Source organism: Hibiscus syriacus, unplaced genomic scaffold (assembly GCF_006381635.1).
Source record: "Hibiscus syriacus cultivar Baekdansim isolate YM2019G1 unplaced genomic scaffold, ASM638163v2 tig00002338_pilon, whole genome shotgun sequence".
Lineage (NCBI taxonomy): Eukaryota > Viridiplantae > Streptophyta > Magnoliopsida > Malvales > Malvaceae > Hibiscus > Hibiscus syriacus.
This window is the reverse complement of record NW_024061926.1, coordinates 1472001-1540558: the sequence shown is the minus strand read 5'-3', so window position 1 is coordinate 1540558 and position 68558 is coordinate 1472001. Positions and strand designations below refer to the sequence as shown.

The 68558-nt window shown below is 33.2% G+C and overlaps 2 protein-coding genes and 1 long non-coding RNA gene across 6 annotated transcripts in view; 1 reads left to right on the top strand and 2 right to left on the bottom strand.

Annotated features, from left to right (window-relative positions):
• The first annotated feature begins 33949 nt into the window (after positions 1-33949).
• Positions 33950-49025, top strand: LOC120145293 (regulator of nonsense transcripts 1 homolog). 2 transcript variants are annotated; one of them, XM_039159173.1, is made up of 29 exons: positions 33950-34595; positions 37589-37840; positions 37911-38081; positions 38189-38239; positions 38364-38456; positions 38584-38679; positions 38857-38907; positions 38980-39098; positions 39654-39762; positions 39853-39975; positions 40051-40122; positions 43153-43224; positions 43309-43375; positions 43582-43724; positions 43802-43873; positions 43967-44095; positions 44199-44354; positions 44528-44641; positions 44739-44837; positions 44933-45010; positions 45475-45609; positions 45741-45815; positions 45965-46082; positions 46730-47091; positions 47193-47249; positions 47339-47410; positions 47768-47899; positions 47981-48100; positions 48346-49025. In XM_039159173.1, the coding sequence occupies exons 1-29, from the start codon at positions 34092-34094 to the stop codon at positions 48478-48480; spliced, it is 3777 nt and encodes a 1258-aa protein (XP_039015104.1). In that variant the 5' UTR covers positions 33950-34091; the 3' UTR covers positions 48481-49025. The 2 variants fall into 2 exon arrangements, with proteins under 2 accessions (XP_039015104.1, XP_039015112.1); XM_039159181.1 differs by lacking the exon at positions 47193-47249.
• LOC120145309 lies at positions 35464-37232 on the bottom strand. The gene is made up of 3 exons (XR_005518118.1): positions 37140-37232; positions 36627-36628; positions 35464-35584 (listed from the first exon to the last, which is right to left on the bottom strand). It is a non-coding gene; the product is annotated as an uncharacterized LOC120145309 (long non-coding RNA).
• An 18830-nt stretch (positions 49026-67855) lies between the features above and the next one.
• LOC120145271 (protein NRT1/ PTR FAMILY 7.3-like) overlaps positions 67856-68558 on the bottom strand; it is a 3207-nt gene continuing 2504 nt past the window's right edge. For all 3 annotated transcript variants that reach the window (XM_039159153.1, XM_039159160.1, XM_039159166.1), the window contains exon 5: positions 67856-68558. This exon is cut by the window's right edge and continues 213 nt beyond it. In XM_039159153.1, the coding sequence (XP_039015084.1) occupies positions 67901-68558 (658 nt within the window). In that variant the 3' untranslated portion in view covers positions 67856-67900.

The window sequence follows — 68558 nt, the reverse complement described above, 5'->3', positions numbered from 1 at the left end:
TGGCTCCATTGAAGAAAGGAGGCTTGTTGATGGGCTGAGAGTCAAGAACGAAGTCAAAGTTTGAAGTGGAGGCCATTGATGACTTGAATATCAATATAACTCTTCCTGAATCGACTCAAGAGGTGGTTAAACCTATAAATGAGTGTAACTATGATACCAATTTTTGATTTAATCGATCGATGAATCGACCAAAAGGGGGTGAATTGGCAATAAAAATTTCGGCGGAAGCTTTTGCAGAAAATTAAAAATATTTGCACAGCGATTTAGAGTAGTTCGAATTTCTCAACTAAAGTCTATGTCCACTACCTTAGCTATCCACGCTAAGGATTTTCCACAAATTCACTAATTTGTCTTTATTTTGAAGATAAAGAGTAACCTTACAACTCCCTCAAAAATTATACCCCAAATTCTTGAGAGCACTCTCTCCCAAAGAAAAGAATACAAATTTCGCAAACTTACAGAAAAACCTCACAAGGCAAGATGTTTGCACAATTCTAGAACAAAGAAAGAACACTCAAGAATGAATACAATTGAGTACAAAGTGTTTTCTTGAAAGCAAAATGAATATTGAATGGAAAATAGGCTTGAAATGTTCAAACAATAAGTTTAAAGCTTTCTATTTGATTCTCTCTCAATTCTTATTTATTGTTATTGATCAATGGCTCCTGAGCTTGTTTAAATACACCTTCGATCACTTTTGAACATTGGGAATCATTGGTGAAGTCAATAGAGCCGTTATGGTGTGAATACCATTTAAAAAATCTGTTGGGATCGTAGGTGTATCGGTACACTGTCAGGATGTATCAATACACGCAGTATAAAATTTAAATATTTCGACCGTTGGTTGACCTGGTGTATCGGTACACTCAAGAGTGTATCGATACCCAAATTATATTCGACGTTTCTTGGAGCCATAAGTGTATCAGTACATCATCTGTGTATCGATACCCAAATTACATTCGATGTTGGGGGTGTATCGATACATCCAAGAGTGTATCGGTACCTCCCTTTGTAAAAATCATTTTTGGCCCAATTAAGGTTTGAAATACTTTGTAAAAATTGTTTCAAAAATATTTTAAGACTAAAACACAATTTTACACTCACAATTTTACACTTAAGTAAGGATTAAAATTGACATTTGAAAGCTTGGAGTAATATTTTTTATATTCGAATAATTTACTCGAATATTATTTTTTAAATCGAATATAAAATCTTAAAATTCATTTACACTTTATTTTTTATACCGAAACATCAAAATGTTTTCAACACTTTAAATTATAAATTATTGAGAATCTTAAATGTTGGTTTGATATTTCCTTTTTTTGCTGACTAATGTAGTTTCCCTTTTCCCTCTAAATATCTCGTCTCTGTATTTCCTATCCTTCTTCAACATTACTCCAAACAATATAGAACTTAAAATAAAGCAAAACAAGCACATAACGTACCTGAAAAACTATTTTGGATGAAAGTCAATCCCTAAGACTAATGTGGAAGTTCAGAAAGGCCAACTGTGTGGAATGTGCAACAACATTCTCAAGAAGTTTAAAAAGAGAACCAAGAAAATTTTAGTTTGATAAGTTTAGTAAGATTAAATTCAAGTAGATGTAAATCATAGGTTGCTATCAAAGAAGAAGGAAAAAGGGGTAGATCTAATAAACTCAAAGAGAAATGACATGGTTGCTTCTTGATCAAGGAAAAATATATTGAAATGTGGATAACAAAACATCTAATACATTGTGGAGATTTACACTCTATCCCGAAGCATATGTAAGAACTTGCAACCTCAAATTTGAATTAAAAAAGGGCAGGTTTTACCTTCAGATTCCATATATTCTATCGTAAAAGTTTAGAAAAAGAACTTATTTCTGTTAAGTAATTACATTGAAGCATATCAACTAAATTTCTGTGTTTATGCCTTATCAATAACTTATTATTCACAATCGCATAGACGGTTCAAGTTAGACCCAACTTCAATGTAAAATATTTTCAGTCCCGTAACTTCAACAGTTGATTACTTGGATTATTTGTGTAGAAAAGGAAAAAGAATCCGCATTTTAACTTCAACACTGAAACGTTCCAAACGCCTAAACAACATATGAAAAGTAACAAGCTCAGTTGAAAAAGCACGAAGTTGTGTACTTTGTAGACAGGAAAATAAACAAAGCAATGTAACATTATGAAGCAAAGTCAAAGAAAGTAAGAGTTTCATGAGGTTTTTGGATCCTCACGACGGAACTAGTACTTACAGTAAGCTCAAATCAAAAGCATGGAGATCGAATTCAGGAGAAGTTGAAACTAGACTACCAGGAAAAGAATCAAACGCATGGTAATAGAATCAAACGTGAAATAGGAGGTCGAAAAAAGCAATAAATAGGAATCAAACGCAGCATCGGTGTGCATTCAAGAGGTTTTCGTTAACAGAAACAAAAGTACAAAATATGGAAACAAAGTAACATTACTGGGAATATAAAAGAAAGGGAGTGGAGGAGAAATCTTACCAGGAAAACTTCTCAGCAAAGGAAACTGGACAGAAGCGAGGTCACGGGGAGAAGAAGATAAGAAAGGGTATTTTAGCCCAAACGCCCGGGAATAAATAAAAACCTATGTAATATGTGGAAATGACATTCCTAGTAAAAAAGTAAAAAAAATACTGTTGGCAATGAGATAATACCCTCAAGTGGGAATCTTTCTCATCCAAACGTGGGTATAACAATCTGGAAAAAAATTCCTACCAGTAAACAAGAATTCCATGATCCAAAAGCCCCCTTAAAGGCAAAACAACTAACATAATTTCTAACTTTCTTCGTAAAATTATTCCCAACATGCTATGAAATCTTTGACTGATGATTGTAAAATAGAGTTGTAGAGCTTGCATGTTGGTCGAAGACCCCTTGTAAAATGATAGGGACGACACGCTTTACTTATCCCAGTATTCTTCTTACGAGTGTGAGATTGAGTGAGTGAGACTAAGTAGAGACTTGCTTTTACAAACCAAGCCCTTTTTACCTACCCTAGTTTGGGCCTAAGGTAGCTACAACCAAAAGAATGACTTGAATATAACACCTTGAATTTCGATGTTCGGATTTGACCTATCGAATGGAGACGTTCTGCTATAAGGCAGTTAAAAATGGCTAAAAAATGGCGTGACTAGTTAACCAAGTGACCGATTAAAATCGATACCGGAAATGTTATATGATTTAACCATAAATATTATTTGAGTTGGTAATAAAAACGGTAATAACCGGTTATGTTATCTTCTTATGTAAAATGCGTGAAAAATATAGAAGATAACATAACCGGTTAATTACTGGAAACATTATCAAGCACAATAACATATTAGGTAACGCTTACATAACGTAATAGGTAGAGTCTTTTTAAAGCTGATAGGGCTTTGGAAATTCGACGATAACATAATTGGTTAATTAATGGAAACATTATGAAGCATAATAACATATTAGGTAGTGCTTAAATAACGTAATATGTAGCGCCATTTTAAGCTGATGGGGCTTTAGAAATCCGACGATAACAAAATATGTTAATTACTTAATTTGTTATTAGTATTATCAACATATTAGGTAACACCTAAAATGTTACCAAATTTTAAGTTGATAGAGCCTTAGAAATCCGATGATAACATAACCGGTTAATTACTGGAAACATTACGAAGCATAATAACATATTAGGTAGAGCTTATGTAACGTAATAGGTTGCGTATTATTAAAGCTGATGGGGCCTTAGAAATCCGATGATAACAAAATAGGTTAATTACTTAATTTGTTATCAGTATTATCAACATATTAGGTAACGCCTAAATGTTAACAAAATTTAAGCTGATGGAGCCTTAGGAATCCGACAATAACATAATCGGTTAATCACTTGATTTGTTATCAAGCTTTATCAACATGGTAATTATTTATATTATAATGATACCGATTGACTTGAACCATTTTCACTGGAAATTAATCTATTACTTTAAAGTAATAGGTTTAGAAATTATAAGTATGGATATATATATATATATATATATATATATATATATATATATAAGTGTTTGTGTGTGTGTCGATACATTTTACGTGCAGATTGTTTGAGCCTTTAAGTGGAATTAACCAAAGTTAAAGTTGATGGAGCCTTAGAACCGACGATAACATAACTGGTTAATTACTTGATTTGTTATAAAGTTTTATCAACATATTACCCTGTACATTGTTTACTTATATTTTCATGATACCGATTGACTTTAACCATTTTCATTGTCAATTAACCTATTACTTAAAAATAATAGGTTTCAGAATTATAAGTATGGAATATATATATATATATATATATATATCGATTCATTTTGTGTGTAGATTATTTGAGCCTTCATGTGGATTTAAAGTATCAAGACCGATATAACAAAGTATTGATACATATATAATATATATAAAATTTTACGATATTATCATTATACCAGTATAATTTTATCGTGTACCTTGTAAATTTGACTATTACTTATACAAAGCTCTTTAATATGGGTTATCAGAATGTTGGATTTATACATAAAGACATCTACAATTCACCAATGCACTTGAAAGATGTAAAGCAAAGGAAATCGTCAATAGGGTGTCAATGCACTAATTGCTTACTTTTAACCGATACTTGGAGTATTGATACTTGGACCTTTCCATATGTTCCCTTGTATCGTGTACTTGAACCTTGCCAAACATTCTGCAGAATAGAGTCTCCCACAAATTGTGGTCAGAATCAGTTTTGTAGTTGGGATTATCCATGTTAATCATGTTGACTGTATAGCCAATAAAACCCCCTTGCAGGGTCCAAATGGTAAGCTAAGAATTGGTAAGATAAGTTTCCTTTGAGGGTTTAGGGACTGAACCCCTCCCACGTAAGGAGTGCATGCTTGAACATTACATATAATAGTTGTATTCAGTTCTTGAAGAATTGTTCTTTATTGTATATAAGGATAGTTGTAATGACATCCGTTCACGTTTTGAAACCAATTAGTTAGATGCATGCAGTACCCTATATCCTCGAGGTAGAGGACAATAAATATGTCACTTAAAGATTTACCAAGAGTGGTAGCTTCTGCTCTACATGAAGATCGAACCTAGAATCAACATCGTCATTATCCATTATGCCTATAATGCTGAAGAGAACTTGTTGAATGAAGGGATTTGCACAGACCATAAGCTTTTTATGGGAAATAGTTAGGATTTCCAATAAAATGCTTGCAGTTGTGTGCAAATCCTATCATTCAGCAGGTTCTCTTCAGCAGTACAGGCATAATGGCAAAGTTGATTCTAGGTTCGATCTTCATGCAGAGCAGAAGCTACCGCTCTTGGTAAATCTTTAAGTGCCATATTTCTTTTACTCTACAGGTTTGGATATAGGGTACTGCATGCATTCCAGTAATTGGTTTCGAAACGTGAATGAATATCATTACAACTATCCTTATATACAATGAAGAACAACTCTTCAAGAAGTGAATACAACTATTATATGGAATGTTCAATCATGCACTCCTTACATGGGAGGGGTTCAGTCCCTAAACCTAACCCTCAAAGAAAGCTTGTCTTACCAATTCCTAGCTTACCATTTGGACCCTGTAAGGGGGTTTTATTGGCTATACAGTCAAAATTATTATCAGCTTCCTGTATCCGTTAGCATTCAGTCATACTGTAGAGATTTGAAATTTGTAATCAATTAAAAGTTCTTAAATACTTTAATCCAATTACCATTTCAAGAAAAATTACAGGAATACATTGATACTTACTGGAAGTACATATATCGACACAATGGTTGCTTTTTATTTTCTTCAATGTTGATACGCTGGGGCTCCATTTGAAGGTCATCATCTTCGCGAAAAAAGATTGAAATTTCAACCTATAATATGTTTATTTCAAGGTTATCATCTTCGCGAAGAAATGCTTATTTATTTCAAAAACACCAAACTCAAAAACCTAAGCCCTATTTTCGAATACTGTAATACTAAAAAAATTAGGGTTTTGACAACATACCTTTCGATTCGATTGCATCAACAAATATACAATTACACTTCCAAAAATGCGCTACCACTATTTACAACAACTAAATTCCCTCTAAAACTACGATCGTCTTCTACATATTTCTCTAGATTAGGGTTTAATTTGTAACCCGATATGTTTTTATATAGAATACTCTTACCAAAGTATCGATACTTTTGTGTACAATATTGATACTTTGGAGACGTTTCGTTTTTTCAAAACCGGTAGCTATTTACCGGTTACATTGTATATTAAAACTGGTTTTTTCAATTTTAACCTTTTATATTATCATGTATCGATACATGTATCATAGGTATCGATACTTTCTACGTGCATCTAGTTTTGGGAAGCATATTGGACAAAAAGTATCGATACGTATACCAAAAGTATTGATACTTTATATAAACGTATTTTACCATTAAACCAATATAATTTTACACCTTACATTGTATATTTACCTATTACTTTAAAGTAATAGGTTTCAAAATTTTAAGAATCGATACTTTTCATAAATGTATCAATACTTTATAGGCGCAATTATGGAAACCGGTTTTGTCAATTTTTTACCTGTTATGTTATTTTAAAATCGATACCATTACCCTTACAGAAGTATCGATAATTGAGCAAGTACGGTATCGATACATTCGAGACATTTTGTTTTTTCAAAACCGGTAGCTATTTACCATTTTTGTCATATTAAAACCAGTTTTTATCAATTTTTAACATGTTATATTGTCATGTATCGATACATGTGTCATAGGTATCGATACTTCCTACGTGCATATAGTTTGGGAAGAATACTGGACAAAAAGTATTGATACATATACCAAAAGTATCGATACTTTATATAAACGTATTTTACCATTAAACTGGTATATTTTTACAACTTACATTGTATATTTACCTATTACTTTAAAGTAATTGGTTTCGAAGTTTTAAGAATCGATACTTTTCATACGTGTATTGATATTTTATATGCGCATTTATGGAAACCGGTTTTGTCAATTTTTTACCTGTTAAGTTATTTATATTGAAACCGGGTTTGCCAATTTTTAACCTTTTATATTGTCATGTATCGATACATGTTTCTTAGGTGCAGATACTTTATAGTCACAATTATAGAAACCGGTTGTGTCCATTTTCAATATGTTATATTTAATCGATTGTTTAAAATTTTTATCGTTTTCTCAAATTTTAACCGGTTTAGAAATTCTAAGTATGGAAACTTTGTTGTTGAGATTATAAAAAACAATACTTTAATAATGTGTATCGATACATTTACATGCATATATAAAATACATTAATAACTAGTATTGATATTTCAACAATACTCAAATATAAAATCCTAACCAATCAACCAAAAATGCTTCGGAGATCAAATGTCGTTATATATTCGGAGCAATCAACCTAAACAAAACGTAAGGGAAATCTTGACCATCATAATTTTGAGTGACAAGCAGGAAGATTGGATTTGTGAAGAATGCCTTCCGGATAATATCCATTTCATTCAGCTCATGAAGATATGAGAACTGTAAACCGAAACTGTCTAAGAGAAACATAACTGATGTAGAAACAGCTGCATATTTAAAATCTCGAAGGCAATCCATTAGGTTCTATAGCATTTAAAGCATCAGAAGCATATCGGACTTATGATTTGGGTGCTACACGGGAAATACAACAAAATGTAACAAAAAATTCTCGAGAATTAAACGCTAGATCTTTTAATAATAATGTTAGATAATGGAAAATACACACGTAAATCATAAGTACTGATACTTGGAATTTCAAAACCTATTACTTTAAAATAATAGGTAAATTAACAATGTAAACGGATAAAAGTGCTCCGGTATAATAAAAATTGTTATAAATGACAAGTTGAGACGCTTGTCATGTACGCCTATTATCATTGCACCGGTAGAATTTTACCGTTTATGTTGTTAATTTAGCTAAGTATCGATACTTTATACATGTGTACCTTTCAATTATTTTTTATTATTATTACAACTTGTAGCCCTCAATTATCGAGATTTTTAGTTGCCCTTGTTGTATTTCCCGTATACCACCCAGATCATACGTCGAAAACGTTTCTGACGCTTTAACTGTTTGAGAACCAAATGCATCACCGTTGAGATTTTAAATCTACATTTGCTTCTACATCAGGTATGTTTTGCTCTGACGGTTTTGGTTTAAGGTTAACCTACCTCAATGAGTTGGGTGAAATGGATAATATCCGAAGGACATTCTTCACATATCAAATCTCCCAACTTGTTCCTCAAAATTATGAAGGTCGGGATTTACCTTGCGTTTCAAGTTGGGAAAAAACAATGGAAATTAGGAATAATCAAAGTTAACATGCAAATTATGTAAGTTAATAAGTATTGAAAAGGGTTTAGGGTTACCTTAAAAATGACATTTGATGTAATCCCTCCTGATGCATTGAGCAAGTTGTTGTTTGAAGGGAACAAATGCTCCATCTCATATTTATAGTGGAGCCGAAATTAAAATTAAAATTCAAACTCCAATTAAAATTGAAATGAACATGAAATGCAGTCTTAAATTGAACTTGAAAATTGCATAATTGATTACTATTGTTCAAGTAACATGCGTTATATACCATCAAGCCGGGAAATACAATATTGATTCAGTTCAAAGATGAGTTGTTGAGGTTGTCACATGGGAATAAAGCAGTAACATGCGTTATATACCACTTGGTATTTTTGCTTTTTCAACTTACAATTTTGCTTATAAATTTTTGTCACAACACAACAATAAAAATTAAATTAAGTTTTCTTTTATTCAGCTCACCTTATGCTTCTTCTTGGGTGCATGACATTCTGAATCCAAATCCGCATCTATTACACTCTCCGGTGTCCACGTAACATCCACATCCTTCCTCCTCACTTCATCTATCTTTTCTTCTTCATCTTTTTTCAATTAATCATATTTTCCTCTACATAACTCCTTATCTCTTTTATTTCACCCTTCATTTTCCCCTTCATTCAAAATTTTCTCAATCACTCCCATCACCCCCTTTAGTTCACCCCTCAATTCCACAACTTCCTTCACCACTCCATCAATTTTCCACCTATCACCATCTTAAGTTCACCCATCAATTCCACAACTTCTTTTACCACTCCATCTATTTTTCCACCCACTTCCCCCTTAAGCCTCTGAATTGCCTCTTCGACTCTTGATTGTCTTTGCAAATAATCATAAACGAATTTTTTTACCTCCGCCAATTCATATATCAAAATGTCAAATTTACTCTATTTTCCCTCACCGTCATCCCCCTACTACCATATCTTCTTCTTTCTCTTCTTCCTCCTCTGCCTCCTCTACCTCCTTGCCAATAACCTTCAAAATTAAATTACAATATTAATACATTGATTATCTTCTTAATATTATGTAATTACATTTATTACCCTTTCTTGCTTGGTCGATTTTTCCAACTTCAACTTCGCCATCACTCTAACTAATTTTTCATTCCCCCATGCACAGATGCGTGTCACTCTGGTTCTTTCGTATGTCGGAACACTATTACAGTCCGACCAAAAATCAAACAGTACAACCTATATTTTAGCATTTTAGGTTTTTTTATCTCCTCTCTCTTTCTTTCTTTTGGTTCCTCATTCCCGATAATAAAGGGATGAGCCTTTTCACTTCTGTAGCCTGAAGGGGGAACAAACTGACGGAGACAACGCTTTGACGACAACGGTCGTGACATATGCGAGAGAAAAGGGGTAGAAAAATTAACCCCAAGGCTCTGTTTTTCTTTTTTCTAGTGACCGGCATGAATCACGCTCTTGGTGACGGCAGCAAGCATGGGGAATCGACGAGAGGGCACATGCACAAGGTGATCTGAACCTTTGGATCGTAGATCTGATCCAACGGTTGATGTCAAGCGACAGCTGGAGAATATGATAAAACCCTAATCTACACAAATCTAAATTGTTGGATCTGAGAAATCCAATGATTGTCATTGTGGCGGCTACATCATTAGGGTTCAGAAACACTAGTTCCAAGCAAGTCTCCTCACGTGGGCTTCAATTGTGTTTCTTCAAATAGGTTACTTGTAATGGACTTGGTTGTACTATGGATTTGTATTGTGTTGGATTTGGACCTGAATATGCAACAAAATATTAGTGTTTATTATATATATAATGTTAAATATTTAAAATATTACCTAAACTAGAAATTGAGACTAACACATGCATTTAACATTTTAAAAAAAAATATTAATTATATTATAACTATAAACCTAATAATTTTATTTATCTTAATCTAATACGAAACAAAATAACAATAAAAATAAAATAAAGAACTTGAATTAATGTCGTAACACTTGAATCAATATTCGAACGAAAATAGATGTCTATAACTGTCTCTTTTTGCCCATTGAGTAACAAGAATTGGACAAAGACAAAAGGAAATGAGTTTTTGTTTGACCCTATTTTTCATGGGCAATGATTTTGTCTCATGTAAGATGAAAGAACAATATTTTTATCTCAAGAGAAGTGCAATTTGTATTGCAATGATATTTTAAAAGTTCATATTTCGAGATAAGTAATCTTAAGAGAGGAGAAATTTTTCATGAGAAAAAAATTTAAAATTCTTTTTTCAAAAGAAACAACTTTGACAGATAAACATTTGTTTTCCCTCTTTTTCGAAAGAAACAATGTTGAAAATTTTGTTTTAGGAAACAAGTCTTAATCGAGAAACAAATTAGTTTCAAGAGAAACGATCTCCAAGTTTGATTTTCAAGGGAAACGATTGCCTCTGGCAAGATGTAATTTGTTTTGGGAGAAACAATCTCAAGTGAGATAAAATTTTGTTTTGAAACACCATCTCAAGTGTGATAAATTTTTTTCTAGAGAAACTGCCTCAAGTGTGATAAAAAATTTTGTTTTGAAAGAAAATGTCTCAAGTGAGATGAAATTTGTTTCACGAGAAACAATCTCAAATGAGATAAATGATTGGCTTATTTGCTTGAGGATGACATTGTTCCTTCGTGTTGAGAACGTCTAGTCGTATTTGGGTTATTACATCTGAAGACAATGTTGTTCCATCTCGTTGAGGAAGTCTAATTGTGTTTGGATAATTTGCTTTCGAATATGATATTGCTCCTTCATGTTAAGAAGATTTTGTTGCTTCTGGGTGATCTGTTTGATGTCAGATTCGGTGATGACATTGATCATTCGTGTTGATGAGGTCTAATATGTTAATGACATTGTTCCTTCGTGTTGAGGACATATATCCGTTTTTGGATAATTTGCTTCTTCACCTGTGGAAACCAAATTTTAAAACAACGTTGCTCTTTCGCGTTGAGGAGATTTAGTTCTCTTTAGATGATTTGTTGTCGAAGATGACATCACTCCTTCATGTTGAGGAGATCTAGTTATCATCAGTATTTTCTTTCTTGAAAGATTTGTAAAAATAGGGTTCATGCTGAGAGGTATTACTTTAGCATTTTAGCTCCAAGTTTCTGGCTAGAGATAGTTTGGAAACACGTTAGAAAACTCTGCAAAACATCTTATTAATTGGATAATAGTTATCATTCATGTAAACAAAACATATGATTCCTTAATAGACCCAACCTCTTTATCCCTAATGAAGAAACCACACGTGTGAGGACACATCTTAATCTTGACTTGAATTTCCAATTTTGTTTATATTTATTGCTACAACATTTCTTTACTTGTACATATCACAACTCATACACAATACATTTGTTCATATTTATGTGCTTAATCGTTACTTGAAATACCTCCAATCCATGTGGAGACGATACTCACTCATCACTTTATTACTTGTTCGACATGTATACTTGCACAATTTGCTTATCAAATTATAGTACATCACAACACGCAACAGTAATCGGAAAGCTTCTCGGGTTAATTAATAAACTATGGAGTAGCATGTGTCATCCCACATTTGGGGGTCTCCTTGGTTAAGGAAATCTGATCTTTGCATTTTCCTTGGTTAATCCCAATCAACTTTGCAAAAATCTTGTCAACCATGCTAGCTTGGTTTTTCACGATGCGATCCACAATGGTCTTTTGCATTTGCTCCATTTTTGCTTCCCAGTCTATTTGCATTCTTTGGAAATTCTCTTGCAATTCTTTCTTTAACTGTTCAAAATTTTCTTCCATTCTTAGAATTATGTGAATAACGTTGCGTGATTAGGAACACTACCACGGAATCCTCCATGAATTAATTTCATGATTTCATGATTGGCGCATGTAAAAATGCTTAGATAAATGTGATGCTAATGTGAAATGCAAATATACAAATGCAAAACGTGTCGATTCCAAAAACGACCACCATTAGAAAAACCTTTGTCGAAACACAAGTTCTCCTTACACCAAATAATCAAATTTCACAAGTTTCTTTTTCTTCATATCCATAGCTAGGTTCCTCTAATGATCTGATATTACCCCCAATTGTTATTAGACTAATCAGGATCTTGAAGCAACTCTTTCATTTGATGATATTTGTTATCAACTACTATGATCGTTAAATCTTAAGACCTTTACTTTTATGATTTTTCCAAGAAGGAAGTGGCCTTCATGTCTTCGTGAGGAATCTTCCTTTTTGTCTCGAATAGTGTTTGACTCTTAGAAAGGCCACCTTTAAAGAAATCTTTGTACGACTTTGAATTTCTTCTTTTATTAGTCAACTTCTTTTATAAATCGTCAGAATTTAGATTTAACTACTTGGTTATGGAACCCTTGTATCAATATGAAAACGTTCCACTTTCGGTAACCACTTTTATGAATCAACATATTTATGTACTGATGATGTAGATGTCATAATGATGTAAGTGCGAGAAATAAAGAGAATTAAAACAGAAAATGGGTTAGTACCAATAAGATAATCGATAAAATTGTAAGAACTATTATTAACTAATAGAACCTCTCTTCACATGTTGACCACCCAAACATTGTTTAATAGGTCTTATCCATACATGATCTTTATCCTCATGTTTTTATTCGAAAAAGGTAAATCCTAACCATGTGCTTTTCTAGTTCACATGTTTTATTTGAAAAGTAAATTAATTTAAATAGAGAGCGAAGGTTAGTATAGTGTCTCCTTTATGTATACTTATTTGGGTACCTAATAACGGACAGAGTTTCGGCATGAATTTGATCATGTGGGTTACTATGGCTCATTATATAAGGTTTTGTTTCTAAGGAACAAGGTACTCAAAATGTTCTTGTCAGTGCCTCCTTAGGCTACCAGACCCGTAATCCTAACCCATTACAAGCTCAAACAGATCGGGTTCAATTCGAAAGGATACATTCCCCTATTCCCATGCGGAGAAACAATTTATCTCATATAGACATAGGGTATATAAACCTCAAAGGTTACTTGATAAAACCCATGTGAATAAACAATTTATCTCGCATAGGTTAACCTTTCACCTTAACTTAAAAAGGACAAAGCTCGGGAAAAGAACTCATGATATGCAAATACATGTGTTGTGTGAGGAGAAACTCACAAACCTTTGAAACCCAAAATAAAATAAATAAACTATTCAATTTTTAGATTTTTTCTCAAATCTGAAATCAATGAAATTAAATATCAGTACAACTATTTATAAGAATAAGTGATGCAATAACAATATGAAACTTGAGATAAAGTCAAAAGGATCATAAATTAAATATAATTTGAATTTATAATTCTCAAATATAAAGACAATGTATAATCGCTTATGTCTTGACTCTCAAATATCCCAGTGGAGTCCCCAAGCTGTCATAACGTCTCGCTTAATAGTCCAGCGACGAGCGGGAATCGGTTAGACTTAAAATTTTAAATTTAGAAAAAGGTGGTGAAATTTAGGTTTCGAAGAAATTTCATTTGGAGTCATCATCGACCTTTGGGTTAGGTAGGTCGAATACCTAAAAATATCTTTTTAATGAATTTAAAAAAACATTTAAAATATAAAAATCGATTTGCATTTTACTAAAGATTCATTTTTAAGAGTTCGAGAGTTGATTACGCGTGGAGAATGATGATCACCCGCACAATGCCTATATTTGGTACCTAAGCGATTATATGTTGTCTAAATATTGGGAATTGCAAACTCGAACATATATTTAAATTATGATCCTTTTGTTCGTTTGAATTTGTTTAGAAAGAAGTGAAATTTATTAAAAGGGGTTTGACTTAGAAATGACTCGATTCACTCGAATTTATTTTAATAAGGATTAATTTGAAATAAACGACGAAGATTGTCATCCTTTAGAGTAGGGATGCTATCTCGTCTATTCTCCCAAATTAAAACAACATTGCTTTCAAAATTTATTAAAATCGAAATATGGTGATAGATAATAAATATAATGTATGCAACAGTTAAGAAACATGAATGCATTTAATAAAGAAATAATGCATTAAGTAATGCTTATATGTACATATTTATTATTTTATTATTTTTAATAAATAATAATAATTTTAAAAGAACATCATTTTGTACGAATAATCCTAAAAGATGCGCTTCCCTGTAGTCGGAAGACTTTTTCATGAATTCCCCACACAAAAGAACATTGACTCGTATTTTTCTTAATATTGGAAATATAGAAATATAATGTTATATAAAAAATCAATCGAGAAAAAGGAAAATTTTTGTGCGAATAATTCTAAAAAACACACTTCCCTTGTAGTTGAAAGATGTTTTCATAGATTTTTCTTACAAAAAGCTATCATCTTTTAGTAAAACAATATTACCATTTATAATAAAAAAATTCGAATGATGCTTGTGATATATAATAATTAAAACGTATCTTATATAAATGTGTACATAATATTTATAAATCAACATTTAAAATAAAAGAAATATAAATAATAAATTTGAATAATATGACATATGCGAGTTAGAAATAAATACAAGGTATAAAAGAAATATTTACCTATACACATAACACATATAAGATAATATATACACATGCTTAATAAATAAAAAACTGTGGCCAAATTGGGAAAACAGAAAACTATGATAACAGAATTGAAACTTAGCTAGAGACTAAAACAAAATAATTATAATTGAATAGGCCTCATATAAGGAAAAAAATATGCTTTCTTAATAGTTCGGGACTAAAATAAAATATTTAAAAACTAATAGACTCGAATCTATATACCTAATAACTAAGAATAAATTGATTTTCAAGACTAAAATGAAAGATATAAAAATGGGAGTCAAGAATGCAAAAGAAGAAAAAATGGGCTTTTTCAATATATGACTAAAATAAAAAAAATGAAAACTTTAAAGGTATAATAGGAAACATGGCTCAAAGCATGATAAAGATGTAAATATCCTACAACATGCATACTTGAAGTGAAATAAACCCATAAATGTTTACATGACTAAAATGAAATATAACAAAACAAAAAGATATGAAATAAATGTACAACATAGTCAAACATGCACAAATAACCAAAATAAAATGCACATAAAATAAAAGGCTCAAAATAAAAAGAAACAAATTCCATTCCATGACCCAAATGAAAGAGTTGCAAAAGATGAAGGGCCTCTCGTGGAATTATCCCAAATGCTAAATACATAAATCCTAACCCTCTAAAAAGTCAGTACTGCTGCATGGGATTAACTTAAAATAATAGGGTTTTCATCCTATTTCATTTTAACATCCCTCCCCCGCTGCACATGTAAAGCCAACTTAAAGGAAAAAAGCTATGCCCCTTTCTTTTCTTTCTTGTGAAAATAACCCCGACGACCACTGTTCATCGTCACCGATGACGGGGTAACTTCAAAATCTCTCAGCTTCCTTTTTTTGTTGCCCTCGAAATATGGTTGTTACTTCTCAATTTGTTTGCTTTAGGTTTTTTTTTGTTGCTATGGGTTGATGATAAAAATAGTTCTTTTTTTTGCTGGTACAATATGTGTCGATAGTCAATCAATCCACAATCACCTAGATTAAGTCGTTTTTACTTGGTGTTAGTGGTAAACATGTTATAAAATACATAGTAACCTTTTCCCACTTTTATTGCGGAATTGAAATTGGTTGGAGTAATCCTGATGGTACTTGATGTTTCGCCTTTACATGTTGGCAAGTTAAATAATTAACAACAAACTCAGTGATAGCTCATTTCTTACCATGCCACAAAAATCGACTTTTTAAATCTTGATACATTTTGTTACCTCTTGGGTGCATAGTCAAAATACTGTAATGTGCTTCCGAAAGTATATCATTCGTTAATTCCTCATCATTAGGATACGCACGTCCCTTGTAATATTGGCATCCATTTGACTTTATTTCAAAGTCTTTTAGATTCACCAGGCTCAACTTGCTTATTCTTTTCCATGTTTTTTCATTTTTTTCTTGCAACTCCTTAATTCAACTTATCAGAGTAGGTGAGAACTCTCCAAAAGAGTTATCATTTTATCACTTTATACCTAGTTTTATCTTGAATTTGAGTATGTTTAAAAGCAATTTAGGATTAGTTTAGTATTATTGTTATATATTTTTGCATTGTTACAAGAGTGGTTAACTTGGGCTAATTTTTGTTTTTCTGCTGAAAAAGGTGTAAAATGTTGCAGCGCTGGAGTGGATTCTACAGTAGTTGATGACTCATCATGCTGGACATAACATTCTAGAACGGGACAGTTGTAATCCTCTCTTATAAGCTCCTGCAATATGGAAAATCTTCATTGGAAAGGATTTGACCTCCCTCACCTATAACATCCTTAGCTCATTTTTGCATCAACTTTTCATCCTCTTATTTTTCTACACAAGTTTCTCGTTCCTTTTCCATGGCTACCTAAGCCGCTCAGCTGAGAGTGCTGCAACATCTGGGAATCAGTCTTCACCGAGTAGCATCGGCAGTCAACAAGATCACTTCATCTACTTAGACTTCGCCTAAGATAGGGAAGTTTTAGATAGTTGAATTTATGTATTGTGAATATTTAATGTTCTAAACTTAGTCATTTGGTTGGAAACCTTGTCTTTATTAATGCTTTTAATTTTCTAATTTGTGCCTTGCACTTTTTGAATAGTGAAAGAGATTTCATTATTTAAGTATGTTGTTATATATTTTATTTAGAGATAAATTGAATGATATGTTTGCTAGTTTTGTGGCCTTGGTATTGTGAGAAGCAAGTGCATGTTGAGATATATGCTACCAAGTGTTTAGCATTATTACTAAGTTGATTGTGTGTTTTAATTAGCGCTAATTCATAATAATTTGTTAATAGTAATCAATGTTGAATACATTGTAGTTAAATTAAAGGCATGAATTTGGAAAAGAATCCCTTTTATCATCTTACTCTAATTGATGGCTAAATCTGTACTGACCCCAGTGCTGTAGCATGACCCTGCCTCTATTCCATTAATTTTTCTCTTTTAATACTTGTTTCATTTATATGTCAGTCCAACCAACACTTGTTTCTTTAACTCAATTTTAATATTTCTGCTCTCTGTGGGTTCGACATCCGAAATCTCAATAGGATTTCCACTTTATTACTTGGTGACGATACGTATACTTGCGTGATTGCTATAGCGTATCTTAGAGCATCAAGTTTTTGGCATCGTTAACTCATTGCAAAAGACTTTAATGCATACACCTATTTCGAAAGTGGCCTCTACTGTTGACTATGCAAAAATTGCTAGCCAAATCGTGAAGGAGATCCAACAAGTTACTGCGAGTCAGCTCAAGGGCTCATCCGATACTGCTGTGGGTGGCGCTAGGGAGAATTTGAAGAACCTCGGCACTATTATGCCCAATACAACCAAGAAGGTTTCCTTCATTATTCCCCGATACTGTTGTGGTCCAGGCCACGTCAACGTCCACTGACATGAAAATGAAGAGTTTGATGAAGTCCAAAGTCACTTTCAAGCGAGTCCGACCCACCGCTGTCAGTCCACGCAAGAGCCCAAGAAAACCAAACTAGGTTCCCTTTTCTTTACTTGTTATATTTCTTTGTTTTGCAATGAGGACAATGCCCAACTTAGGTTTAGGGTTGTTATTCATTGGTTTGATGCATATGCCATTTTGTTTGCATATTAGTAATTTGATGATGTTAAGTATTTTGTTTAGCATTCTGTTTACATATAACATTGTTTAGCTTTGAATGAAAAATTCTATGGATTAAACTATTAAAATCAAGGAACTTTTAATTCATTTTGATGATGCCCAATGATGAAATAAGTTAGAGAATGAAATACTATGGAGTTTCTAAAAAATTATTTGAATTAGGGTACATAGGAGAAATTTTTACCTTAGGTGTATGTTCTCGATACTTAGAGAATTTAGAAACTTTTGAATTAAACTCATATCCTTAATAGATGATGTAGCATTTGTAAAACTAGATGTGTCCAAAACTGACTCTAGGTTAAGAGAGAGAGAGAGAGAGAACTTTCCAAGTTGCAAGAGGTGCCTAACACTGACTCTAGTAATGAAATGGAAAAAAAATGTTAGAGGTGCCCCAAAACTGGCTCTAGTATTAGACAATGATTAATACTGGAGGTGCCTAACACTGGCTCCAGCATAAATTAGGAAATTGTTGTAACATTGATTTTTTTAGTAGGTTCACATTTTTCTAAATTAGCTAAGTATTGATTGGATACACCTAGCTTGCACACTTTCACATTGTGGGCCTGATTTGAATGAGCTTTTGATGCAATTCCTACTTGAGATTATTTGGATGTTGTTTATATTCCAGCAGTATAATTTTGAGGGCTAAAAAATAAAGTAAATGCCGAATTGGTTTTTCCAGTCTTAATCTATGGTGTTGGTGTTTAGTTAGTTGCATATCATGTTTGTGTTGCTTGAGAACAAGCAAACATCTAGGTTTGGGGTGTGATAACTCTCCAAAAGAGTTATCATTTTAGCACTTTATACCTAGGTTTAGCTTGAAATTGAGTAAGTTTAAAAGCATTTTAGGATTAGTTTAGTCTTATTTTTATATATTTTGCATTGTTACAAGTTTGGTTAACTTGGGCTAATTTCTATTTTTTTCTGCTGAAAAAATGTGCAAAATGTTACAGCGCTAGAGTGGATGCTACATCAATTGATGACTCGTCGTGCTGGACATAATATTATGGAATGGGATAGCTGGCTGGGACAATTGGAATCATGGTGCCTAAGCCACTCAGTTGGGGAGTGCTTCAGTATCTAGGAATCAGTATTCGTCGAGTAGCACCCAGCAATATCACTTTAGCTACTTAGACTTTGCCTGAGATATGGAAGTTATATATAGTTGAATTTATGTATTTATGGATGTTTAATATTCTAAACTTAGTCGTTTGGGTGGAAACCTTGTCTTTATGAATGCTTTTAATTTTCTAATTTGTGCCTTGCACTTTTTGAATAGTGAAAGAGATTTCATTATTTAAGTATATTGTTATTTTATTTAGAGATAAATTGAATGATATACATGCTAGTTTTGTGGCCTTAGTATTGTGAGAAGCAAGTGCATGTTGAGATATATGTTGCCAAGTGTTTAACATTGTTACTAAGTTGATTTTGTATTTTAATTAGCGGTAATTAATAATAATCCGTTAATAGTAATCAATTTTGAATACATTGTAGTTAAATTAAATGCATGAATTTGGCAAAGAATTCCTTTTATCATCTTGCTCCAATTCATAGCTGACTCTATGCTAACCTTAGTGTTGTAGTATGACCCTGCCTCTATTCCATTATTTTCTCTTTTTTAATACTTGTTTCATTTACATGTCAATCCAACCAACAATTGTTTCTTTAACTCAATTGTAAACTTTCTGCTCTCTGTGGGTTCGACATCTGAAATCCCAATAGGATTTCCACTTTATTACTTGGTGACGATATGTATACTTGTGTGATTGCTATAGCATATTTCAGAGCATCAGTAGGCTTAATTTGAAGTTCTACAACTAATGCACCATCTTGTAAATTCAACTATGCATTCAAAGCTCTCAAGACAAAGAATATTTTCTGGCTAAGTGCGTCTCCTACTACATTAGCCTTTCCCGGATGATAATCGATGATTACATCATAATCCTTGATCAGCACTATCCACCTTCGTTATCTTAAATTAAGCTTCTTTTGAGAAATAAGTATTTCAAACTTTTGTGATTCGTGTAAATATAATACTTTTCACCATATAAGTAATAACACCAAATCTTTAAAGCAAACACTATTGCAACCAACTCCAAATCATGAGTCGGATAATTTTTCATGAGTTTTAAGCTATTGAGAAGCATATGCTATCACCTTCACTTCTTGCATTAATACACACCACAAACCATTGTGGCATGCATCACTATATATTACAAAATCTTTTCCAAATTCTGGTTGTACTAAAATAGAGCTTCTTCTTCTTTAGTTTGTCAAAAGTTTCCTGATATTTATCTATCCAACAAATGGCACATCATTTGTTAATAGCTTAGTGATTGGAGTAGCAATCATTGAAAATTCTTTCACAAACCGTCGATAATAACCAGTTAATCCCAAGAAACTTCTCACCTCAGAAACATTATTAAGATTTTTCCACTTAATAATTGCTTGAACCTTTTTAGCATCAACCCGAATCCCTTCATCTAAAACTATATGTCCAAGGAAAGCTACTCGGGGTAACTAATTCACACTTTAACAACTTTGCATATAATTTCTTTTCTTAGAGGATATGAAGAACTATCCAAAGGTGAGTATCATGATCCTCTTTGGTCTTAAAATAAACTAATATATCAATAATGAATACCACCACAAAGTGATCTAAATATGGTTGAAATAACAGATTCATTAGATCCATAAAAGTTGTTGTGCATTCGTAAACCCAAATGGTATTAGTACAGACTCATAATGTTGTATCTAGTTCTGAAAGATGTATTTGGTATACCCTCTTCTTTGATCTTCAATTGATGATACCCCGATCGAAGATCAATTTTAAAAAAATACCGCAACTCCTTTAAGTTGATCAAAGAGATCATCAATCCTTGGTAAAGGATAACTATTCTTCACTGTCACTTTATTAAGTTGAAGGTAATCCACACATAATCTCATTGATCCGTCTTTCTTTTTCAAAAACAAGACTAGAGCTCCCCAATGTGATATACTAGGTCGTATAAAACCTCAGTCTAACAATTCTTGTAATTAAACCTTCAACTCTCTAATTTCTGTAGTCCTAGCAATTCATCTGGGAATACATCTGGAAATTCTCGTACTGTTGGTATATCCTCCAGATTTATCTTTGTTTCATTAGTATTTACCACATGAAATAAATATGCTTCATTCCCGTGTGATAATAACTTTCTAGCAGTTACAAATGATATCACATTGCTCATATAATTCGACCTTTCACCTAAAATATTATTTCTGAGCCATATTGTCCCTTTAAAATTAATTTTTTCAATCGGTATTTAACCGTATCATCATATGCTGATAACCAATCCATTTCTAGAATAATTTCAAACTCTTGGAATGGTAATTCCATAAGATCAACTGAGAATTCTACTTCTTGAATCTTTATTGGAAACTTTCTACATATTCGACTTACTTTGGCATTTTACCTTATTGGATTGATAACAACTACTTCACTCGAAATTCATTCTACTAGGTTATTTCTTTCAAGTATTACTTTTGTTACCTCTACCTTTTTGAAGTGAAGCTACTGACTGATCTTGGTGAAGCTTTGGATAATTCTTTCTAAAATGACCAGCTTTCCCATAATGGTAGTATGTTCCTCCAACAAACCAACACTGACCATAATGTTTATTTCCACAATGTTCACATTTTAGAATAGGACGAAATCTCGAACCTCAAGTACCAGCAGTAATTGTTAAGCTTGCTTTGATTTTCCTGCAAAAGATCTCTTTTTATTTGAAAATGTTGACGATGTAGGATTTTTCTATGGAAATCCTTTATTGCATTTGAATGATGATACAATAAAAGAACTTTAAGGCCTTTTACTGGTTTGAGCCTTTTTCTCCACATTTTCCTTGAGGTATACTTTTTCCATAGGATTTGCTCGATTCACAGCTTCTTGAAAAGCAACAAAATTGTGAGAAATCAATATCATTTTATATGGAGCATCCAACCCAGCAATGAACTTGTTAACTCTGGATTTTTTTGTTGGGAGGAACTCTACAGCAAATCGGCTCAGTCTATTGAACTCTCATTCATATTCGTAGACTGACCTGCTTGACTGCTTCAAGTTCATGAACTATTGTCTCATTTCATCAGTGAAAATGTCCTCGATATATTTTTCTTTGAATTCCTTCAGAAATAATTCCCATGTAATTTGTTTTGGAGGAACTTGTGCAGTGACTGTATTCCACCATACATTAGCTTGCTCCATTAGAAGAGATACGACTCCCTTCAGTTTTCCTTGATCGTCACAAGGAATCTTGCTCCATAATTTTTATATCATTCAACTAGTAATCATCAGCCATTGGATTTGCATCAGTATCACCTCGAAATTCTAGAGCTTTCATTTTTCTCAATTCATTTGGAATTGATACTGGTGCTCGATGATTTATGATAGCATCTAATGACTGAAGAAATAAACATTGATCTTGAACATGCATATTCTACTGATCTTAAGCAGGTGGCTTTACATTCTACTGAGAAAGAGGCATATTTTGATTGACCTCATTATTCATACTCTATGTAGGAGTATTTTGCTCAATTGTTCGACGAGATTCCTGATGATCTGACATTTGTTAAAGTCATAATCATCTAACTTTAGTAAGGAGTAACATTACTAAATAATAGGCATCAAAGTATATATACAAATATCTATAATTATGACATCCTAGTTGCATGCATATAATCTCGACTCACTTCATACCGACTCATGTCCATAATCGACTAAACATGTAGCTCTGATACCAATAAATGTAACATCCTTACCCGTATTTAATTCTCCAATACGAGTCTGAATATCATAAACAAATTTTCTAGCAATCAAATTTAAACCATTTAATGATTTATCAAAGAACATCAATTTCTAATTTTTATTTAACCAAACTAATTTTGATTTCAAACAGCAGCTTAGCAATTCATAATTATAACATATAACAAATAAAACTACTTATATTCTTAAACTAAAATTCATCTTAATACCCATTTAATTCTAATTTTACCGGATCGTTAATTTGCATTCCATTTTTTTTATAACTATCATAATCTATGTACTATTCATTAAACTACTATCAGGTAAACTATTACAAACATGTTTTAAGTATAGTTTATACCAAAATACTATTAACACCTATATACATGCAAACTAGAAAATCAAAATAATCGGAAAGATGCCATTACTGATACTAGAGATGTACTCCTCAATAGGTACGATGTGGAATACTCCTTACTCCGATTTCTACTTTTTACCTACGTGTGAAAATTATCACACGCTAAGTATACACTTAGTTAGGCAATCATAGTAATAGTCAATGCAATACAACACATAAATATAAATAAATAACAATACTCAATGCATTACGATCACTTTACTTGTATTTCAATCATATTACCATATTAACATGATATAAACCATATAAATTTTTTTTTCAATATACTTGTCATTCATTCAAAAGTTCATAAGCTTGTTCACCTGTTTATAATTTGTTAACCAATAAACCATAGCTCAAATATATGCCCATGAGAACCCTGGTTACACGAGTCAAATATACACCAAAGTACTAATACACATAAGGTCATGCCCATCATATGCACTAAATGTCCTTTATATACACTATAGTGCTAAATCAAATATGCAGCATGTTGCCGGAATCTATGGCTTGCCAACTATATAATTGTCTCTTAATGACCTACTTGGGCATATAGTCTATATTTATTTCATTCATGGCATTGTATATCAACATAATTCAACATTGTGCAGTTCATACCCGAAATAACATTCATGATATAACATAATAAATAAACTAATGGTCAATGCATTTTATATTAACTTTTGACATATTTAGAACATGTCAAATATATGATTAATGACATAAATATTATGTCAATATAAACAAGGTAGACTCATCGCAAGTCTTCCTAATGATGTATAAAACATTCATGTATCATGTTATGTATGTATTGCACTTACGTTGACACTTTTTATACAAGTCAAAATATAAGCCTCACTAAGCTTTAAGCTCGATCTTTTCCTTTCCTGTGTTACTACTTAGATCCCGATTTTGATTGATATCTATAAATACATCAAACATATAACAAAAATAATCAAAAGCACATGTTAGAATCCATCTAACCCATACGCATATAGTGTAGGAAAAATTCATAATATTTTTCCAATATAACATTGTAATTACAATGTTTCCTACACTTCATTTCCATCTTAACTTACTTAAATTCACTTTAAAAACACAATTTCACCTTAAGCCTTTATTTTTCTCTCTTTTAGGCATTAAGAACTAATCATAAAAATTTCACATTTCAAGTCTAAATGCAATAATTTAATCATCAAATTAATCCTTAAAAGATGACAAATATCATAAATAAGTGTTTTCAACCAACACATATGGTCGAATATAATCCATCACCTTCCAAGGTGTTTTCAAGTTCCAAAAAACACATTTAAATATTTATTGTAATTTTCTACCATAGCCTTCATCAAATTCAAGCTTTGAATATACTTCTCAAACTTTTCCTAAAGTGTCGTTTTGGTCACTATTAGGATTCAACTATTCTTCCTCATTTTCAAGCTTGAATAACATGTTAAGGCATACAACATAATATTTTCATCATATCTAACATAAAAACCAATTCAAAACATCAACCCCTTAACTTTTCATCATTTCCAAAATGATCCCTAAAGGAAAACTAATAGATTTTTCATCACTTGAAGCATGAAATCAACATCACAACACCTACATCATCATTTTCAAGCCTTGAAACCTCAAATTCCATCACCCCCTTTATTCAGCCTTTTCATAAATTTAGGGTTATAAGCAAGAATAATATGAACAGATGGTACCAAATAAAAGAGAATTCAATGAAGAACAAAATTGGATTTCATGTCTTAACCTTAAATCTAACTCAAAAAGCTTAAAAATCAAAATAAAAAATTTACCTATGTTTTTGATGTACTTCACGGTAGCAACATATTCAAGAACTCTCTTGAATGTTTTTTGTCTTTTTTTGGATTTTATAACCTAAACGAATTTAAAATTCATTTTAGTCTAAAATGATTAATATGACCTTAAAATCTAATGATCCTAATCATGCCACATATCAAATTTATCATCCAAGGGCTAAAATTAAACCATGAAGTTAGTAGTTTACAACTTTACCCTTGTAAAGTTCCAAAATTACAATCTTGCCCTTTTTAATCCAATTACTAAGATTTAACATGGAAATCAACTTAAATCCAATGGTCCACATTAAATCTTATCGTTTTAAAGCATGGAAAATACATTTTCCCTTGTTTTATCATCTAGCAAAATTTCCCTAATTTTCGATTTGATCCGATTATCCGAATTTTTCTTGAACTTTCACACTTTATAATTTTTAACACAAACTCCGTATAAAAAATATGAAACCCACGAAAACATCATTATTGGGGTAAACTATTCATTTACGGGACCAAGTTACATAACTTTTTAAAATTACACTTTGGTCCCTAAACTTTTCCAAGTTTATACTTTAGCTACTAAACTTTTAATTTATTCATTTTGACCACTAATTATATTTTTGGGGTATTACAGGAAGTAAAGACACATCCGTTCATTGCATGGACTTCTTCAAAATATGTCAAATTGCCTTCTCTTTGATCAAGAGAGAATCAAGATGCCTCCGAGCATGAAGATGCCCCGCACCATTACTTATAAAACGGTCGAGTTGTCCTCGTATCTACAAAACCACGAGTTAGCTCTGAGTTATCATTTACCGTCCCACATAGGGATATTATCCTCTGTTTCAACTTAAGCGTTTAGATGTATTTGCCAATGCAAAGATGATTATCCATGATAACCAAGTCTTTCTAAAAGGAGAAACGAATCGCCTCTATCATGAGTATTGGAGGCTTGAGATGTCTCTTTTGTTGAACAAAATCACAAGAGATACAATATATTTCCTACATGTCTCGAATCAAGCCACTTGATAGCATTCCCTAGATTATGGAAGGGATAAATTTTATACCTCCAAAGACATCCTTCGAAAACAAAACCTTTGTCCATAATCCATATAGAGTTTCATATTCCCTATATGACAATAGCCCTATAATAAGACCTCTACAGTCCTACATAATTTACTAGAGACAAACATGCAATAGTTGTAACCATCTTGTTTAAATTAGGTTATAGATAGTTATCACCATCATAGGTCTAACACTAACCACCCTATGACTGTGATATTTATATTCCAAGAAAAGACTTAAGGAGGGATCTCTCAATTCTCTATTTTTTTTTCAATCCTCTCATCTGCATTCTCTCCCACACCACTCGGCTCCCTCTTCTCCAAACTCTCATAAAAGTCCATCGGTTAGTGATCATCTTTGAATAGACTATAATTCTCTATTTAAACCAAAAGTAATGAATTGTCAATCATCGATACAACCCACTTTTTCTCATCAATTATTTGCAATTGATTTGCGATGGGATTGGCTGATAATAATCATGTTGTAAGTTAAAATGGTATTATTATTTTTCTTTTATTTTTATTACTGAAATTTAAGGGCAAAATGTAAAATAATGAGTTTCTTATGCAAATTGATTTCTATCTTTTTTTATTTATTTATTGTTATCTGGGATAAGTTAGACGAATAATATTGAGGTTGAAATTAATAACCATGCCTTATTATCGAAATCGAAAGATAAGAAATTATACACTTTTTAAAGAGATTAATTTATCAAATTTTAGAATTAAAAAAAAACTTTAGAGACTTTTTGTATATTATTAATTTAAGGTTTAATGTATAAATTTTCCTAAAATATTCAATTTTTTACTTTAGTAATTAATTATTTTTTTACTCCATTTGAGTACCAATTTTTAATTTAAAAATTAATAAATGTTATCTTTTTCAACCAATCAAAGAAATAACATGACTTATTTATTAGAGGAAGAATTAAAAAAGAATAAAATTTATTTTTATTTGATAAAAATACTATATCAATTAAATAAATATCACATGATATTATTTGATTGATTAACTTTTTTAGTTTTCTTAAACGTGTGTAATTTTTAGACTAAAAATTATATTATAAATACACTTCAGATATATATATATATCAATCTAGAGTAAGTACAAGATATTATCTTTTATAAGATAACTCTCAACCATTTGACATTGAATGCTCATACCCCTGACATTCTTAATACTCAAACCCAAGACCTCAAGGAATAACAACAATTCTTTTACCACTGAGATTGCTTGGTTCGTGCAAATACATTTCAAATATTTAAATGTTAGAATAAAAGAATTTAAATATTAGAATGAAAAAAAAATTACTATTTTTAATAGTTTGAGATGAAAATAAGTTAATATAGGTTCGAAAGACTCTCAATCATTTAATAATGAATGCTCATACACCCTGCAAATGTGATATTCGAACTTGAAACCTTAAAGAATAACAACAATCAATTAACTACCGAGATCGCTTAATTCGTGTAAAACATGAGCAAATTTTCTCATTTTGGTAATTAAATTCTTTTTTCTCACATTTTAATGTTTAAAGTGTATTTGTATAATATGAAAATTGCTCATTTTAGATATCGAAATGTACATTAGACTTAATTTATTGATTTCAGCTGAATTTTGTGAACCCTATTAGGGTGAGTAAAAAGGGTTCGCAAAACTCGACTCGGTTTTCATTTTAATTTCGAGTTCTTTGAGTTAATTCAAATTATCAATTCAGTTTTCAGATTCAAATCAAGTTGAAATTTCACAATTTTGAGTAACTCGAAAAATCAAAAATTTGGATAAAAATTTGACTGATTTGCGATTTGGTCACTAATTTCCTATTACTTTAATTCCTCCTTCATTTAAGTCAAATTGTCACTAAATTTTAACCACATACTCCTAAACCATCATTGTAACACTCCAATCCATATCCGACCCGAATACGAATCCAAGGTGTCACATTGACTTTTCAAATCATTTACTTTTAAAAGATAGTTGAAAAATTAAACTTTTATTTATATAAAAATGATGGAACCCTTAATCAAACGTAACTAACGGAAATTTAAACTCAGGGTCCGTTTGTTTAACTGAAATGTTTTCCGGAAAATGAAATCTGGAAAATGTTTTACAGAAATGTAAAACATTTTCCAGTATTTGGATGGTACATTGTAAAATGTTTTACACTGTTTGGTTAATTTTTTGAAAACAGTTTTTAGAATCTATTTTTAATAAAGTTGTACATATTAGATATGTTTTATTATTTATTATTTTTAAAGGCTCTTTTTTATATTTAATTATATTTTTATAAAAATAAGTATTTTAGATAATATTAATAATAGATTAAAAATATATTATAAAAAGTTATAAATCCTAAGAATATTTAATTAATAGTACACCAAATTAAAACAACAATAGTACATAAAATTGTAATAATATTAATAGTGTCAAACTATATAATTAAAGGGTTTATCACATTAAAACAATAATAATATCCAACCGTAATAATACAAAGTCTAATACATAATTAGTACTACAACACATCAAACCAACAATACAAATACTGAAGTCTATAATTATAATTAAAGGGTTGGCTTCACATTGAGGGTACTTCCGGAATTGAAAGCTTCTTGCATTTGCCTTGAACAATTTTCACCATCACCAGATCATTGTATAAAGTATTCATGAGAGTCTTGATTGTGGTGAATGAAGATAACAAATCAGCTGCTCGTCTAGTGGATGCGTCTGAGAAGCACTGCTGGCTGTAATTTCAAGAGAGAAGATCCATTACTGGACAAAAGCTAATGGAAGGAAAAAGTCATGAATGACAACAATTGCATAAAAACTATCACACATGAGAAAAAACTATGTTATCTGACAAATTTACACAAATGCTAACCACAAGTAGAAAAAGTAGATTACACGAACGTACAAATAACTCAATCCGAATTTAGGAAGGAGGTCTTTAATGAGAAAAGGATTACTCAATCTTCCCATTAGGAGTCACTCAGACAAAATTTGAGAGGAACAATCAAGACAGAAACAACAATAACAGAAAACAAGCAACATAATTTAAAGTCTGCCCTCAACTAAGACTCCGATGACCGATAGTTGACATCATCAAAACAACAAAAACTCCATAATTTTAGTACCAGATAGTCAAGGACTTCAATCATTCAATCCATAGTGAAAAGCATAACTGCATTCAGCTATGCCAGCTATGTTTGAATGTTTCCAATAACTACTCATATATGCTCATAGACACTAGAAATCTAGACCCAGATTAAAAACGATAATTATAACGAGGTAATATTCATTCTCAATCAACACAACAACTAAAACAAGCATTACCACAAACACAAAATCATCATCCAAACTCACCCAACATCAGGTTGGCTCTTGAAAATTGTATGATCAGGCAGCGCACTAACATGGAAAAAGGGACCCAAAATGCTAATCATTTCAATGACACGTCCATTCAAGTGAACCCCTTTAGGAATCCACCATGGATGATTAACCAGGCTCTTAGCACCAACAGGGAGTTTAACCAAATACGATAAAGCTCTCAAAGGTTGTTGAAAATTTCCCAAAACAGAAACTTTCAAAACACTCCTTAAATCCTCACACAACCCTTTTAAGAAACTGTCATTAGAAAACAAATCAGGATTCCCAAGATGAATCCTAGCATAAGAAACAGCCAACTTCTTTGCCTGTTTAGCAGCAGATTCCATCTCAGAGCGCAGAGTTTTATCTTTCATGTTGGAAATCTTCTTGGTTTCTTCATGGGCACGCTTGTAACAACCAATGAGAATTAAAAGGGGGTTCCGAATTTGGGAATTCGCCAGAGAGACGATCAATCAAAACCCTCTCCATTAGATCACGAGAAAGTAAAAGAAGTTTGCCTTCACTTAAGATCTCAGCTGCTGTCATCTCTAGGTAAACAACCCTTGGATCAGAAGACGATGGATTTTCTGGGTTTTCTTTCAGGGCTACAAGGAAGATTTTCCTAAGGATTATATCCTCTATTTTTGGGGTTTTCGGGAAGCCATAGCTTAAAAGAAAACAAAATAATTTTTTTGCAGAACCTAAAATTTCTGAAATGATATACCCTAAAATGAGGGAAAGATGAAACAAGAAAATAGAGAAAAACGAGACATACCTGAGAAGACGACCGCCCGTCTCGTCAGTGAGAAGGATTCCAAACAGTTGTCGGTGTAGAGCAATGACGAGAGAAAGAATTTACGGCGTTCTCTGTGTGGAGCAAGGGCTGTGAGAAATTTGGATTTCGACTTACCCTTTTCTAAACGGTAAGTCGAAATACCGTGTTTAAGTCAAAGTTTTCCATTGACAGTAAAACGTTTTACGTTGACTTAAGAGTTTTATGCGAACCAAACACTCGATAACAGGAAAAACATTTTCTGTAAATTGTTTTCCCGTTCCAAACAGACCCTCAATTTAAAATTTATAAGTCCATAATTTACATAAATACAATAAGGTTTATTTACAAAACTGGCCAGAGCGTATACTATTTAAACCGTTAATTACATGCCAACCACATTCGATATAGCAAAAACCTAAGGTTTAATTCTTTTCTAATCTGATCTTCTGAAAGGAGATGTTGTCATGACTTGCTTAGCTTTGCTCTTCTTGCTTCTCTGAACCTACGTGTGAAACACTCACACGCTAAGTCTTCGACTTAGTGAGACATATAATGCATAATTGGAACATTAAAACATGTAATTACATAATTAACTTATATGAACATAATAAGTACAAAAACCATCATACACTTCACCCCAGCAAGAACATGTAATATTATGCACTGTTCATTCATGTTATCTCTTTTAATATCTCATGGTACATTCTTGAGAAATAGAATCCTAAAACACTTAGACATATTCTAAATATATCATAAAATCATATAAAGAAACTATGGAACATCTCATATAACAAAAGCATATATGCCTATATATATATCATCATCATCATCAACATCATTATCATTATCATTATCATTCACTATTCATTTATATCATTTCTTTTAATAGCCCATGTATATCATTGAAAACTTAAGGTATGTGAGTGTATTGAGGTTGTGCATAAATGTTGTCACCACAGCTCGTATAAATTACACTGAAGTGCCGCGTAGAAATTGCACCGAAGTGCAGCATAGAAATTACACCGAAGTGCCACATAGAAATGTCTCGAAGGACCACATAGTATTGTCCCGAAGGACTGCATAGAACTCTCGACTCTTGACATGCCAATTATACCCTTAGCTCTCATATCACATACTTATGGGTTGTACCATTTATGCATTTCACATATTCGTATAATCACGTAGTTCAATATCACATAGACATATAAGCACATAGATCCTTATCACATAGCTTATATCACATGATCATATAATCGCTTAGGTCAATAACACATAGCTTATATCATATTCTCATGTAATCACATAGGTTAATATCACATAACTTATATCTTGTTCTCATATATCCGCATAGATCAAGTAACGCATAGGATAACATATAACACATAGTTCATGTATAACAATGCATGTACTCATGTACACATAGAAACCATATCAATATACACTTGTATTCATGAAATCATATAATCAAACATTGGAAATATACTCATCGCAAATCTTCTTTTCATATGATCATATTTAATAATACCATGCACTCACCTTGGCCTCACTAGTCAAAACAAAATACTTATAACTCTTGCATACTCTTATAAGTTCGAACCGTCCGGAACTCGCCTTCGTTTAATATGTACACAATAGTACGATTGATATAAATATCATAATTTGTATCACTATAATCAATCATTAATAACATAAACTGAACAAAACATTAATTCCAAATTTCAATATGAATAATATCGGTACCCTAACTCCAGTACTGATACTTCCCTATCATGGTATCGATAATATATTTCAGTATCGATACCTTTTTTACATTTGGAAATCATCCTTAAAAATGGAACCGATACTTAAACATCGGTATCCATACCCGTAGTATTGATGCTACTACTTCGGTATCGATACTCTTTAAAGGATTCACCAACTTTTACCTTATGGTATCGATATTGTTCATCCAATATCGATACCCAGACCAAGATATCACTCATTTTTTCCTTGAAGTATCGGTACTGTTCATACAATACCGATACCTCTTGCCCAGAACTTACTCTTTTCATCTCGAAAATTAACCAAAACTCAGCTAAAATCCTCACTTTATTCTTCTTTAAAGCCTTTAAACTCAACTACACTTATTCAAATCAACTTACATCCCTTTAATACCTCTGAACATCCAAAATCTCATAATATCACTTGAAACTAAGAATCTTACCAAATATTTCACATGTTCTAAATCCATTTCTAACACTTTAAATTTCTTATTTCAGCTCATGACAAGTCAAATTTCACTTCAAAATCCATTTATTAACTCTTTCTTATCAAATCACTTAAAAACCCTTTTTATTCAATCTCCCGTAACTTGCAAATCTTTTTGTTTCTACTTCTCTTTAAGTTTCCTTAAACTTTCCTAACATCCCAAGAATCAAAACCACTCAAAACTTACAAGAATTAACCAACTGAAAGCATTCTTACTTTAGCTATGAAGCTCACGGTGAAAGAATGAAGAAATGATGAAGAAAAATTCTAGAGTTCTCTGATTTTCTTTTTTCTCCCTTACTCCACGTGGATATATATAACACCAACAATGAGTTTTTTATTCATTTTCTTATCAAATGACCATTATACCCTTCCATTCTTCCTTCTTTGCTATTTAATCTTACACAAAGATATTCAAATAAGTCCCTGAACTTTTTAATTTTTTCAAAATTAGACACAAAGTTTTAAAATCTTGTAATTTAGTCAATAGCCTTGGGGTCGTGGGATCGAGTCCCACGGAAGGCATTTCATAATTTGGAGGTCTCCTACGGAAGCTGCTCGCAATCTAGCGTTGGGGGCAGCCTACTATCCTACCTCCCCCTTACCCCATTACATATGTGAATAAGGGTCAGCTATTTTTTTTAATTTAGTTAATAGCCTGTTTTTGGGATGTTAAAATCATAGATTACATATGTACTTTCAATTCCATTTTTTATAACAAATTTTCTATTTTTTTCAATTTAGTTCCTTAATTTTTGGATGATTTCCATATTTCTTCAATTCATCATTCATTTTAAGTAATTTTTTTACCAAATTTAAACCACATGCTCCTCTACCACTATAGAATACCTATGTAACTTTAATTCTTATTTCTTTACTAAAAATATACTCTCTTTTCAATTTAATACTTTAAATTTTTTATTTTACTAAATTTAGTCTTTTGACTACAATTGTTTACATCAATTCTTTGACTCATTTATACTCCTATTAATATTTTATCCTCAAGATACATTCTTTGAAATATAATATTGTAAATATATTTTATAATTTTATATTGTATGTGATATATTAAATAACATTGTAATGTAAAAAGAATATGAATATATATATATATGGTTAGAAAAGTAAAAAAATTGGAATAAACCCTTATTATAATACTATAAATAATTATAATTAAATTTGCATAAAAACTCGAACAAATCAACTTAAAAAAATTCAATTTAATTCGAATTAAAATCTCATCAATTTAAATAACTCAAATTTTTTTATTCAACTCGAATAGACATATTCACCTCAAAACCCTACCAATAAAAGCGCGCATCACTAGTACGTGGACAATGTTCCGCTTTCATCAGCGCCTTCCCCACGCGCTCCTTGTTCGCTCGTACACACACTCTCCAGCACATTTCCGTATTAATACAAATTTCATTAATCATTCTTTCCTTCTCTTTCTCCTTCCCTTTTTCTTTCACAGGATTCGATTTTTCTTTTTTTTTTCTTCATCAAACCCTAACCCTAACTCTGGAAATAAAGCCAAAAAACTCTGTGGACAATTTTTAGAATAACGGGTCGGCTCTGAAACTTTCCTTCTATGGATTCTCAATTCGATACGGCCTCGCAACCCGACCCTGCCACCGACGCTTACACCTTCCTCGAATTCAACACCCAAGGCGAGTCCGATTTCGAGTACACGGACTTCCGCGATACGATTCGTTCTTGGCCGACACCCTCCGACGCCACTGCCGCCGATCGCTCCGCCTCCGACCACCATTCGGACACTGCTGTATCCTCTTCTCCCTCTACCGCTTCAAAAGGCGCTGTCCGTAGCTCTGCGAGCAATAACAACAGCAATAGCAATAGTGGGGCCGTGGTCGATGCCTTGGCGACGGGAATTAGTGGATTGAATTTCGAGGAGACGGTTGGGGATGAGGATGGCGGTTATGAGTATGGAAAAGGGGATTTCGCTGAGCATGCTTGTCGATATTGTGGGGTTTCCAATCCGTCTTGCGTGGTTCGCTGCAATGTTCCTTCGTGTAGGAAGTGGTTTTGTAATTCAAGAGGGAATACGTCGGGATCGCATATTGTTAATCATCTTGTGAGTCCTTACCCCTCCTCCCTCTCCCGGCACACACACACACACACACATTCATTGATGCATGTTCTAATAAAATAGTGCGGTCATTACTCATTAAGTTTAAACCAACTTGCTTTAGATTTGTATGTTGTGTACTTAGGCTATGGAAAGCATGTTAGGGTGTTGACTTTAGGATTTTGTTGAACTTATTCTATGTGTGTTTGCGTATTGACAAAGTAGATGATTCATATCATTGTTAAAGATACTTGTTAGATAGATGGTTCAATTTTCCTATCCAATTAATAGATGCAGTTTTGGATGTTTAAACTAGGTAATTCTGATAGAAATTTTGACTCAATAGCGAAGCTCAAGATTCTTGGTAGGAAGATATGTCTCAGTTACGTGGCTACTTGAAATTATGGCATTATCTAGTGCCTTACCTTCCTCCTGAAGCTGTTACACACTGCACATGCTAATACTTGCGAGATTTCCCCCCTCTTGAATGAATGGTTTACTTACAAGGCAAAAAGAGGTTACATTCTCAAAAAATATTCAGACAGGTCTTATGTTTGCTTGTGGCTCATACGACCTGTTTTGATAGTTGTTTATAGAAGGATGATATAAAGTAATCCCAAGTCTGGCCTTTGTTCTATACCACAAGACAAACACTTTTCTTGTTGTAATTGCAACATGGTTAGAATTTTTCTTTGCTTTAGGAAAAATATTTTTATACATTCACACCTGCTAAGAATCACTGTTGATTGTTGCCACTGTTCTCACCCATGATATAATAATTTCTCTCTCTAGATTGGGGGTCTGTTGTCTGCGGTTTTTTTCTGTATGCCATACCTGATTGCTCTCTTTCTTCATTCAATATACTTGTCATTCATGAACCGAGAAAACCTGACAACTGTTTGCTGCTTGCTTGACTAAGTAAGTTTTCAAAATTTACCTTGCTACTCAAGCTTGCCTAGGCAAGCACTTTCATGTAGCCATGGTGTTATTCTACTCTTGGTTTAAAAAAGCGCGCATCAGGCGCGCCTGATGCATGATGCGGCCGTTGCGATGGTCAAAATGCATCTGGCAGCCTGATGCGGTAGGGGGTACATAATGCGGTCTGATGCGGTAGGGGGTACATAATGCGGTCTGATTCGATTATTGATTTGGTGTGAGCTAAAGATTAACAGCAACAAATACAGATAAAACCCTGACCTGGTTCGAGTTGGTGTGAGCTGGAACACCACTGAGTCAAGTCGAGTTGAATACTTCATTGTTAAAAAACAGATCTTTGAAGGTGAAAAAGCAAATCTTTTATGAAAATTCCAAAAAAGGAACAGATTTTGACATTTGGGTTGTGAAGATAGCTCACTCTAGTAAACCAAAACAGGGTTCGCAGTGCCTCAAGGAAAAGGAAAGTTCTAAGAGAAACAATGGGGTTTCTTGACAGAGAAAAATGTGTACTTTTTAGAGAGAGAAAGAGAAGATCCAAAAGCTGTGCTTTGTCATAGACGATTGGTCGGGGATGATATGCTTTGCTGGAGGTAGAAGAAAATGGAAATGTTCAGGGGTAGAATGGGAATACTGAACAAAGTTGACTGCAAATATTGAAAATGGTGAAGCATAAGAGACGAACATTACATCGGTTGATGATATGATTCGCTGAGATTTACAAAAATATCCTTTTATGTTCTTGTTGTGTTCGTATTGGTACAAATATGTGTATAATATTAAGGGTAAACTACACGTTTAGTAATTAACTATAAGTTTTGGTCTATTTTAGTACTTAAATTTTTAATTGTTTTTAAAATCATATCTAGAGTTTAGTTTTTATTTCATTTTAATACTCCGTTTAAAATTTAACGTTAAATTTTGAAATTCTTTTTGAAAGTTTAGGTATTAAAACGTCCAAAACTAATAGTTTGGGTACTAAATGTGTTAAATTTTTAAAGGCATAATACTAAAATGAAACAAATAGTTTAGGTTCTAAATATGTAATTTACCCTAATATTAATATATTTTTTAATTTTTTCTTTTAATTTATATTTTCATGACCGCTACAATATTAAAAACTTTGCTTGAACATTTTATCACGTCAGCAAGATACATTAAACTAAATATGTCTTTTGAAAAATACAACTCGAATAATATATCTTTATTTCATGTATAAAAATATTTTTTCTAAATATTCTTTTAACTGTTATTTTCTAAAAAATAAAAAAATTTACACAATTTACCCTTATATTTTATATATATTGATGGGATTTTGACCACTATTTAAACAAAATACAAAATGAAGTAGAGTTGATTTGTCTTTTGGTTGTTTTGATTTTCCTACGTGTACTTGTCTATTATGTTATTCAACATTTATGAAGTACTATTAACTACTTTTGGTATTAATTGAAGTATTTTTGATATACAAGTATTTGCAAGGTATAAAATTAGTTCAAAAGTATTTTTTTTGTGAAAATTGACGCATCGGGTTCGTGATGCGAGCGCATCACGCATCGGCTCCCGGGACACTAAATGCATCAGAGCGCATCCTGCATTTTAAAACCAAGATTCTACTTGTCATTCATGAACCCAGAAAACCTGACAACTATTTGCTGCTTGCTTGACTGAGTAAGTTTTCAAAATGTACCTTGTTATTCAAGCTTGCCTTCGCAAGAACTTTCATGCAGCTGCGGTGTTATTCTACTTTTCATTCATTAACCCAGAAAACCTGACTACTAGTTGCTGCTTGCTTGACTAAGTTTTCAAAATGTGTACCTTGTTACTCAAGCTTGCCTAGGCAAGCACTTTCTTGTAGCCATGGTGTTATTATATTTGAAAAAGTTCCCTCAAGTTGTCTACCTGCTGTAGCCTGATGCGCATATATTTGCATCCAAGCTTCTTTTAGTAAATATTTATTTGTTGTTAACTGATAAATTGAGTATGAACAAGAGTTATAGATTACCCAGACTGGGATGGTCACTAGGTGCTGTTGATTAATGAGTTTGATTTTTGTTCCTCTGTAGGTACGAGCTAAACACAAAGAAGTTTGCCTTCATAAGGATAGTCCTTTGGGAGAAACAATTCTTGAATGCTACAATTGTGGATGCAGAAATGTTTTCCTTCTTGGTTTTATATCTGCTAAGACAGAGAGTGTTGTTGTTCTTCTTTGTAGAGAACCTTGTTTAAATGTTAATGCTTTGAAAGATATGAATTGGGACTTGAGTCAGTGGTGTCCACTTATTGATGATAGGTGCTTTTTACAGTGGCTAGTTAAGGTTAGTATTTCTCCAATCACATGAAAATGACCTATGTTTAAGGGCTTTCTAATACATTTCAGTTATATAGATCCCATCTGAAAAAGAACAGTTAAGGGCGCGACAAATAAGTGCTCAACAAATAAATAAGGTAGAAGAACTTTGGAAGAAAAATCCTGATGCTGCTCTTGAAGATCTTGAGAAGCCTGGTGTAGATGATGAGCCGCAGCCTGTGGCCTTGAAGTATGAAGATGCTTATCAGGTTCCCACTTTTCAATAATTACACCATTTTTCTGTGTTTTACTATTGTGAAAAACAAGAAATTTCGTATTATAATGTGGTTTATTAATTAAGTTGGTTCCTTTGCAGTATCAAAATGTTTTTGCTCCACTCATCAAGCTTGAAGCTGATTATGATAAAGTATGTATATGGTGTACAAACTTCTTCTCTCTGTTTAAGTGCCTTCATTTTTATTGCCTATGCAATATCCTTTTATTTCTTAAATATAACCTTCATGTGTAAATGAAAAATTTGTTTTCTGCAGATGATGAAAGAATCTCAAAGCAAGGATAATGTTACAGTTCGATGGGATATTGGGTTAAACAAGAAACGTGTTGCATATTTTGTCTTTCCAAAGGTTATTTATCAATTGTTGTCAAAATTTCTTCCATTACCTTATGGTGTTCAACCCCCCGCCCAAATGAAAAGGTCTGTTTTAGTTTTTAAAGTTCATAAATGTTAAACCTGATTTTCTGGTTCTGTAGGAAGACAATGAGCTGCGTCTAGTACCTGGTGATGAGTTGCGTCTACGTTATTCAGGAGATGCTGCACATCCAGCATGGCATGCTGTTGGGCATGTGGTAGGTGTCACTTTGAGTGTGCCCATTTGATTCTTATGTTGATGTATGCCTGTACACAGGACATTGATTCTATATATTGTTTGTATAAAACCTGATTTTGTGGTGTTACTAACTAAAGTTTATGCATCTGGCTTACTCTGAGAAATGTACCATGGAATGATCTTTTTGTTGTTTCAGATCAAACTAACGGCGCAAGAGGAGGTTGCACTTGAGCTCCGTGCTAGTCAGGTAGTTTTGATATTTCACTTTTGTTGGTTGTCTTTGGGCAGGTTTTTAAACATTGGGCTTATTTTGGTACAGGGGGTTCCTGTTGATGTGAACCATGGGTTCAGTGTTGATTTTGTCTGGAAGAGTACAAGTTTTGACCGGATGCAGGGGGCAATGAAAACATTTGCAGTAGATGAAACAAGTGTCAGTGGGTAGGTTTGCTGACTTTGTTTCTTTTTTATTTGCTTGTAACCTTGATTGTTATGGAAACTAGTGTCATATGTATTTTCCATTTTCATGTTAGTATTTTCTTTTGCTTCATGTGCTATGGTAGCATTTCATTGATAAAGGAAGTAAGCGATTTTTACTTTCAGAAAGAAAGAAAAAGATTGTTGTGTTTAACTGACTTGCAGTATGCACAACTTTGATATTATATTTAGTATACTTATCTGGGTAAAGTTTCACATGTATATTTTAATTTTGGTTGGGTATAGGTTTTTTGACAGATGTAGGTGGTTAGATATAGGTTAGGCATGGGCTGAGGTGTTTTTTGTATCACATCAAGTTTTATCATAAATTACTTGTTCTGTTCAGTTAGATGCAGGCTAGGCTTCATGGATATATTTTTTTTTTCTCTTATTATTCAAGGAAAAGTCGTCCAGTTTAGTTTTAGCTATCTGTGTCGCTATTCATATCAAAGGTCATGTATCTGTTGAAATTCAATTGTTAGTGCTGTCTATATCAATTAATTGGTTTATTTCTTGCAGATATATATACCATCACCTGCTTGGACACGAGGTTGAGGTTCAGATGGTCCGCAACACACTGCCTCGTCGTTTTGGTGCCCCTGGACTGCCAGAATTGAATGCATCCCAAGTACCACACTTTTTTCGTTTGCTGGTCTTCATTTTTTGTTATATGACCTTTTTGCGCATCATGCTGTGTTGACCTCCTTCTGTTGGGCAGGTTTTTGCTGTAAAGAGTGTTCTTCAGAAGCCTATAAGCTTGATTCAAGGTCCTCCTGGCACAGGAAAAACTGTTACTTCTGCTGCCATTGTATATCACATGGCTAAACAGGGTCAGGGGCAGGTAAGAACTCAAATTCAATCTTTGTAGTTCAGCTTTTATTTTGTCCCTGTTTCTGATATCTCATTATCTTACCAGGTTCTGGTCTGTGCTCCAAGTAATGTGGCTGTTGATCAGCTAGCTGAAAAGATAAGTGCCACTGGGTTAAAGGTAGAAAAGTTGAACTCTGCTTGTGGTTATGCTAATTGCATTGACAAATTTTTGCTTTATTTAGGGCTTTCTTAATCATCTTCCCTTTGCTTTAGTTGTTCCTTTTTCTGTGCAAGTTATTTTTTATGCGTAGGTGTAGCTTGTTACCAAGACATAAAATATTTGGAAAAGGAGTATGCTGTTAAAGAAGCCAAATTATAGGAAGCTTATTTCCCATCTTCATTTTTTTTCTTTGTTATGTAATTAATTAACAAAGAATTGTGATGGGCTCTGATGCTTGGACTCCGGAAAATGGATGCCATACACGACCTGACACAAACAAGGACACAGGATATGTGTTGGATTTATCAAACTTTTCTGAACGAGTGAGAACTGAGAAGAGAGAGAAAAAGAATAACAAAACCAGAAGGACGAGAAAAAGGAAAAGAAAGAAGGGCAGTATGAAAGAGAAAAGTAAAGGAAAGGAAAAATCTGATGCCAATCTTGAATACCAAGAAATAAAAAGCTGATTCTACAGATAAGTGTAAAAACTTGAAAAAAAAAAAAAAAAACTTGAAAAAGCATCTGGCCTTTATATCAAACCCAATTGTCTTGGCTTAGTTTTGAAGTCCCAAAATAATTTTAATGAATTAAATCCAATCTAAATGATAATTTTTTTAAAAAAAATTGTTCATATATTTTTTTTGATAGGAAGTTAAGGCCTTGTTTAAAACCCCCTTCATGATTAACGGAACACCGATTGGTGTTCCTTAATCAGCGGAAGGAGGAAAAGAGTGCCTCATAATTCATTAATAAGTAGAAAAATACATAATGTTTAAAACTAACAAGCCCCTTACAAAAAACCCGAAACACAACAAGAACACCTCTTACGCTCAATAAAACAAATCCCAACCCATCAAACAATAACTATCCAATACCAGCCTTAGCTAAGCTATCGGCTTCTATGTTTGCCGTTCTGTCAATCCATTTGATAGCTCCTTCCCAAACTCTTATCATGGCAACAATCTCTTTAACAATATGAAGGAAAACACTAGGACAACAATCTAAATTCTTAACCCAATCCACAGCAAGCTTGCTATCAGATTCAACAATCCACCGATTCTTAAACCTCTGAAGTCATGCTCAAAGAAGAGTACACCCCTCTTCAAAGTTGGAGGTCCAGGATCTGCAGATTCTTTAAAAGAACCCAAAATTTTACCAGCCTCATCTCTTAGTAAACCACCCACACCACTCTTTCGCCAATCATTGCAAACTGCTGCATCAACATTCAGTTTTAGATAACCCTTTGGAGGAGGAATCCAGGACACAATATTAGTAGCCGAATTTCTGGAAGAAGACCAGAAATCTGCAATAGAAGGGTCACTTATCAGGGAATCTTTAGAAATAGTAACCTCATTGAACTTAGCTAAGAACCAATAAGCAAGCCTTAGCCTAGCCATGAAAAATAACTCAATGTGATCCAAGGACCTTCCTTCAAACACCACGGCATTCCTAAATTTCCAAATGGTCCAAAGCACCACCCCCGGAATTAAGGACCAAATAGAAGAAGAAAACTTCATGTCATTCCAAGCAAGCAAAAAGCCTTGTGCATTTCCATGAAGGACCGAACTAATATTCCAAAAACTCAAAAACTTATTCCATAGGGACCATGCCGCCGTGCAAGAGAAATATAGATGAGGAATAGATTCAATCTCTCTTTTACACAAAGGACAAGAAACATCAACAATCCCCAAACCCCTCTTTTTTGAAGCTCAAATTTAACCGCCAATTTGTTATGGGCTACTTGCCACATAAAGGTTTCAATTTTAGGAGGCATCAATCCCTTCCAAATACATTTCTCCCAGAAACTATCTTTTACCGATTCAACAAAACAAGTCTTCATACAAGAGTTAACAGTAAAAATGCCTTCCCCATTCCCTCTCCAAAGCAGACCATCTCTTGACTCGTGGGATAGGCTGAAATTATGAATGATGGCAAGAAGATTAGAAAATTGTTCTAACTCCCAATCACATAGATTCCTTCTCAACTGGACAAACCAAGACCAACCCGATGAATTAAACTCACCAAATTCCTTAATTATCCCAAACTGATTCGATGAAAGAGCATATATTCTCGGGAAAGCAGTCTTCAAAGGATAATCAAGGGCCCAAATATCTACCCAGAACCTGATTCTCTCCCCATTACCCACTTTGACTTGGAACATGCTACGAATCTTGGCACCAAACTCATCCTCTTTAAAATGATTATTAACCACCGATTTCCAAATCCAAGAAGCATTTGTAGGAAATTTTTTAGAGAAAGAAATCAGATTAGTGGCCTGATTATATTTGGAACAAATCAACCTCTTCCAAATTGAATCACTGTCATTAGCAAACTTCCAAAACCATTTCTCTAATAAGGCCCTATTCATAAAATTAAGATTTGGCACACCCAAACCACCACAACTTCTTGATTTACACACTGTAATCCAGTTGACCCAGTGTATTTTCTTAGATTCTGCCCCTCCTCCCCACAAAAAACTGGCATATCCTTGAGTTATGCATTTAACTGAATAGACACGTACTTGTGTCCGGGCAACGTGGGTGATGGGTGTACTGTTTTGTTTTATTCTTTTCCCCATTAAATGGTTTCTCTCATTTGCATCGCATTCCTAGTTGTAGCTTTTCTAGTTTTTAAGATGAACAACTGAATTACCTTTTCCCTAAACTATTTTCAGTATTGCCAGATTAATATGATCTCTCACTAGTGGATGGCTGGTGTTATTTTATATTTCAAAATTTTCTATGATGGGGTTGATGGTTCAGTAATTTGCAATAATATGTACAAAGTTGGAACACATTGCGAGCAACCTGAGAAGGTGCTTTAAAAGCTTGTAATTTTTAGAAATGTTGCACTTATGTACTTATTTTTTTTTAAGGTGCATCTTATGATGCATTAGTTATGTCGTATTTTGTGCAAAGATGATCAAATATCTTGAAACTTTTACTTGTCTCTTAATTAGTAGCTCATAATTGTTTCTTTTGTCTCAAGGTTGTAAGGCTTTGTGCAAAATCAAGAGAAGCTGTGAGTTCTCCTGTGGAACATTTGACCCTGCATTATCAGGTTTGTGGTTTCTAATTCTGTTATCTTTGCTGTTCCACCTTTGTTGTTTACAGGATTATTCATATTGGCAACTACTATGTGCAGGTTCAACATCTTGACACATCTGAGAAGAGTGAACTTCACAAATTACAACAATTAAAAGATGAACAAGGTTGGGATAATGTTCCAGTTGACAATGATAAAAAACAATTTATTCAATGGATCTTTCTTCGATGAAATGTTCCAGTAAGAGTTACTGGGACATGATCCTGCTTAGACTGTTCTTAAGTTAACTTACAGATTGTCTATGAATGCTCATGTCTTGTCTGAAATTTGAAACTTATTTATGCTGGATCCTGTAATTTATACTATTTACAGGTGAATTGTCAAGCACTGATGAGAAAAAGTACAAAGCACTGAAGCGAGCAACTGAGAGGGAAATATCCCAAAGTGCTGATGTTATTTGTTGCACTTGTGTTGGGGCTGGGGATCCTAGATTGGCTAATTTTAGGTTCCGCCAGGTTGAGTAGATCTGATATGTAATTTTCAATGATCTCTAAACAAATAAAAGTTCTCATACTTTTTTTGCTTTATCTAGGTACTTATCGATGAATCTACTCAAGCGACAGAACCTGAGTGTCTCATTCCTTTAGTTCTTGGAGCAAAGCAGGTAATGGAGGGCGAAACTTATCGAAATATGGTTTCTCTTCTTCCCCTTTAAATTTACTTGTTTGGTCTTCTAACTTGTAAATTTTTATTTAAGGTTGTTCTTGTTGGTGATCATTGCCAACTTGGTCCTGTTATCATGTGCAAGAAAGCTGCTCGTGCTGGGCTGGCACAGTCTCTGTTTGAACGTCTAATTTTACTTGGTGTTAAACCAATTAGATTGCAGGTGACACCCCTGTACATTTTGTTGGTTTTGCCCTATTTTTGTATGTAATTGCTTATAGTGAACATGTCCTTTTCATATTGTAAATGTTTATGTTTTATTTTAGGTTCAATATCGTATGCACCCATGTTTGTCAGAGTTTCCTTCTAACAACTTCTATGAGGGCACATTACAAAATGGAGTGACAATCAATGAAAGACAATCATCAGGCATTGATTTCCCCTGGCCTGTGCCAAATCGTCCCATGTTTTTCTATGTACAGGTATTGAAACTTTTGTAAGAATTGTCCCCTATTTATATTCTTCTTTATCCATAGACGTGTGTGTTAGTGGGGACAGATGAGAAAGGAAAGGACATTATATGCGATTTAATTTACCAACAGTTTACTTCATATATTCCATGGTTTTGTTTTGTAATTATGTAGTTTTGTTTTAGATGGGACAAGAAGAGATTAGTGCTAGTGGAACATCATATCTAAATCGAACTGAAGCAGGAAATGTTGAAAAGATAGTTACCACGTTCTTGAGGAGTGGTGTTGTTCCTAGTCAGGTGATCTTATGGACTTCTTTTTAAACAAATTTCTTTTCACATTGATATCAGTCAGCATTATAATTTTTCATTTAACAACTGTTTCAAAATATTACAGATTGGGGTCATAACACCTTATGAGGGACAGAGGGCATATATTGTGAATTATATGTCAAGAAATGGTGCTTTGAGACAGCAGCTTTACAAGGAAATTGAGGTTAGTCGTGGCTTTGAATTTAAAGAGTAAATGATCTTTCAATATTTTTCATACTGTAATTAACTTGTTTTTTTAATTTGTGGGGTTTATATAAGGTTGCAAGTGTCGATTCATTCCAAGGACGGGAAAAAGATTACATCATCTTGTCTTGTGTGAGAAGTAATGAGCATCAGGTTAGTTAATATATACAAGATATAGATATGATATCTAGACCTCTTCTTCATGAATGAATTTCAATTTGACTGAATATCTTTCTTTTAGCCTCATGTCAAACTATCTTTCTATTTTGAGCATCCATAAGTTTGTTAAAAGGGTTTGTTGCTATGTTACTCGGACTCGTGTGTAAGTGTTGGACACGTGTATGGTTAGATTTTTCTAAGTTTTCCCTCAGATTTCAAGGATCATTAGAGGTCATATCCCATATCCAAGTGTCAGATATGTGTGGTGGACATGGTTCTTCGTGAAAAAAGAAGAGTCCTAGCAACATATGTTTCCTGTGGTTTATAATTTTAGGCCACCCTCTGATCATGATGTTCATTCTAAGTTTAATACTAATACCATAACCTTCTCTGCCTGTCTCTTTTTGCTTCAATATGAGAAAAAACTAACATGTACAGTTTTATCCAATCTTTTTCAGGGCATTGGATTTCTAAATGATCCTCGCAGGCTTAATGTTGCCCTAACACGTGCTCGGTATGGTATAGTAATTCTTGGAAACCCTAAGGTTCTTAGCAAACAAGCTCTGTGGAATGGTTTATTGACGCATTACAAGGTATCTTCCCGTTTGCCTTTGTAACAGTGCTATCGCTAGGGTATGCAAATGTCAAGGTCACTTATTGTTAATTGTGCCCTTAAGTATTTTTACTACTCTGATCTCTCGTCCCTTTCTGCTAAAATTTGCAGGAACATGAGTGCCTGGTTGAAGGACCCCTCAATAACTTGAAGCAGAGTATGGTTCAATTCCAAAAGCCCAAAAAGGTTTGTTTGTGAATGGAATGAAAGGAAGTGTATATTATCTGTTCAAATTTCTAGCCTTTTCTTTTGTTCATTGCTTTTCTCGATTACATTTAGTCATTAGAGGTTCTCAAGAATAATTTGAATTCAAATAATATTTGTGTTTCTTATAGATCTACAATGACCGAAGACTTTACTTTGGTGGTGGACCTGGGATTGTGCCTGGTGATAATCTTGGCTCTGCTGCTTCGTCTAATCCAAATGCTGATCGAAGAAGCAATATTGCTCGGGGTAAGCTTTTGAGCATCTTGAGTTTTCATGTTACATGTCCTTTCATTAAGGGTGGGATTGGATTGGTTCGGTTCGGCCAGGTAGGGCTATTTTGGATTTTTTGAACCGTTCATGATAAATTGATTTAGTTCAGTTTGGTTCTCAGTTGCTCCATATTAATTGTGTTTTTAGTTTTTGGATTTTATTTTGACAAAATGACAATGTTTCATATTTTTTGGACATTATTTGGTGAAGTAGCTTCATAAATATTTAAAAAAATATATTTTTTCAAGCAAATGAAAATAATTGATAATTCTTACATAACACTTTAAATTTATTTTCACTATTTGAAATATAAAAATACTTATTTTTTATTATAAAAATAAAACTTGATTAATAAGCTAAATAAAAATAGAAGTCGGCTAGGTTTTGGGTAAACCACTGATCTTAAACTGTGAACCTTAAATCATCCAAACACTATGGCTTGATTCAGCTTTCTATATTCTCGGTTTCATTACTCTGCCCTACCTTTTTATTTCATCACTTTGGAGTTTGGACACTTGCTAGTGATGCATCTTATACTGGCATGCATAATAACAGTTGTGGCTTTGGAACTTGTATTATTGTTGATAGAGATGATGTGGGCCTTCTCATGTTGCCAATTGCAGGTGCTTATATACCTCCTGGTCCACCCAATGGCACTCACAAGCCTGGAGTCCACCCATCTGGGTTTCCAATGCCTCGGGTTCCACTCCCACCCTTTCCTGGTCCTCAGCCTTATGCTATTCCAGCTCGTGGAGCTGTACATGGACCGATGGGAGCTGTTCCTCAGGTCCCTCAACCTGGAACTCGAGGTTTTGGGGCTGGGCGTGGTAATTGTGGTGCTCCTATCGGTAGTCATCCACCACACCAGCAAGGATTGCAGCAAAATGTTGGAACTATTGGATCTTCATTTAACTTCCCTCCGGAGAATCCAAACAGCCAGCCATCTGTGGGTGGTCCATTATCTCAACCTGGATTTGTTAACAATGTTCGCACTTGATCATTTCCTTTTGTTTTTTTTTTTAAAAATTTTGTACCTTCAATCCTAAAAGATGTCATGGAATTCTAAGTGTTTATCATCTATAATAGGTGCAAGGGTCAAGCCAATCTTTCCGTGATGGATTTTCAATGGGGGGAATGTCCCAGGTATTAAATCTATGCAGGAATCATCTGTGTTTTTTTTCCATGATTTGCAATTTATGTTATTGATAATTTGATATCATGTAATCACACAGGACTTCTTGGGTGATGACTTCAAAAGCCAAGGCTCACATGTCCCTTATAACATTGCTGAATTTTCAACACAGGTATACGCCCTTAACTAGTATTTTTTATTAAAAGTGTCCTCTCAGTCTGTGACATAAATCAAGTTAGGGAGGTTTATTGGAGATTGCATCTATGGGTTATTTTTAACTTGCTAAGCCCCAATGTTATGGTATAAATAAGAAGGGGAAAGAAAAGTTCAAAATGTAGTATCATGGTAATGTAGCTGGATGTTTCCTGAGGGCCTCGAGGCATTAAGAGTATTGAATATATTTAGAATAATCTGTTTTCCATAAGTTTCTCTTCTTTTTGTAATTTCCCGGAACTAGAACATGAAAGCTCCTTTTTGTGTTCCTCGCTTCTGGATTGATAGTGCGGGTTGGTTGATTTTGTGTTTGCAGGCTTCACAGAGTGGGTATGCTGTTGATTATGTTACACAAGGAGCACAGGGTGGGTTCACAGGGAACTTTCTAAACCATAATCCTCAAGCTGGATATTCTCGCTTTGGTTCTGGAAATGATTTCATGTCTCAGGTTTGCAAAAGTGCTGTGGTGTGATTAGTTCATGCTTTCTCCCTTTTTTTCTTCCTGAAAAAAATCTTTTTTTTTTAACAGGACTACATTAATCATGGATCACAAGGCCTGTTTACTCAGGTTGGCTATAATGATGCATCACATGATGATGCAGCACAAAGTCACTTTGGCATGTCTAATCCCAACCAGCTTCAGTCCCAGGTAGGTTCTTATATCATCGCTTATTGATAGAGAATTATTGACCAAAGTGAAGTTTGCTATATTTAAAACCTGCTTCCTAATTGGGATGAACTGCTAATGGGGTATAGATTAATCAAGTTTTTATGGCTTATCTTGTTAGATAACGGGCATACTGTGACATCATTTTGTATTTATGTAACATATTTTAACCTCTGTTAATTTATTTCCTGTATTAAACGTGGGGGTATGTGGCTATGTATTTGCAGGGTTTGATGAATTCTCTCTACTCACAGCCCTTTGACCACTACAACAGACAGCCACTGAACTTGCAGGATCCTCAACAGCAGCCTCCGCAGGAGCAGCAGAGCTCCCAAAACCAGAAACTTCATTATAATGGTTAAGAATAAAGATGCATATGGACTTTGATGGGTTATAGTCTTTGCAATCAGCAACTTGGTTCGCGCTGTCCTTGTTTTGCCCGAACAAACATACTACTCTGAAGACAAAAATGTTTTCCTGCTTGAGGTCACTTAAATTTCTGTCCATAAACTGTAAGAACTTTCCTTATGGTGGGAATAAATATAAAACGGTGCAAGAGTAAGATGGTTGTGGGACTGTGGAAATACGGGCAGTACATCCATGGCTGAGAAAGAGAAGGATAACCCCAAATAACTGTTTGGTGGTTTTGCATTTGTTTTAAAGGAAAGGTATTGATTCAAGAGAGCATAACATGGTAAGGTTTTGTGGAAAGGGTTGGATGTTAAATACGGGTGGCTGTTTTTTTGAGATATATGGGATATAAGACCCATTATAGGTACTGAGGCAGTTTAAGGTGAAAAATGTGTACAGTATGCTGGGGAATATGGCCTGACCCTTTTCAGCACTTCCTGAAGTGCAAGTGTACTCTTTATCTTGCGTTAGTGATATGTTACAAAAGTATTTCCAAGTGTTTGTAGACTTTACTTATATACAGGAATATTGATGGCTTTCATATGAGGAATTGGATTGGTTCGACTGACTATAAAACAACACAGTAGTTTGTGACCTTCCATAGTTTCTGCATGCTTAGCATCACCAATAATATAACCCTTTTTTATCCTATCCTCTCAATCTCAGATTGTGAAAATAAATTGTCACAACTTTTAGTCAATGGTTGGTTCATTGTTCTCTAAAGACTGATTACCAATGTTAGAATCATCTCTTTTAAAACTAGTAAAAGTAACAAACAATATAATCCAATAGGGTATTTAGGGTATTTTAGTTTATAATCACAATTCCCCGTTTCAAGTGGAATAATTCTACTATATTCAAAAGAAAAATTAGTAATTAGCTGGTATATTTCATTTGAGGTCCTGTCTCTAACCAAATTAATATTTGTCGCCAAAGTCCCAATACAACTAATATGTGGAACTAGTTTAAAATGTACAATTTGAAGTAGGTACCTAAATTTGTTCTAAACTGAATTTACTATTCTATCTTGAAGTGGTTGAGAGTAAATGTCATGAACAGGTTGTCCATATATGTTCTGAACTGGTTTGAATTGGATGCACTGCACTCAATCATCCCTTGAACTGGCTAAATCCCAAACACTGAACCGACTGATAGCATGCTCAAAATGATGATATTTAACTTATATCAAAAGAATAAAACGATATTGTATAAATGAACTTAAAACGACGTATATCAACAAAATAACCAAAAAAAAGAGGTCATTACTTCCGGAGAAATTCTTATACGAGAAACTCCTCTGTAAATCACTCTTCTATCTACCAATGCACCCAAAGGAATTTTATGCTCCCGTCGATCATAATCCATTGATAAGATAGTTGACAGACTCGCGAGATCCGTTAACCTATAAATAACAATCATGATCCTAGGCCTCTTGATACGTACACGTACTAATCAATATATAAACCCTCGTGCAAGACAAAGGGGATCTAAATTCTTCTTTCTCCTTCCTCGGTATTTCTTACATTGTTTAACATCTTCAACCTATCACTCACCATTGATACCATCGACTGTGACTCTCCACCCAAATCAGAAGGGATGAATCACTTACTACTACCACAACCCTAATTATTCCATGAACAATTGGTGCATTGAGTGTGGATATACTTCTCAATCAAAGAATAAGTTAAAATAAATCCACAAAAGAAAAAACAACCAAACCAATATTCTATCCTCTTCCTAAAATCCTTTTAATGTGTCAATTTCTTTTAGCCAATAGTAACAAATTGTGTACAACAAGGTCTATTACCAAACTTATTAGGGTGATTACGATCTAACTGGCCAATAATACTGTCGAGACTATTGATATTGAATGTGGTCAAGAGAGGGTGAATTAGAAATAAAAAATGTAAATGTTTTAGCAAATATAAGAAAAAATGATACAAGTGATTTAGAGTGGATTAATTCTCTCAATCAAATCTTCATCCACTACCTTAATTATAAAAACTATAGATATTCACAAATTCACTAATTTGAGCAACCTTACAACCGCTTAAGGTTTATACTCATAAATATTAACTATACACTCTTTTTCAAAGAGAAATTACAAATAAGTAAATTAAGAAAGATGCTTACAAGGTTGATTGTTCACACAATTCAACCTCAAACACTCTCAAGAACACTAGGAGAAAGAAATACAAAAGATGAATAAGTTAGTGTTCTACGAAAGCAAATAAATGAATTACAAATGATGACTTTTTAGCTCATAAATTGATTGCAAAAGCATTCTCTTATCTTCAAATATGTCATAGGACCTTGTTTATATAGTCTCTCATTGATTTATATTTATTAGAGTTGACGTGAGAGTTAATAAAGCAGCTGAATAGTATTTTTTCGCATTTAATGCTACATAGACCCGTTGGTATCAATACTCTAAGGTTGATATCAATAATACCTGTATTAAATACAAAAATATATTCGTTAGACCTACATTGAGTATCGATACTCTTGAGGGAGTACCATTATTCATTTAGATAGTATCGATACTCTTTTAGAGTGTCGATACTGTTTTGATATATAGTGATGGATGAAGGATTTTTAACACGTGAGAAGTATCGATACTCTTCGAGAAAGTATCAATACTATCATATGAGTATTGATACTCATATTGTAGTATTAATACCATGTTCATATTTTTAAAAGGATTTTTTCAAGTAGTATCGATACCATGAAAAATAATATTGATATTGTTCTTATGATATTGTTGAAATTGAACAACTTTAAGAATGAAACACTTAAAAATTTCTAAAATGATTCTCATTGTATGGGATTTTTTTATCAACGTGCTTAAAGAGAAAAATATTAGTTTTAAGTTCAATAACCTTTGATAAAAATAATATTAAAATTATTTTAACAATTCACTTAAAAAGAAATAAAAATATTATATAAAAAATCATCAAATTCATACTTAACAATCTTTCATTTTTATATAAGAAATCACTTTTAAAAGAGTGAAAGGAGGAAGGTAAGGAGTGGGATCACAAATAATGCCTTTGTCCCTCCCTCCAAAACCCACGTCTAGCTCTCCAAAATAAAAGGGAAAATGAAATATGATTTTCCGGGTAGTTTTGTTATACGACAACTTTAATATACGGTTAAGGAAAGGCCTCACTGAAAACATTAATATTTTTTTAACATTTCCGGTAAAGCATTACCTAAAACATTATTTTTTTATTGGAAATGTTAGTTTCGCTAACTAATTTTCGGTAGAACCTAATATTAACATTTTAGGTAGCGCCCAATATTAACATTTTCGGTAGAAAAAATAATGTTTTAAGTAACGTTTTACCGGAAATATTAAAAAAAATTAACATTTTAGATAGCGCTTTTCCTTAACCGTATATTAAGACTGTCGTACCTAAGACATCCCCTGATTTTCCAAAATGGGAAAAAATTACTTTTTGAGATTGATTGAGGCTGATTTCCATCCTAATTTGAAATCCTATATTTTTGAGATAGATTGAGTCTGATTTCCATCAAATTAGGACCAAACCTCAAAGTTAATCTCAACCTTTAATCTATTAATTCATAATTCAAGTCAAATCCAAAAATATTGAGTCAATATTTCGGAGTCATTTCATTTGCATTTAGAACAAGTACACTACGATTTTAATTCTGTAGACGCATTCAAGACAAATACACTATCTCATTTGGCAAAAGAAAAGTTTTTTCAAAAAAAAAAAAAAAAGGAAAAGAAATTCTAGATGAGGATTGATACATGTCAGACCAATCCAAATTCTTGGTTATGATGATTAAGGAGATTGTTGTATTAAGGATTAGTGTTTCTTAGAAAAAGAAAGAAATTTTAGAAAGAGTTGCGTCAAACCTGTTTAAATCTCAAATATGATGTTAAGAATTCCAGGCCTCCAGTAAGTCGTTCGAGGGTTATTCATTTAGATTCTCAAATTGGAGAGATAAGTAGAAGCCTTCACGTAAGAATTACACGAGTGAACATTAATGGATAAGAACATTTCATCATGCAATTAAGACAATGGTAGTTTTCATATGAAAAAGTAGATTTGGAATCCACGGGTACAAAGGAGAAAATTAACAAACAAGACTTGGTATCCTCGTGTACGAAGGAGCAAGATCGTCATCGAATTTTCAAACATTCTTGGGTATGAAGGAGTGAAATAGTTTCTCAAGACTTGGCATTCTTGTGTATAAAGGAGCAAATCAATAAAAAAGACTTCGGATCCTTAGGTACCAGGGCCGGTTTTGGGCCTGTGCGGGCTCCCCAACCGCACAGGGCCTCCAAATATTTTTAAGTCTTTTGTATATATATGTGTATTTAGGATGTTTGGTCCAAGTATTTTCAAGTCCAAGGCCCACATTAAATAATATTTTAGTTTTAAAAGGATTACTTTACTGTTATGGCATAGGGTTACCAAAATTTACAAGACGGCGCTGTTAGGTACAAGCAAGATTGTCATCATGTTTTCCAGCATCCTCTGGTGCGAAAGAGTGAAACAATTTCTCAAGAATTGGCATCCTCGGGTGTGAAAGAGAAAATTAACAAATAAGAGTTGGTATCCTCATGCATGAAAGAAAAGGATCATCATCACATTTTCCCAATATCTTCAAGCACGAAGGAATGAAATTGTTTCCCAAAATTTGGTATCCTCGGGTGCAAAGGAATAAATCAACAAGCATATTTAACATCCTCATATACATAGAAGTAGATATCATCTCATAAAGTATGATCGGGCTAATTTTTTGTCTTTAGTTTTTTTTCTATTATTGTTTCACAATATCGGACAAAGAGGAGCAATTGTGGATAGTAAAATTAATCCGAACCAAGACCCAATAACCAAACCTAGTTGCATAACAACCCACTTTTGTCCAAACTCGCCTGACCCAATCCAAATTAAACCTAAACCCAAAACCTATTCAGCCTAAAACTCTTCTCAGGCTGGTCTGGAGTCAAATCTGTTCAAGGCCCAAACTAAGCCTAAGCCTAAACAACCCAAATCCCAAATGGCCGAAAACCCTAATAATCTACTCTTAATCTTACCCAACCATCCACTCGACGCAAAAACTGCCTCAATCGAACACGTAACCCTCTCCCTCGTGTATCTTGACCTCTTCTCACTCGTTACCTCAAATTCCAAAAAAAATGGTCGACAACCCTTCTCAATGGTCATCAATTTTCACTTAAAAAACACCTTTCATAGAATCATAATAGACACATGGTTTTCCATCCTGGACCACACTCGATAGAGAACACTACCCTACGGTGGAGCCACGACTTGCAAAAGAGGGAGAGTGAAAAATGTAAGTATATATATAGGAAAAAAGAGAGAAAATTAAGGAATATAGTCCTCAAGATCCAAGTTGTATAGAGGCTAAGGACACTAAAACAAGCACCATATCTCAAACTCGGTTCGGTCGGACGACGGTAGTTAAGATCAGTGAAAAATGTTGAGGCATCAACATCATATCTATGATATTTGAGCTATTTTATGACGAAGCGAACATCGGAATCGTGGAATGTCGTCAAAAGAACTTGTGTTTTTTGGTAAATTTGGCCATCGATGGTGGCAGTTGAAGGTGATGGCAACTCCAACCATGTGACGAGTGTCATAACGTTTCCCCCTAACAGCCCAGCGATGAGCGGGATCAATTTGACTTAAAATTTTTATTTTGAGAAAAGGTGATGAATTTATGTTTTAAAACAATTTGAATTGGAGTCACTATCGACCTATGGGTTAGGTAGGTCAAATACCTAAAAATATATTTTTAATGAATTTTAGAAAGATCATTTAAAAGACAAAATTTTGTCTGCGTTTTACTAGAGATTCATTTTTAAGAGTTTAGGAATCGATTACGTGTGAGGAAGGATTAGCACCCCCATAACAGCCAAACTTGATACCTAAGCGATTATATGTTGTATAAATATTGGGAATTACAAACTCGAACATATATTTAAATTACGATCCTTTTTTTCATTCAAATTTATTTTAAAATGAGTGAATTTTATTAAAAGGGTTTGACTTAGAAAATAACTTAATTCACTCGAGCTTGTTCTTAAAGGATGTCCTTTCAATTCGAAAGAATCAACGAAGATCGTCATCCTATAGAGTTAGGATACTATATCGTCCATTCCCTCAAAACAAAACAACATTGCCTTCAAATTTATTAAAACCAGAACAGGATGACAAGTAACAAATGTGATGGATGCAACAGTTAGAGAATGAATGCACTTTATAGAATAATTAATATATAACATATTAAGAACATATATATTTATTCATTTATTAAAAAGAATATTTTAAAAAATATATAATTTTGTACGAACAATCCTCGAAAATGCACTTCTCTTGTAGTCGAGAGACTTTTTCATGGGTTCCCCACAAAAGAATATTGCATTGATTTTTAATATTAAAACATAGTCAAAATATTATAACGTAGAGACCAATTGAATAAAAAAACTTTTTTGTCAAAAAAATCCTCAAAGACACACTTCCCTTGTAGTTGGGAGATGTCTTCATAGATCTCTAAAAAAATGTTACTATTTAGTAAAATAAAAAATTGAATAGTAACTATAAGAATATATACATTTTTCTAAAATAAACATAGCAAAACCATTGTGCAATATGTATATATAACATAACAAACAAAAGGGCATACATATACGTATACGGCAAGCATAATGTAAATGTATCAAGGTATAGTTACATGTAATATTATAATATATAAGTATGATATATCATTCAATGAAACCGAACATAACCAGACAAAATATAGTAAATACTGAATAAGAATTAAATTGAAAGAAAACAAAATTGTATGGCTGCAATATAAACAAATGGAAATAAATAAACAAAACTATCAATCTGGACCAAAATGAACTATGAAATAAGCTGATCTACCAAAATATAAAAAACCAGAACAAGAAAGCTAAACCGAGAATAAATATACATGCATTTAGACCAAATTAAAATTAGATGGAAAGTAAAGGGCAAAATAACAAAAGTAAATGTAAATAAAGTTGTCAAAGGGGCTAAATTGATTTCTTGCTAAGCATACAGACATTACAAATGTGATAAACCCCAAAGGCATTAAATAAATCTATTTTATTTTAGATTGGATTCATTTACCTCCTTTTTAAAAAAAAAAACTAGAGAGAGAATATCTGGCTTCACTCTATGACATTGCTCCTTCATCGGCCACCGTATGTTGCCGGCGTCAGTTACCTCCCTCTGTCGTTTGATGTCTTTCTCTGGTGATCATTTGGTGCCAAATCTTATGTGGAAGTTCATCTTGACGCTAGTAACTCAGATTCGGCCTTGCTTTCGTAAGAAACTAACTCGACGTTGACGAATCGAGGCCGAAACTCTTCAGCTCTCTTGCACCGATCTCATTGTAGGACTATCAGATCGTCCTCATTCTAAAGTATGTTGGTCTCCTTGCTGCCATACGTCTTCTCACCGTTCAAATCTGGAAGACAACTTTTCGAACGCCGACGACAACCACTAGCTAAACGTGAGTAGTCTTCTTTTTCCTTCTCATTTTCTTTTTTGTGAATTTAGTTTTTTGTTTGATGTGTTTGAATGATTTCTGTTTTTTTTGCTCTTGTTTTTTTATGTCTTCCCCTTTTGTGATTTTGGTTGTTGAACGAAATGCCTCTTTTTTCTGTTCTTCTCCGATTTTCAGGTTGGTGAGAATTTCTCTTTTTTTTGTTGCTAAAAAAATCCCCTTCCTCTCTGCAGGTTTATATTATGAAGGAAAAAATCCATCGTTTTCCTTCTCTCGTGCTAGGCCAAAGGCCGTTGGAGGTGCTTGTAACTCTGACATCTACATGGAGGCGTTTGTTCTCTATTGGCAGGTAGTCATTAGCAGTGGTCCAAAGACCACAAGAGAAAGGCACGTGTGATTCAGGGGACCAGTCGATGTGGAAATCGATGTGGTTGCTTGCGTGGAGTGGTCTTCGATTGAGGTGATTGGCGTGGGGCCTGCTATTTTGGGACCACCGATGACTACTTCAACTTAATCAGCGGAGCAGACTAGGGTTCTTTAACAACCCTAATTTCTTTTATGTCACTTAGGCTTTCAGAAACATGGGCTGCTTCCTTGTATTGGGTTGAGTCTTTGATCTGTAATATTTGGGTTACAAAATAATAAAAAACATTAGTATTTCTTTTAATTATATATATATATATATATATATATATATATATATATATGCGAGTGCACGTGTGATTATAAATTAATATAGTAATAGTCATCCCTTATTTATTTATTTAACAACTTAATATGATTAATAATTAATCTAATCTAATTAATAAATCTAATATATTTATTCAATATTAATATTAACTAAATGATAATTTTAGAAATTTAGAAATAAAAGTTCTTACCAAAGTTCAGGGAAAAATGAGTGCCTACATCTTCCCCTCTTTATCCATTGGTGTATGAACGCGAATAGGGCAAAGACAAAATGACAACGAGTTTTTTTTAGCTTCACTTTCGCTTGAAATTTGAAGTCGTCTCTTGAGAGATCGAAAATGGTCCTTTTTTTTCCCTCAAGAGAGATGAAATTCATATTCCAAGGGAAGTAATGTCAAAGTTTGCATTTTTAGATAGATAACCTCAAAGAGATATGAAACATTTCAAGAGAAACAATCTTAAAGTTATGTTTCGAGAGAAACAATCATGACAAAAGATTTTTTTCTTTTCTTTTTTAATGAAACAATATCAAAAGTTGTGTTTCAATAAATAAAACTTGACCATATAAAAATTTGCTTCAAGAGAAACAGTCTCTAAGTTTGAGAACTAATTTTGTTTCGAGCTAAACGATCTCAAAAGAAATTATCTCAAGTGTGACAAAATTTTATTTTCAAGAGAAATTATCTCAAAGTTTGTGTTTAAAATGAAACTTTCTCGAGTGATACAATTTTTTTTTCAAGAGAAACAATCTCTAGTCGTATTTGGATAATTGTGCATATGAAGACAATGTCGTTTCTTCTCGTTGAGGAAGTCTATCTGTCTTTAGATAATTTGCTTTTGAAAATGACAGTGCTCCTTCATGTTGAGAAGATCTAGTCGCTTGGGTGATTTGCTTGATGTCAAATCCAATGACGACATTACTCATTCACATTGAGGAGATCTAGTCTATGGATGACATTGTTCCTTCGTGTTGAGGATATCTAGTCGTATTTGGATAATTTGGTTATTCACTTGTGGAAGCTAAATTTGAAGACAATGTTACTCCTTCACGTTGAGGAGATTTAATTGCCTTCCGATGATTTGCTGTCGAAGAATACATCGATCCTTAATGTTTAGGAGATCTAATTACCATCAAACTTTTCATTCCTGAAAGATTTGTAAAAAATATGTATTTATGGATGTAGCTATATTGAATATTTTCATGAATGTCAGAATGAGATATATCTTATACCTTCAATAATATATATATATATATATATATATATATATATATATATATAATTTCATATTTGTCCCCGTGAGAGGAGAAAATGATCTTGAGAAAGGAAAAATTGATAATGTCCTCATGAGAAGAGAAAATGGTCTTATATAAGACAAACTTTCAAGAGAAATTTAGAAGGTACTCTCATAAGGGGAAAATCGAAACTTCTTATCTTGCATGTGATGATGAATGTTTGATGCAAAGATACAAATTCATTTAACATGTATGTCTATGTTGATACATGTTTTCTTTATCAATGGACAAAAATGGATAGAGAAGCAGTGTTCATTCTTTCCTGATTTGGTTGTCTTCATTATTTTTCACACTAGAGTGTTCTTTTGCATTTCTTGACTTGTGACAATTTGTTCTTCTTGTCCCAATAAAAATTGCCCTTAAAATTTTGTCTTTCTCTGTCCCACATTCAATTCTAGCTATTCAATCCAAGAGACCTTTGTCAAATTTCAAGATGCATTCCCCAGAGAGACTATCTTATTTGAAAATGTCCTTCATCCTCTTTCATTTTAAAACGTGAGAAATTCAAATAAAATTTTATAAAACAAAATAATGCAACTTGCTTTGATATCATAATTGAAACAAACCCTAAGACATAAATTCATTGAATATCAAACAGATCAACTACTCCTTTAATCATTTAAGATTATAGTGTTTTGACAAGTGTCAAGATTGATGGGTTGATTTTGGTTTAGCTTTATAAATTTTCTAAGGTTTCAGTAAACGGGATGTTCCTCTTTTCTCAATCTTTGTGAACAATACGGCATGCCCCTTTTTCTTGGCTTGACATTCTAATCGGATGCAGACAAAATAATGCAACTAGCATAATCAATTGATAGACCCTTTAGAATATTTCTATTTCGGTTATCTAAAATCTTCCATTTGTTCAAACTTCTTAGACTCCTTCATTAGAGGTAGTGTAGAAATATCGATCTAAAAACAAAATTCTTGAGTGCATGTGTAAAGTTGACTATAATAGACATTTTTCAACTCCCTTAGTCCATCGTCCACCGACACTCTTTATTAGTTCAAACCTCGAACTTTGTTGTTTCCTTGAATTTTATTGCTTTGATTTAATTTGACTTTATTTGGCTTAGCCGAGGGATTCATCTCGTCACAAAGTCTTCAACTTGGTAACCACAGTAGAGCAAACACTGAATTACCATGTCTCTGATCAATGTCATGTTTTCAATGTAGCATATTCATAAAGCCAAGGCTTTTGAGTTACCTTTCTAACCAATTGTTTTAGTGGAATAGCTCTAGCTTTATTTTACTTACCTTAAGATAATACTTCAATAATTTCTTGGGTATTTGGATTCAAGATTTCTTAAGCTCATCAAGAAAAACATGTTATAGTCTAGCTATCATTGAAGGTAAGAAAACTTAATCTTTAAAGTTAAATTCTCAAGCAACTGACCTAAACTAAATTCATATACTCAACTATTTCATCTCTTAATATCATGATCATCATTGAACGTCATCAATAGAAGTATAATCTAATCAATTTTTGCAATAGCATACACAAAAGATGCCCCATTTTTTCCGCTCATAATACATACCTGAATGCCAAGCCCTTTTATCATCTTTTCGTAGGAAGAAGATGTTATATTTGTCCTTGCAATAGAAGTTTACCATGTTCGGGTGTATCTTCTAGATGTATGATCAAGAGTCATTGTTTTACAAGGATACAATCTTATCACTTGTCAAAAATCTATAACCATGATTCTTTAAGGAGCTTTTAATTCAATTGATATTTAAATAATTTCAAGATTAAATTTGATCATTGTTCATAACCTCAGAATGTAGCATTCTATTTAATATGTTCAAATGTCAAGTGACTTACAAACCTTTAAACATATGAAGAAAGAAGAAAAACAAGTTCAAACAAGATAAAATGCTTTTTCATACAAGTGCAACAAATCTTCATGGTGGATACAATAGCCTTTTCTTAATTCGCATCAAAATGCCCCATTACTCATTGAATGTCTTTGCCCCTAAATCAATCAAACTTTGGACCTTGCGCTTCAATTCCCCACAATTCTCAGTAGTGTGCCTCAAACTTCCTATATGATAGATATATATGACATTAACGTCATAGTCTTCGGAAAATGGGCGCTCTTTTGGCTTGGACTGAAATGGAGTCACAAGGTTCTTCTCAACGAGTTGGGAGCAACTCCTTATAGGTCATTGGAATTGGATTGATATGAGTCTTTTCTCGGATCATCTTATTATTTTTAGTCCTATGACTAGTTGAATAGGATCCCACCATTCTTAATGTTAGTATTGCTAGTGCCCCTTATATGATTGTTCTTGATAACTTTTTCAATCATCTCTCCACATATGATGATGTCAGAGAATATCTTAGCGGCCACCCCTAACATGCGGTTAATATAAAGAGATTTTAGTATATTGATGAACAAAGTAGTGAACTCCCTTTAAGTCATTGAGAGATGTACTTGAGATGCAAAATCCCTCTGTCGTTGTGCATATTGTCAGAAGCCCTCATTACACTTCATCTCTATATTTTGTAGTGTTGTTAAATTGGGGGCCATGTCAGTCATGTGCTTGTATTGACCCAAAAAATATGAGCTAAATATTTCCAAGAGCTGATTATAGTACAAATCAACTGATTATACCACTTAGAAGCAGGTCAATTCAAACTGTCTTGAAAGCAGTAAATCAACATTTGATCATTATTTTTTTTATCTAGTCATCCTTAGAATAAACATCATGAGATGGTCGATAGGGTAACTGGTTCCATTGAATATTTTGAAATCAAGCATTTTGAATTTGGGCGGGAGCACCAAGTTGCAAACCAAGACTAACTCACTTGCATATATTTTATCTTAGAGCTTTGTCTTCCCATTCTTTTAAAGGATTCTCTACATCAATAATTTAAGTTCTCAAGGATCTCATCTTTAGTTTTCTTCATTTTATCAGACTTGGGCATGTTATAACCAATGGGGTTATCTTGAGGATTTATCGTAGTTGTTTGAGTTTTCGTGGCAGAGAAACTTGCTTGGTAGCCGGAAAGATTATCTGGTGAAACGATTAGTTGTGGACTAACATGTGCCATCAGACACTTGGGGGTCTCCATAGTCTAGGAAATTTTCTCTTTTCCTTTTTCCTTGTTGAGCCCTACCAAATTTGCAACATTCTAGTTAACCATGCTAGCTTGGATTTTCAAGATGCGATCCACAACGATCTTTGATGATTACTCTATTTTGGCTTCCCAATATGTTTGCATTCTTTGTAAATTCTCTTGCAATTCCTTCTTCAGTTGTTCAAATTTTTATTCCATTCTCAATATTGTGTGAATAAAGTTGTCTGATTAGGACCACTGCCAGGGAATCCTCCATAAATTAATTTCATGCTTTCATGATTGGTGCATGCAAAAAATGCTTAGATAAATGTGATGCTAATGTGGAATATAAAGATACAAATGCAAATGTAAAAGGCGTCAATTGCAAAAGTGACCACTATTAGAAAAACCTTAATCAGAACACAAGTTTTTCTTATACCAAATACTCAAATTTCATAAGCTTCATTTTCTTCATGTCCATTAGCTAGGTTTCTTCCATGATTTGATATTGCCCCCAAAGTTGTTGTTAGACTAATCAGGATGTTGAAACATATTTTTCATTTGACGATGTTCGTTATCAACTGCTATGATCGTTAAATCTTGAAACCTTTACTTCTATGAGATTTTCCTAGGGGAAAGTGACATTCATGACTTCGTGAGGAATCTTTTTTTTTTCTTGACTAGTGTTTGACTCTTAGAGAGATCTTTCGATCTTTGCGTCTTCAAAGAAGTCTTTAAACGAATTTGATTTCCTTCTTTCGTTGGTCAACTTCTTTAATAAATCGTCAAACATTCAAATTTGACTACTTGGCTATGGAACCCTTATATTGACATGAAAAGCCTTCTACTTTTAGTAATCACCTTTACAAATCAACACCTTTATGTAATGATGATGCAAATGTCAAGACGATGCAAGTGTGAGAAATAAAGGAAATTAAAACAGAAAATGAGTTAGTACCAATAAGATAATCGATATAATATCAAGAACTATTATTAACGAATAAAATCTACCCTCACATATTGTCTACCCAAACATGGTTTAATAGGTCCTATTCAGATATGATTTCTACCCTTATGCGTTTATTTGAAAAGGCAAATCGTAACCACATGATTTTCTATTTCATATGATTTATTCGAAAAGTAAACACAGAGCGCAAGTTAGTGTCACTTCTCCTTAGTGTACACTTATTTGGGTACCTTAAAATGGACAAAGTTTCGACATTAATTCAATCAAGTGGATTATTATGACTCATTACATGAGGTTTTGGTTCTAAGAAATAAGGTACTCGAATTGTCCTTTTCGGTGCCTCCTTATGCTGTCAGACCATCAATCCTAACTCATTATAGGCTTATACGAATCGAGTTTAATTCGAGAGGACACATTCCCCTATGTCCATACAGAAAAAAAATTTATCCCACGTAGACATAGGGTATATGAACCCCATAGATTACTTACTAAATATTATTCGAAAAAACAATTTATCTCATGCAGGCTAAGCGTTCACCCCAACAAGGGACAAAGCTCGAGTGGAAAACTCATGGTATGAAAATGCACGTGTTGTGTGTGAAGAGAAATTCACAAACCTTTGAAAACCAAGACAAAATAAATACACTTTTCAATTTTAAAAATTTTTCTCAACTTTGAAATAAGTGGGATCAAATATCACGACAACTATTTATAAGAATAAATGATGAAATGACAAGATGAAATTCAAAAAATGAAGACAAAATGAGCATAACTTATATATAATCTAAATTTGCAATTATAAAATATTAAGACAATGTATAATCACTTATTGTCTGACTCTCTACTTCCCTAGCAAAGTCACCAAGATGCCATAACGTTTCCCCTAACAACTCAGTGACGAGTTGGATCAGTTTGACTTGAAATTTTTAATTTGAGAAAAGGTGGTGAAATTTAGGTTTTAAAACAATTTGATTTGATGTCTCCATCGACCTTTCGGTTAGAAAGGTTGAATACCTAAAAATATCTTTGGTTTTAAAACAATTTGATTTGATGTCTCCATCGACCTTTCGGTTAGAAAGGTTGAATACCTAAAAATATCTTTTTAATGAATTTTAGAAAAATCATTTAAAAGATAAAAAATAGTATGCGTTTTACCAAAGATTCATTTTTAAGAGTTCGAGAGTCGATTGTGCTTGGGAAATGATGATGTTGAGAAAACATTTTGATATTTCCATATAAAAAAAATGGTTAATGAATTTTAAGATTTTATATTCGATCTAAAATTATATATTCAATTCAATTATTCGAATATAAAAAATATTACTCCAAGTTTTCAAATATCAATTTTACTCCTTACTTAAATGAAAAATTGTATTTCACTCTTAAAATATTTTTGGAACAATTTTTACAAAGTATTTCGAACCTTAATCGAATCAAAAATGGGTTTTAAATAGGGATGTACCGATACCTCCTTAGAGAGTATCGATTCCCCTCAAACATCGAATGCAAAAGAGGTACGGATACCCCATAGGGTATCAATACCCCTTTATATAGAGGTACCGATACCTAGCCAGAATGTATCGATACCCCTCATTTGATTTTGACTCCGAGAAATAACAAAATACAATATGTGTATTGATACCATGATAGGTATCGATACCTATTTGCATAATAGTATCGATACCCCCTTGAAAGGTACCGATACCCTTGGTCTTGCAACGGTCGAAATATTTGAATTTTATACAGGTAGTATCTTTACCCCTATGAAGGTGTATAGATACCCATCGCTCCCAACAGCTTTTTGAAGTAGATTTTACACCACAATGGCTCTATTGACTTCACCAAAGATCCCCGACATCTAGAATTGACTGAGGTGTATTTAAACAAGTTCTTGGAGCCATTAATGAAGAAGAAAAGCTAGAGAAATAAAAGAGAAAGCCTTAAACATCAAGTTTGAGAAATTCAAGCCAAAATCCTCTCAATATTCATTTTGCATTCAAGAACACAAATTGTGCTCAATTGTATTCATCTTTGAGCGTCCTTTCTTTGTTATAGAATTGTGCAAACATTCTACTTTGTGAGGTTTTTCTGTAAGTTTACAAAGTTTGTAATTTTCTCTTTGAGAGAGAGTGTTCTCAAGAATTTCGGGTATAATTCTTGAGGGAGTTGTAAGGTTACTCTTTTTCCTCAAAAGAAAGAAAAATTAGTGAATTTGTGGAAAATCCTTAGTGTGGATAGCTAAGGTAGTAGATGTAAACTTTGGTTGAGAAAGTCGAACCACTCTAAATCGCAGTGCAAATATTTTCAATTTTCTGTCAAAGCTTCCACTAAAATTTCAATTGCCAATTCATATCCTCTTGACTGATTCATCCAATTGATTAACTCAACAATTGATATCAGAGCTACACTTTTTTGAAGGTTTTACCACCTTTTGAGTAGATTCGGGAAGAGTTCAATCGATATTCAAGTCATCAATGACCTCTACATCAAACTTCGACTTCATTCTTGATTATCAGCCCGTCAACAAGCATTCTTTCTTCAATTGAGCTAACTATAACTATTGGAAGATTAAGATTAAGTTCTTCATTCAAGATAGTGACATGGGAGCATGGAAAATCATGATGAACGGATACTCTGAACCATCCACAAATTCGAATATGTGGAGTGAATAAGAGACAAGATTATTCCAGCTCAACTCAAAAGTATCCATATTATTTTCTATGCACTTGGACCAGATGAATACGAGAGAGTATCATCTTGTACAACCACCAATGAGATATGGGACAAACTACAAGTCACACATGAAGGAACTAACGAGGTATAAGAATCCAAAATTAGCCTTCTTACTCATAGCTATAAAAATTTCAGGATGAAACCAAATGAAGATATCAAAGCTATGACGAATAGATTCTTGGTGTTTGTTAATGGCCTTAAAGCATTTGGGGAAATAATCTCCAACAAGAAACTCGTGAGGAAGATAATTTATTCTCTTCCAAAAGCTTGGCAATCGAAGAAGATGACGATTATCGAAGCTAAAGACCTAAAGTCTTTAACTCTCGATGAGCTCATTGGTTCTCTCCTCACTCATGAAATGATGATTCAAGATGAGGTAAACCTCAAGAAGAAGGAACATACAAAGAAGGAGACGGAAAAAAAGAAGAATGTTGGTGTTGCTCTTAAATCCACGAAAGATGAGAGTGACTCTGACCATAACGAACATGAAGAAATTGCCTTGCTTTCTAGAAGACTCAAAAAATTAATAAAGCCAAATAGAGGAAGAAAATTCCAACGATATGAAGGATTCCAAAATGAGTCAAAGGAGAATGACCCAATCATTTTCTATGAATGCAAAATGCTCGGGCATGTTAAATACGATTGCCCACAATTGAAGAAGAATGGTCTTTCAAAGAAGAAGCATAAAGCACACGTGGCTACTTAGTGCGATGACGAATCATCCGATGAAGAGGAACAAGAAGTAATAAACATGTGCTTGATGGCCTTCGGGGAGGATTCTCAGGTAACCTGTAACTCATCCAATTTAGAAGATTATTCATTTGATGAGTTATTAGAGGAATATAATGGGTTGGCTTCAGATTATGAGAAATTATTTTCGAAATACAAGAAAGATATTTCAAAATTGAAAAAAGAAAAAGATCTCATATCCAAGACCAACATTGAACTAGAATTTTCTAAAGTTTATGATGATCATAAAAAAGAAATTGATGATCTTAAATCTTCTTTCAATAAAGTTGGATCAAAACGTTTTAAAAAGGAGAAAGTTTAAAATCCAACTATATTAGAAAGAATTTTAAATCTTACAATCATAGAGGTCCCCAAAGAACCTCCAATGGTAAAATCGTTAGGAGTATATGGGTTCCTAAAGAACTTAATACTACTAAAGATAAGGATATCCTAAACAAATGTATACCCAAGGGGACAAGACTTTTAGGGACTAACGAATATGGACCCAAAAGAATTTAGGTACCAAAAATTAGAAATTAATCTACGTTTGTAGGAAAAGAAGCATTGCTTAAAGGCACGAAATTCAAGTTCAAATACATGGTACCTTGACAGTGGATGCGCAAGACACATGACCGGAGACAAGAGCCGGTTTACTAAGCTTAACGATAAAAATGGAGGAGTGGTAACCTTTGGTGACCACTCAAAAGGTTACATTGTAGGTATAGGTACTATAGGTAATACCTCTTCCACACAAATAGAAAATGTATTATATGTGAATGGGTTAAAGCATAATGTACTAAGTATTAGTCAAATATGTGATAAAGGATACAATGTCTTGTTTGAAACAAATGGTTGTAAAGTTATTGACATTGCATCTAATCGGATTATGCTTATTGGTCATAGAATAAGAAATATTTATATGGTGCATTTAGATTCTATTAATATGACTAATTTATGCCTAGTTGCCAAGGATGAACATGATAGTTGGTTATGGCATAGGAGACTAGGACATACAAACATGAGTGTTTTGCAAAGACTAATTCAAGGTGATTTAGTAAGAGGGTTGCCAAAGCTAAAATTTGATAAAGATAAAATTTGTGATGCATGCTCAAAAGGAAAACAAAAGAAAATTTCTTTTAAATCCATTAATGATGTATCAACTAGTAGAGTATTACAATTGATCCATATAGATCTTTTTGGGCCAATTAGAACTACTAGCTTGGGTGGAAAACAATATGCATTTGTATTGGTAGATGACTATTCTAGATATACTTGGGTTCCATTTTTAAGTACTAAAGATGAAGCTTTAGAAAATTTTATCAAGTTTTCAAAAGTAATCCAAAATGAAAAGGTTACTCCATTTCAAGTGTTAGGAGTGATCATGGTACTGAATTTGAAAATTTTGGATTTACTGATTTTTGTAATTCAAATGGGATTAACTATAATTTTTCAGCATCTAGAACCCCTCAACAAAATGGAGTTGTTGAGAGGAAAAATTGAACTTTAGAAGAAATAACAATGCTTTGTGACTTGTGTGGCGTGGTCTTCAACTGAGGTGACTGGCGTGGGGGTTGTTGTTGTTACCACCGACGGTTGCTTCAACTTCATCAATGGCGCAGACTAGGGTTCTTTAGCAACCCTAATTTCTTTTAGGTCAGAAACACATGATGCTTCCTTGTATTGGGATGAGTCTTTGATTTGTAATGTTTGGGCTACAAAATAATAAAAATAAACATTAGTATTTTTTTTAATTAAAACGTATTTATATATTTATATGATTATAAATTAATATAGTAATAGTCATCCCTTATTTATTTATTTATTTAATAGCTCAATGTGATTAATAATTAATCTAATTTAATTAAAAAATCTAATATATTGGTTTAATATTAATATTAAGTAAATGATAATTTTAGAAACTTAGAAATAAAAACTCGGATCAAAGTTGAGACAAAGATGAATGTAGACAACAAGCTCTTCTAAAACTCAATATATTTAAATCATCACAAGATGGCTTCTATAAGTCTTAATTTTGATGTCAATTATATATATATATATAAATGTTTGAAATCAACTTCTTTATCATTTCTCAAACCTTTTTATGCTTTTTGATACTTCAAGTATGACTTTCCTAACGGAATAAAAATTAAAAAGAAAAAACATAAATAGAATTTTGAGCACTGTTGGGCTAAAAAATAGGTTGGGCCTAAAGTTTTAATATTGATTGGGGATTTACTTCCCTAAAGAATAGGAACTTTAAACAATAGTATTTGACATGTGTGTAAACACAATAAAGCCTTGCCGAAGCCCATAAAATTCATTCAACATTTTTAAAATTTATTTATAAATAGATGTACATTTTCACACTTTAAATCTACCTTTCTCATCATTTTCTTCTGGTTTTCCTTCGAGCTTGATACACTTGTACCATCGGGCACATGCTATATACACAACCAAATCAATTGTAGTTAGACCAGCTAATAGAAAGTAAAATCTATCCAAGTGACCCTTATTTAGATTGCCTGGTATCCATCCTGGCATATGATCTTCAGTTGAAATCTTCATCACCATCGTCACCAGCAAGCTACTAACGTAGTTCCCCAACGATATCGACGTCATGCAAAGAGCACTGCCGAAGCTTTTCAATCCATCAGGTGTTTGTGCATTGAAGAACTCGAGCTGACCGACGTACATAAAAACCTCGGATGCTCCAATGAATGCATATTGAGGAACTTGCCAAAAGATACTTAAGGAGCTTGACCCTTCACAGTGGATGCAATCTTTGTTGGCATGCTTTAATCTATAGCATTCCACAATCCCAGCAGAAACCATTGCCAATACAGCTATAACGAGGCCGATTCCCATTCTCTGAAGCTCGGTGAGTCCCCTCAAATCCTTTTTCCTCAGGCGGCCCACCAACGGGTCGAGAACTCGTCGGTAAAGAAATATGAACAATGCGACACTGAGAATGTCGAAGCTGGACATACTCGCGGGAGGAATCCGGAGATTCAAGACGGTA

What these genes read in the sequence shown, in the direction of transcription:
- LOC120145293 (XM_039159173.1), top strand. Translation starts at nt 34,092, where the DNA reads ATGGATTCTCAATTCGATACGGCCTCGCAACCCGACCCTGCCACCGAC. An exon ending in GTGGTGTTGTTCCTAGTCAG is followed by an intron (nt 44,642 to 44,738) that starts GTGATCTTATGG and finishes AAAATATTACAG; the next exon opens with ATTGGGGTCATAACACCTTA. An exon ending in AATTCCAAAAGCCCAAAAAG is followed by an intron (nt 45,816 to 45,964) that starts GTTTGTTTGTGA and finishes TGTTTCTTATAG; the next exon opens with ATCTACAATGACCGAAGACT.